A 72089-nucleotide genomic window follows, 5' to 3' on the forward strand; every position below is an offset into this window, starting at 1 on the left:
GCCTCTGTTTCTATTTTGTTCATCAGTTTATTTTATTTATCAGATTCCACATATAAGTGAGATCATATAGTATTTGTCTTTCTCTAAGTGGCTTATTTCACTTGGCATAATAATCTCCAGGTCCATCCATGTTGTCACAAAAGGTAAGAGTTCCACCTATTTCTCTTTTGAAGAATGAAAGACATTTTCTCATTCTACACCCACAATGTCTGACTCCTTTACTATTTTAATGACTGTCACTCTGAGAGTTCCGCCCCCCTTCACACAGCTGAAAGGTGAGTCTGAAGCAGAGTTAGCATGGGCCCAACAGAGCACCTGACACTTAGTAGGTGCCCAGTCCATGTTTGAGGAATTAAATGAAATTGGGCCATTTCTTCAGGCAATGACACCGGTGCCCCCTGGTGTGTGGATGCACAGAGAAGGTGAAGAATTGAATTCCTCTTTCCCAGTGGAGTCTGGTTCTGAGCATCCATACATACCCTTATGTAAGGATGGGAAAGTTGTCCCAACCCTTCTCCCTTACTCTCTCTCTCTCTCTCTCTCTCTCTCTCTCTCTCTCTCTCTCTCTCCCCTTCTATCCTCTCCTCTCCCTCCCTCATCTCCAATATCCAACAACAGTACCTGTACCTGAGTGTCAGTCTGCACACAGAGAGAAATAAGTGGCAGCCTCTGATGATTCTCCTGGCAAGACTCAACGGACTTTCTAGGAGAGGAGAGCTATAATTTCCCTCCAAGTAATTCTGATAGCAGGCCCTCACTGCAGCTTGTTCTGAAAAAGAACAGGCAGCTCGCTGTAGCTGCTATAAATGAAAGAGAAGACAGAAGGAAGGAGGGCGGGGCAGGGAATCATGGGGCCATGTCCTCACCCGTGCTCCATGCTCCAGAGGAAAGAGCAGTGCCCCCGTGAAAGGGCAATGCCTGAGTCTGGTTGGAGGTATATGACACATGATACTTGCACTTCTTTTCTTTATTTTCCTAGAGATTTGGGGCCTGATACATCAGGCTAGAGGGCAGTTGACCTATGTTGGTATAAAACAGAGATGTAATCAAGTTCATGGCTTAAAAAAATATTTAACTGTAAATCTTGTTCAAAAGCCAGATTATTCAACAAATATTGTCCGTTTTTCCTCTCAGAGCTGTTAATTTGATATGGTTATGGACTTTAAGTCAGCTTTCAAAATTATATCTGCAATAAAAAAATAGGTTGACTCTAAATGTCAAAACATAGTCAAAATCATCTTAGCTGCCATGTATTACATAATTACAGTGAGTAAAGCACTTTCTATGCCTTTTTAAAAAATATTTAACCCTCCCACTAACCCTAGGTGCTATAAAATAGTTGGTAATATTGCTATGCCCTATTTTATTTTTTTACCAAAAGTATTTATAAGTTTTACAGTCGATATCATTTTGTATTAGTTTAAGTTGTAGCAGTGTCCTGTTTTAAAGATGAATTAACTGAGACTTAGGAAGGTGAAATAATTGCCCAGGTCAAAGGTGAACTGAGGCCAGTCTCCCTCTGAAAGAAACCCTGGTTCTCTCTGCCCTGCAAGTCCTCCAGCATTCCTGTGCATGTGAATAACTTCAGACAATCCTTGGAAATACAGATTCTGGGGCACCAATCTCAAAGCTTCTGATCCAGTAAGCTTGTTCACGTTGCTGGGAACCAGCACTTACGACAAACAGCAGAGTTTGTTCTGAAACAGATGCTACGATCCCTCCCTTTAAGAACCAGTCCAGAGGCTGCTGAGCACTCAGCATCTCCCAGTCCAGCCCCTTCGTTAGAAGAGTGAGGGGCTGCTCCACTAGCTGAAGACAGAGGGAAGGAGGGCTGAGAGCAGGACTGGAACCGGAGTCCAGCCAGCTGGCCCAGCCTTCTCTCCACCACATTCCAACAGAGAAAAAATGCAAGGCTCTTAGCGCGCTTTGTTCTTCCCCTGGTCTTTCAGTCCTGCAAGCAGCCAAACTCCCCTGGAGCGTCAAACAATATGTTCAAGGCCAGCATGGAAAAATCACACCACTAATTTGAAAAGTCTCAGAGCTTTGTGCCCACGTACTGCCAAAATTGGAAGCAGTGAAAATCATTTAAATATTACTTTTCTTTAACTGCGAGAATATCAGTGTGTGAAAATTGCCATGTGTAACCTTAAGAGTTGTTACAGCTTTCTAAAAAGCGAGCTCGCCTTTACAACTGCCATTCAGCAAGTATTGTTTCTCCTTTACACATTCCCCATTAAGCACTCAGCACAGAATTAGACCCATATAATATCTAAGCGTGCTTCAGAACAGGTTCTTAAGGGTCGATGTAAATGGGAGTCTTATAATTCTATGAGATTATTATGGCTGAATTTACTGTTAAGCTGCCACTCTCTGAGCTATTTCCCCGAGGTTGGCGTTTTCTCTCTGTATTTACCCAGTTTGTGTTGAATGAGCAAACATTGAGATTGTTGGCTTCATGCCAAGGTTTGGCAAACAATTGTTCCCCTGTTTGTGGGCTTATTTATTTATTTCTGGTTGTTCTCTGCAAGAATCTGTCATATCAAGTCCCTGGAAGGGTAGTGTTTGCACGCTACATGTTGAGGCAACTCCATTAATTCACTGCTGATGCTATTGCAAACGTTCGCACATGGATTGCAAAAATCTTGATTATGCAAATGTGTGTGTGTGTTTAATGACAATATCCTGGTACAGTTTTCCTTTATAATAAGAGTTTTCTTTAGCACACAACGGTTTATAGACAGATTCCTGAGCTTTCTAAGTGCACTTGGTACTGTTACTGAGGCCACCTGCCCCAGTGGATTCCAGGGATAAAAACTTTGGAGGCCCCTCACGTCTGAGCCACTCAGTGTGTGTGTGCGCAGCAGAGGACTGCTTTCCAGAAATACAATGTTTGGGTTGAAGTGTCTGACAAAGGAACATGAAGAACCAGAACAAATGGGGTTTTAAAACGAGGTCTTTAAATGGAAGATGACTCTTGAAATGCCACCCATTTCTTACAATCGGCTCTGTCTTTTCTTTTTCCTGGAGCTAGGAAGCTCTCTGCACCACGACTCGGGTTGCAAAGCAGCAGAGCAACACAGAGAGGTTTTGTCCCCACGCAGCAGCCCTCCTGTGAGCAGGGTGCTCCAAGCAACGCCGGGGAGGGTCTTAGCAGCTGAATGAAGCTGCTTAAAATGTCTTACAGACCTGGAGTTTAGTTAGCTAATGAGAGACATTCCCCTGGGTGGCAGCTGTTCCCTGGGAGGTTTTCTTGCCCGTCTGGAAGCCTTACAAGCTCTTTCAGCCCATTAGGACTCCGCGTAGTTATTTAATCCCCTTGTGGGAATTACTTTCTCTTGTCATCTTAAATCGGAGATCAGCAAACATTTTTTCGTAAAAGGCTAGATAATAAATATTTTTGGCTCTGTGGGCCATATGGTCTCTGTCTCAGCTACTCAGCTCTGCTCGTGTAGCACAAAAGCAGCCATAGATAAAGTGTAAACAAACGAATGTCTGTGTTCCAATAAAACTTTATTTGTGGACACTGACATTTGAATTTCATATCATTTTCATGAATCACTGATAATGTTCTTCCTTTTTCTTTTTTTCCAACCATTAAAAAAAATATGAAATCCATTCTTAACTCACGTGTCAGACAGAGACAGGCAGTGAGCAGAGTTTGGCCAGGGGGTAGGGGGGTGGTGGGGGGGCATAGTTTTCCAATCCTTGCTTTAAGCCAATAATTGAAGATGAAGAATACCAACGTAGCCATCAGCTTCCCTCATTTATCTAAATGTTAGCGAGCATTGGAAATGTCAGCTGTTACTATAATAATTAGTCAGTTGAGATAAGTTTGGGATTAAAGGTCAGCATATAATATTTCTATTCATTGGAAGAATGCTAGTAAACGCAGTGAATTGGGCTCAGAACTGATTTCTTTGTGTGATTCCCCATTTCCTAGAAAAGATCAGGGTCTGAAGTGAAATTGAAAGGCTTCAATGTGACCTTTAAAACCCTTCATTGGTGTGGCACCGCCCCTGCCTGGATACACCAATGCCTGCAGGGAACCTCTCTGCTCTCCGGTTTATTAGCCAACCCTGGAAAGGCAACTCTCTCTCAGCTCAGAGAGAAGAGGGGGAAGTGACTACAGAGCTTGGGTGATGGCAAGAAAGGTTTTGTTTTTTTTCTTCTTCACCCTGACCCACTAATTCACAAAGATCCCTTCTCCACCAGGTAGAGGGAGAGGAACTGGTGTGACACTCAGGTTTATTACACGCCTGGTTGTAATTTGATGCATCAAGGTGCTCCTAGACTGAGAATACCTTGATAAAATGAAGTTAGTGTCTCTTCTATACTTGATTGCCTAATCGACTTTATTTTACTTTTTTAAAAATATCTTTTTTATTTACTTCAGAGAGGAAGGGAGAGAGAGAGAGAAATAGAAACATCAATGATGAGAGAGAATCACTGATGGGCTGCCCCCTGATGGGAATCCAGCCTGTAACCCAGGAATGTGCCCTGACGGGAAATCGAATAGTGACCTCCTGGTTCATAGGTTGATGCTCAACCCTGAGCCACACTGGCCAGGCAATAGACTTTACTTTAATTCTCCCCCATCATTTTCCTCTTCACTTTTTTATTCTTCCTTCCATATTCCTCCTTTCCTTTCTGTCTTTTGAAGTAATACTTTAATGTTCACATGTGTTCTATACTCTTCCTACTTCAAGTGTGAGCCTGTACTAACAGTGATGGCAGCTTCTTAGAAATGTGGTATTTTCACACACACACACACACACACACACACACACACACACACAAACCATTCAGAATCTGCATTTTAACAAGATCCACAGGGCGTGCACATTAGAGTTTGAGAGGCACCTTTCTTTATAATATCCTTATCATTCCAGAAAAAATGCTCAACACAAACCTCAGGCTTAAATAAACATCCAGGAGGGAAGCAGAGAATTAACCTTCTCAAGGTGGTTCAGAATTGCCGAGAAAAAGCAAGGATTGGAGTCAAACTTTAACATGAGCAAGTAGTGGTCCCGCTTTGGGAGAATCTAAGCACTTTTCCCCTAGCAGTGTTCAGGGTGGACAGGTTATCCAGGACCAGGGCACGCTAGTTCAGGATCCAGAGCAGCGAGCCTTGGTATAGCGCCCAGCTCTAGGGTGGAGGGAGATGTGGGCGTGATACACACTTGCCCCTGTGGAGGGCTGAGGTCCCCGACGCCCCTTCCCTGCAGAGCGAGATCATCAGCATAAGAGAAGGTGCACAGAGCAGTCATTCCTTGGCATTCTGGAATACAGGGGGAAAGGTAGTGTGAGTTGGTAGATGTTTAATTAGCAGCTTGGGGAAGGCGGGGAGAAGCCCTGATTTTCATGGTGCATATACCAGTATTCCCACCTTGGCTGATTTCAAACTGCCAATGTGATGTCGCTGAACGAGGACTTGGGAAGAGGCACGCCCCAGCCCACCATTATATGACAGCTGCACTATACAGGTACAACAGACATAAATAAATTCAGAAACCTAATAGTAGTAAACTGCAATAAAATCATTAGCAACTAATGAGTTGTACTGGTTACCTTTGTTTTTACTAGAACTAATTGTAAGTTTATATAACCTAAATTTTAATGATGGTTGTGTTTAATGACCAGGTCCAAATATTCCTGACAATCAGCTTTCATGAGACAGCATGAGCAGGCTCTAGCCCATCCCCGGGAAAAGGCATTTTCACAACTTCGAACTGTAGGCACAGGATGCCTTAAAAGACACCTGCACAATATATTTGGGTACCACCCCTTTTATTCACATGGATGTCCCAGCAAACCTCTGTTCGCAGATTGCCTTAAGAGAGAGGGGAAAACGTTGTCTGCAGTATTTCACGCATACAGTTCACCCTACAAACTTCCATTAAACTTCCTCAAGAACATTTTACAGGTGTTCCCTGTGCTGGATTATTCTGGTTGACAATTTTCCAGATTCCAGTTGGAGCATTTCATGTGACTTATACCATGAGTTTTGTTTTGATTTTCGGAGATGTTCCCCAAATACTCTTTAGCCCTGTTTCCACTCTTGATTCACAATTTTGTAATGCTTGTTGCTCAATAAATATAATGCTTTGATTTGGATTTTATCTTTCCTCGTCTTCAATTTTAGTAAAGAAAAGTTGACATCCAAGCAGTAAGCAGAAAGAGTGGAATGAGTTTAAATGCTATAAAGTAAACAATCAGCTTCTTATAACAGAGTTGACCTTGGAAGGATCCAACAGTATTACATTTCCAAGAATCCTTGCTAGTATTCTCCTAGGTGGATACCTAGAGGGTCTGAGTGAGGCCACCAGGTTCCTCATCCCAGATCCCTCATGAACTCGCCCGCCCCCCCCCCCCCACCCCAATCTAAGTCACTCAGTCTCTCTGAGCCTAAGTTTGCAGCCTGTCAAATAAGCGTCTGGTCCATGATCTGTAAAATCCCTTTTAGCTCCTTTTTTGTTTTAATTTTTGAAAATAGAATAAAAAGAAAAAAATCCAGGAAGGAACAACTTGTTGCTCATTTGAGCGGTGTGCCTGGTCTGCCTTTTTGATGCATCATATCGTTTTAATTTAATTCTGAGAGAATAAGGCATATCCGTGCTATTTCCTAACAGCTCATTAAGTACCTTTTCCATAAAAGTTATTTGTATGACCCATTTCTCCGCTGCTGAGCTGTTTATGATCCTAAATATCTGGATCTCTTTTAGCGTGACCCACCTCTGCCGTGGCCGCCCTGGGACACTGCCGTCTGGTGCTATCCAGGCCGCCTTCGCGGGTCCTCAAGAGCTGCTTCCACCAATCGGACTCCAATGTCGCCTTCCTCACAATCGTCTCTCTGCACAGTCCCCACAGAGTGGGAAGCACAGAGCCAACAACTCGAGGGCGTGGTCTAAGCACCGGAGGTGGGGCGTATGCCCAGGTACCTTAGAGAGAAAAAATAAAGTCCACGCAGGATGCTAATGACTACAGTACTTTAAACACTAACTGGGCCAGCTGCTGGCCCTTCCCTCAGTTCGCTTTGGAGAGGGCCGCGATTTGCATCCCAGTTGTGATCCAGACGCCTCCTGTCTTCCAATTGTCAGTTACACAAGTCCCATCGCCGCCCAGTTCCCAGGTTCAGGTGATTCGGTTTATTGTGGCAACAGTTCCCGGCAACTGCTCAGGTGCCCAGCGCCTCCTGCCGAGCCTTTAAGTGCTGGAGGTGGAAGAGGCGGAGGCGCTGGGAGCAGGGACCGAGGTGTAGGGTGCGGGGCGCAAGGCGCCGGGAACTGGGGCGCAGGAACACGGCCGGGAGCGCGCGGGGGGCGCACGGCGGGGCCCCGCCGGAGGAGCGCGCGGCGCGCAGCATGGGCTGTGGACCTTCCCAGCCGGCTGAGGATCAGAGATTTGTCCCCGCGCGGAGGAAGGGCTGGGAAGAGGGATTCCAGGTAACACAGGAAAAAAAAAAACAGCATAAAGCCTTTGCCACGCCTGGGGGGAGATGAAGTGGGCTGGAGCCGGGCCTGCCGGTGAATGCGCGGTAGGGTGGGCGGGTTGGGGCCAACTGTATTCGTCCAGTGTTTAACCGCGGTCTGAATCGGGATTCTTGCTGCTATAGGACCAGCTTTGAGAGAGTTTTGTGTTTCAAGAGCTAGCGAAGGCGATCACACCCCAGGGCAGAGACAGGAAAAAGGGGACGTGTGGTACGTGGTGCACAGAGCTGGGGTTGGAGGTGGTTCTCAGGCGCAGGTGAGAGTGCCTAGAGCTGCATGGTTTGCTAGCTTCCGGAAAGGGGGCCCTTTGGGAATTACTGAGCGCTGGAAGAGATCTCACTTGCCTCCTGAGGACCCTGAGGCCCAGAGCGGTGGACAGCTTCCCCAAGGCTGCACCGCTTGTTTGGGGGCGGAGCTGGAGACAGAATCTAGTATTCTAAAGTCTCATTCTTTTTCCACTCTCCCTCGAGGTTGAATCCCCCTTAATTCTTCTGGAGACAGGCAGGGGAATTTTTCCAGGGGGCGGAATGGAGGGATGGGTTGGTCCAGACAGAAATGAGGTCCATGATTTCTTCCCATCCTCACCACCATCAAGATTCCACAAACTTAGAAACCCACGAGGGTCCCCTCGAGAGGGGTTTCCCAAAGATACTGTTACCCTATAATTTATCATCAAAAGCAGGATACTTTTACGAGTGAAAGGGAGCACTAATAACAAATGTGCCCCGTCTGATCTAAGCCCATACTGTCACCTTTCCTAAAGGGCATATTTGGAACCTCAGGTTAAAGAGCACACACTTCCTACCCCCGGGCACTGTGTAAGACACTATTCAGTGCGAGTTACAGCACCTAGTCCGTGTGAGGCACATCTACTGGGCTGTTGGCGTGAAAAACAAACCAGGGTCTAGCGAAGGCCGAGACGCGGGCATTTGCCTGCTGCCCAGGGGGAGAAGAAAACATCTGCTTTCCACCCCAACTACCACGGGCTGCGTTTAGGGCCCAGTTACCCTTCCTGGGTCTTTCTGCCTCTCCGTGGTCGGCAAACTGCGGCTCGAGAGCCACATGCGGCTCTTTGGCCCCTTGAGTGTGGCTCTTCCACAAAATACCGCGGCCTGGGCGAGTCTATTTTGAAGAAGTGGCGTTAGAAGAAGTTTAACTTTAAAAAATTTGGCTCTCAAAAGAAATTTCAATCATTGTACTGTTGATATTTGGCTCTGCTGACTAATGCGTTTGCCGACCACTGTCCTAGCGGGTCTGTCTCCCGCACTGCCACCTATCTTCCTAAGAAAAAGCTTTCTGGAGTGTGCAAAACCATTGGCATTTGGTCCCACCAATCTCTCTAATGTCATCCTCTCCTCTCCAGTCCTTCTCACTCATGGACTCTCCCCCCTCCCCCCCCGCCCCCCCCCCGCCCCGCCCCCCCCCCCCCCCCCCCCCCCCCCCCCCCCGCTTCAAGCCAAGGACGTGCAGAGCTCCTCCTTCCAGCCTCATCACCACGCATGTCTTTCCCTACGCCATTTCTCCTTCCTGGAGTGCCCTCCCTTGGCCCCATTCCCGGCTACCTGATGAATTCTACTTATCCTCCAGGACTGAGCCCAAACAAATGTTTGTTTAAGCTTCTTCTATCTCTTAGATCCATGGGCTTCGTGAGAACAATTTGCTCATCTTTGTTGTTACTCAGTATTGCTTTGGACTATATTCCTAAATAAGGGAATACTTTTTTTCAAAAAATATATTCAAGTAATTTAAAGTATTAATCCTTTTTTGTTTTCCCTTTTTTGTACAAAAGTCTATTTAATCTGTAGTTTTTTCTGGCATGATTACATGTAAGACTTCAATAGAAGAAATGTTCAGTATGTATGTTTCTTTTCTGGTCATTGTCATTTGTTCCATTATATGGTTTTTAATTGAACATATTTTTTGTATAGAACTGGAGGGCACACTAAAAAGCAAGTTCTCTGAGTGTCAAATACTCTAGGTCCTCCTTGGCCAAGCCTCCCCAAGACCTGGTAGGGTTTCTGGGTTTCTTCAAGAATTTCTTGGCTGAGGTAGTCATTGCCTCTTATTTGGATCTTTGAACAATCTCCAAATTGGTCTATCTATATTCTTTTTCCACTAACCACCCCACCTGCCCTCCATCTTCAGTCTTCTACATAACCTTGAGAGTGATCGTACCAAAATAAAATCTGATAATATCATCCTCTGCTGAAAAAAAATTACCAGCGCATTAGGTAGGCACATAAATCAGTGATCAAGATTGTGACTACGTAGGTTGGACTTCTGGATTCACTACTTGTTGTGTGACTTTGGTCAAGTATTTAACCTCCCCTGCCTCAGTTTCCTTATCTGTAATAAGAGAATAATTAATAATAATGATTTTATAGAGTTGTTGTGAAGATTAAATTAATTAAATTCATGTAAAGTGCTGATACCAATGCCTGGCACAGAAAAACTGCTTAATATTAGTTATTACAATTATTATTGTTATTATTATTATTATTACACTAGAGGCCCAGTGCATGAAAATTCATGCACTGGAGAGGGGGTCCCTCAGCCCGGCCTGCCCCCTCTCACAGTCTGGGAGCCCTCAGGGACGGGAGGCGACCCAGCAATCAAAGGAAGGTGATGCCCCATCATACCTCTGCTGCTGCCACTGCCAGAAGGGCAAGCCTCAGCTGGCCCTGGTTACCTGAGCCTCAGGTGGCCCTGGTCGGCTGGGCAGCCACCATCTGAGGCTTGCCTGCACCTTGGGCCAGCCCTGGGTAGCTGGGGGGCTGAGGGGACTGAGGGACTCCAGAGGCAGGCGCGTGGAGCAGCAGGGCCCACCTGGGGGCGGGCCCGACCTTGCCGTGCGCCTGCTGCCCCAGCGGGGCTGAGGGGACTGGGCACCACCATCTTTGAGGGCGGGGAAGCAATTAGCATATTCCATCCTTATTGGCTGTGGGCGCCACCATCTTTGAGGGCAGGGCAGTCAATTAGTATATTCCCTCCTTATTGGCTGTGGGTACCGCCATCTTTGCGACTGTGTGAGGGTCAATTAGCATATTCCCTCTTTATTAGATAGGGTTTATTTATGTAAGATCAAGTCCTGAATCCTTAGCATGCCTTCCTAGCGATCCTCAAACTGTGTCAAACTCTCCACATTCATTCTAATCACAACATACTTACTACTCATTGTTCCCAAATCCATTCTGTTTCAGTCTCCAGGCCTTTGCACCCACTATTTTCTCTCCTTTCAGACTTTTCTTTCTCCCTTTTCTTGGCCCACATGCAAATATGTACCCATCTTTCAAGTTGACTCAGGAACATTCTTCTCCATTTCCCCTGTTACCATGCTGACAGAGTTGATCTTATACCTCCTCCTATCACATTTCAGAACATCTTTATTGTATGTGTTTCCATATTTGCTTCCCAACCTGAGCTATCACCTGCTTGAGGCCAGGAATTGTGTTTTATCTTTGTATTTCCGTGCTCACTACAGTGCCTGATGCAGACCAGGCACTGATGACTATTTCTTGAGTGACTGCAAGGAGGAAATCCAATATTAAAATAACCTGAAAATAGACTCAGTGTCAACTCACGTATATACCTCTCTTTCCCCACCCTGAGCACTTGACTTTGGATATAGAATCTGGGAAAGATATGATTATTAATTAAACATTAGCTATCAGAACTGTACTGTTTCCTTCATAAATTCATAGGGCTGAGAGTTCACTCGTTTGGCAATGTCTTTAAAATTAGATGAATATGTTTGCTTACATGAAATATTTATGTTTCTTGGCAGCATGACTTTAAAATTTTCTGAATCAAAATTCTCGAGACCTGCCTGCAGACGTTCTCTCCACCTTACCTTAGTCTAAGTGGTGAGAAGTCGCTGCACTAAAATAATGCATAATAAGAAATGATGGGAAACTTCTCCTCATTGGGGAAATCTTCTATATTTGACAAGAAAATTCTTGTTTATTGTCAGTTAGAAGGACTTAATATGTTAATACTTCTTAAAGTACAATTTTTACAAGGGCATGTTTCTGACTGTGTTTTGGAGAGTTGCTATTTGTTATTTCATTCATTAGAATTAAAGTAGAAAAAAATAAATGTTGAAGAACAAACTCTTTCTATATGTCTGTGGGCAAATATATTTATAAAATGTATCTGCCGATAATTTGGTTTTAGAAGGTTTAAGCTCCAGGGAACCTTGACAAATGACTCCCTCCAAGCTGTTTGAAAAAGTTGTTTCCCAAAAGCTTTAGAATACATGTAGTACTTGCAGACCAAACAAAACCAAACAAAACAAAATCCTGCCTATAGTTAAAATCAATGCCTTTTTTTTGGAACGCTGATGATTCTTATGCATAGCTGTTAGCTTGGAATTCCCAGCTTTTCCGTTTTGTCTAAAATTGATCTAAAATTGATCAAGACAATGAAGTATAAAATAAAACTGTCACAAAAATGTAGAAACACACTGAGTCTGTGCTTCTGCTACAACTTCATCTCAGGGAGAAAATGAAACCTCCCACCCCCTCTCAGCCCTGCCCCAGGACCAGCGCAGATAGACGCTTCTGGTGTGAAACTATGAACTCTGCATGCGGACAGGACAGGAACACTGTCTTCACAAATCCCCAAGAGGCCTAGGCCTCACTAGTTTGTAAATATCGCTGGTCTTTGAACTATGTCTATTCCCAAGTCTAAATTATGAAATTGGGTTAAAATTTCCAGAATGTGTTGCACATAGATAAGATATTTGAAAGACATTCTTAGTTTACAAGAGAGGAAAAAAAAACCTTAAATTTCTGGTCCGGAATCTGAAGGCTGGTATGTGTTATTTTAGGCTGAAAGATTGTGTTTCATCTGCTACAGTTTAAGCTTTGGCCACTAACAGAGCTTGAAGGCAGATTGTATCTAAGTCCGCAGACATGGGTAAAGCTCCTTACTAAGGCCTGGATTGGTCACTTCCATGAAATACTTGGAGGTCATGCAGGATGGTGACATTTAAATCTATTCCAATTTGTAGTCGACAGAATATGTTTGTGAAAAGACACCTTGTAGACTGAAAATATTCAGATTTGCTCTCAGCTCCAATGTGGGCATTTTGTGTATTGTTGCTAAATTAGTTAAATTTTTCAAGATCTCCACTGGGAAATGTGAACTGGCAAAATTAATTTCTCTGTGTTACTTAGTGCTTCACTAGGTTCAAGAAAATATAGATCTGCAAAACAAAATTAACTTGTGAATTGAGACAGGCTAGTAAGCCAGGACAAGTGGAACAGGGAAGCAAAGACAGATAGTTAAATGGTCAAGCAGTTTATGACCATGTAGTACAGTGATGGCGAACCTATGACACGCGTAGCCATTTGGTGACGTAGCCAATGGCCAGTGCTGACACGCGTAGCCATTTCTGATGACACGCGGCCGCTGAGGCGGCCGCATGCCGAGGATGAAACATTTGCTGCTCCTGAGGATGAAACATTTGTGAAATAATGTTTTTTCCTCAAAGTGACACACTACCCAAGTTATGCTCAGTTTTTTGGTGAAGTTTGACACACCAAGCTCAAAAGGTTGCCCATCACTGATCTAGTAAATCACAAAATCCTATCTTCCCTAACCAAGGACACTTAAGAGAACCAGAGGGTAAATAGCTTAAATCATTCTACTCAGGGAGCTAGATAGCAGAAATCCAATTAGTGCCGTTTGTACCAACCACACTCAAGAACAGATAAAGTTAAAGGAATGTGTCTCATTTTGGTGCATCAGCATAAAGATAATGACTATTCTATTGAGATCCTCCCCTAAGACCTCCCCTAAACTCTCAACCTTTAAAACTCTCAGGGAAAAAGACCCAGGGCTTGCTCTCCCTCCCACCTTTCCCTTCTCCCTCTCCTTCCCCAACAGGTGTGCATCTCCTAAACTCTAAGGGACCCCATGAGACTTGCAACCAGTGGAGCAAAGGGCAGCAGCAGCTCGTCCTGGGCTAGTCCTCTGAACCTGTCTCCAAGGCCCCCTCTTCTCTGACTTTCCAATGAGCCAAAGCAGCCCCACCTAGGCTCACTTCTGCTGCTTCTATCCTAAGCCCTTCCTTGTTTCACTGTCCCCAACTTTAATAAACGTCCTCTCAAAATCGCTTGGACTCGTATTCTGAAATCTTTCCTACACAAAGTCAAGAACCCCACTACAGGCTGGCTGGGGGCCGACCCATTTTGGGCCTGGTCCCTGTCTCATAGCACTATCACTGCAGATATTGGTTTTTGGTAGTTTATTTGGGAATAGGGGAAAGAAACACAACATGGTCTTTAATTCCCATTGGAACTGTGAGCCCCTGAAAGATAAGCATCAGATAGGCTCTCCTTTCCCTTTGTTATGTGTAACAGCAACACACAGAGTGGGGCAAAAGAAGGCTGACAGTTGTTCGTATGGAAAGTAATAGAATAATCCTAGCTAATATAAGAGTAATATGCAAATTGACCATACCTCCACTACACCCACAGGCCACGCCCACTAGCCAATCAGGAGCAAATATGCAAATAAACCCAACCAAGATGGTGCGGCCACGGAGAGCAGGAGGGAGGCTTGGGTTTCCCTGGCAATGGAGGAAGCCAAGCTTTCCGCCTGCCCTTGCCAGCCCAGGCCTCCACTCAATGCTACAAAGTTTCAATGATAGAAGATAAATAAATCCCAACAAAAATTATGGCAGCCACAGAGCTGGAGAGAGCAGGAGGCTTGAGTTGCCCCCGGAGATGGAGGAAGCCAAGCTTTCTACCTGCCCTGGCCTGCTTTGGCCTCCACTCAAGGCTACAAAGTTTCAATTATAGAAGATAAATAAATCCCAGATACCAGGGCCTCCGCTTGGGTTGCTGGGGGGCGTGGCCGGCCTGCAAACCACCACAGGCCCCTCACCCAGGCCGCCCCACGCCCCAAGGGAACCCCCACCCTGATCTGGGACACCCTTCAGGGCAAACCAGCTGGCCCCCACCTGTGCACCAGGCCTCTATCCTATCTAATAAAAGAGTAATATGCAAATTGACCATCACTCCATCACACAAGATGGCTGCCCCCATGTGGTCAAAGATGGCTGCCCCCATGTGGTCAAAGATGACTGCCCCCATGTGGACACAAGCTGGCCACCACAAGATGGCCAGCAGGGGAGGGCAGTTGGGAGGGACCAGGCCTGCAGGGGAGGGCAGTTTGGGGTGACCAGGCTGGCAGAGGAGGGAAGTTGGAGGGCGACCGGCCCTGCAGGGAAGGGCAGTTGGCGGGGGGAGGGGGGGGACCCAGGCCTCTAGGGGAGAGCAGTTAGGGGTGACCAGGCCTGCAGGGGAGGGCAGTTAGGGGCAAACAGGCTGGCAGGGGAGCAGTTAGGCATCAATCAGGCTGGCAGGGGAGTGGTTAGGGGGTGATCAGGCTGGCAGGCAGAAGCGGTTAGGGGCAATCAGGAAGGCAGGCAGGCAAGCAGTTGGGAGCCAGCAGTCCTGGATTGTGAGAGGGATGTCCGACTGCCCGTTTAGGCCCTATCCTACCGGGATTGGGCCTAAACGGGCAGTCAGACATCCCTTGAGGGGTCCCAGATTGGAGAGGGTACAGGCTGGGCTGAAGGACACCCCATGCCCCCTGTGTACGAATTTCGTGCACCGGGCCTCTAGTCCTATATAATAAAAGCCTAATATGCAAATTGTCCCCTTGGGCGGTCATTCGACCAGGAGTTAGACTGGGAGACCAGGAGTTTGACTGCTCGCTATGATGTGCGCTGACCACCAGGGGGTGGCGCGGAACATGGCAGACATCGGCGACACGGCACTGGCAGCGGGCCGCAGTGGAGGCGCTGCCAGCCCTGATGGTCCCCGATGAGAGCGGGACTGCAGCAGGATGGTGGAGCAGGTGAGCGGGTGGTACCAGGACAAGGCAGGTGTGAGTGGGGGGCCCAATCGCCCGCCGATTGCCCCACAGATGGCGACCAGCAGTGGTGGTGGGGAGCGGGGCTGCCGCCTGGCTCCCAAGCACTGAGGGAGCCAGGCAGGGGGGCCAGCCCCGACCAATTGCCCCACAGGTGAGATGGTGGAGCAGGTGAGGGGGCAGCACCAGGCCAAGGTGGGGTGCCAAGTGAGGTGGCAGGGCTGCGAGTCTCGGGATGTGAGCTGGGGCCTGATCTCCACAGACCACCCCAAGGGACCCCACCAGTGCACAAATTTGTGCACCGGGCCTCTAGTTAATAAATAAACAATAATAATAAAAGCATACTATGCTAATTAGACTGGATGTCCTTCCAGATGACCTTCTGGACAAAGCCAGGGCTATGAGGGCAGCTCAGATCCTGAGTGCCAGAGGGAAGCTGGTGCCAGCAGCCAGGGGAAGGAAGGCCTACTCTTGCATGAATTTTGTGCATTGGGCCTGTAGTACAAGAATAAACTCTGTTTCATGTACTCACAACTGTTAACCTATTTGTGCCCCATCCTGTATATTTTATACATAACAAAGGGAAAAGGAGATCCTCTCTGATATAATGGCCATTATTATATAACTAGAGGCCCGGTGCACAGATTCATGTTCCGGTGGGGTCAGTGCGCTCCCACAGGGGGAGCGCTGCTCAGCCAGAAGCTGGGCTCATGGCTGGCGAGCACAGTGGTGGTGGCGGGAGCCTCTCCTGCCTCTGCGGCAGCGCTAAGGATGTCCAACTGTTGGCTTAGGCCTGCTCCTGGCAGGGAGCGGGCCTAAGCCATCAGTCAGACATCCCCGGGGGCCCCCAGACTGTGAGAGGGCAGAGGCCAGGCTGAGAGGACACCCCCACACACAAGTGCACAAATTTCGTGCATCAGGCCCCTAGTAATATAATAACTTATAATGTGTTATCTGTAAAGACTTTTCCTGAGTGGCCTTACTCTACAGGGACTGCACGGCAGTAACTGTGTCTATAAGGAAAGACAGAGAGAGAGAAAGTACATAGCTGCTCTCAGGCTTTCTCCTGGTGCCGATTCATATTTCAGATCCATAGAGCTTTTGTTTGCTTACTTTGTTTGTTCAGTTGGTTGGTTTTTCCTATCTTCCCATGCAGTTCTGAGCCACAGAACTCATTAATCCTCAACACGACAAACTGATGTTGGCTTAGCTGGAGTGATCATGGTATGTAAACAAGGAGGTAGGAGCTGTGAGTCTCCCTACCAACAGGGAGAACCCCTCACTGAACTGTGAGGACCTGAGGGTGATGGGGCCGCCAGAACCTTGTGATTCCTACGTAGCCTCTGAGGGGCTTCGAATGTTGGAGTACTTCTAGAAAGTGGTCAAATGTCCTCAAGTTTAAAAAATGTTGTCTGTTGTAGAAATACCAAGTTTCATGCCAGTGTCCTTGCTTTTTATTTACTTTCCCTCTTTTAAAGAGGAATGTTTTCTGTTTAGTTCCTACAGTCCTAATTTAGAGCCAGAAGGGACCTCCCTCCTTCACGCTGAAGCCCATGGAGGCCTATCACCTACCTTTCTAATATTTCTGGGCCCACCTATTGTCCCCATTTTTACTGTCGCTGTCTTAGCTGGTATTTAATCAAATCTCACCTGGTTAATAATAGTTGTACTGGCTTCCCTGTTTTGTTTCTTCCATCCTTCAATTCTTGCCATTGCACTAACTAAAGAGTGAGCTTTCTAAAAAACACAAGTGATCATTTACTTTACTTTCCTATATGACAGCCCTGCAAGGGATTACTCTTGCACTCAAAATAAAATCAAACTCCTTTACTTGTCACAAAAGATTTCCCTTCCGCACTTCAGCACCTACCACTTTCTACTTCAATCTGTTTCTGCCATAGTGGACACACAATATTGCTTCATGCCCTGTCTTTGTGTGTGCTTTTTCTTCTGTCTAAAGTGTCCTTTCCTCTTTGCTCACTAGAAATTCATTCATTAAGACCCAATTCAAGCATTCTCCCCTTTAACACCTTCAGCTACACCCAAACAGGTACAAACTTGTGTCAATACAATAGGGTTGTGCTACAGAGGGCAGGGGTTGGAGGGCGGGGTCCTGAGGCCCTTTGAAGACTTGGGGGAGAAGAAGAGCAGCTCTTGAGTCAAAAGTGAAATCATAGACATAAAGAAGAATAACCAGAAGACACTATTCTGTAGAAGGTGTTTATTTTCCTATTTCTTCTTTGGGTAATGAAGAGACTTCCTCTCTTCAGTATGTGTCTTAGATGAGAGAATAGGTTGGCTGATAACAGCTAAAAGCTTCTATTAGATGAGAAGTGGGAAAGTTGCAAACCAAGCAATGCAAGAAGAGCCAGCAGTGGGAGAGAGGGGTCACGGTGTTAGAGGAAATACGAGAAGTGTTTTCCTGAACAGATTTAGTGTTTAAAATATGCCTCTTCTAAAAATAAATTCCAGTTCTTTAAATTGAATTAATTGAGCATTTCCCTTATTTTTCTTCTTTGGCTGTAGAACTATGAAACACTTGACACCAACCAGCACTTGGGAATCAGTGGTGTACTAAGTCACATTTAGCCCCTTTTCACACTGTGCTTTGACCTATTTACAAGCAGTGGAACTGTGGTAGGAAGAAATAGGCATCCTTAAAAGGAGAAGGTGGGACTGTAAATCAGCACAGGGTTTATGGAGGGCCCTCTGAAAACATGTATTGATATAAAATGTGCATATTATTTGATACGGCATGTCCACATCTAGGAGTTTATCCTCATGGGATGATTGGGTGAATTCAGGCTGATACATATGCACAGATATGGCAGCCCTGTTCGTTAGACGAATAAGTTAGAAACAACCTAGGTGTCCTTCAGTAGGATTTGGTTATGATCCTACCTAATAATAATCAAATATGCAAATTGACCATACCTCCGACACACCCACAAGCCATGCCCACCATCCAATCAGAGTGAGTATGCAAATTAACCCAAATGTACAGCCATAGAGAGCAAGGTTTCCTAGGTAACAGAGGAAGCCAAGCTTTCTGCCTGCCCTTGCCAGGCCTAAGCCTCCACTCAAGCTACAAAGTTTCAATTATAGAAGGTAAACAAATTCAAACAGAAATGGCGGCAGAATGGAGCTTGAGAGAGCAGGCCAGGGTTGCCCCGGCAACAGAGGAAGCAAAGCTTTCTGCACACCCTGGCCGGGTTCACCCGCTTAAGGCTACAAAGTTTCAATTATAACCCCAACAGAAATGGCTGCCGGCCACGGAGGGAGCCCCAGGCTTGGCTCCGCTCCAGGCTACAAAGTTTCAATTGTAGAAGGAGAATAAATTCCAGATACCAGGGCCTCCGCTTAGGTTGCCAGGGGGCGTGGCCAGCCTGCAAACCACCACAGGCCCCTCGCTCAGGCCGCCCCACGCCCCAAGGGAACCCCCACCTGATCCGGGACACCCTTCAGGGCAAACCAGCTGGCCCCCACCCATGCACCAGGCCTCTATTCTATCTAATAAAAGAGTAATATGCAGATTGATCATCACTGCAACACACAATATAGCTGCCCCCATGTGGTCAAAGATCCTGCCCCCATGTGGACACAAGATGGCCACCACAAGATGGCCATCAGGAGAGGGCTGTTGGGAGGCACCCAACCTGCAAGGGAGGGCAGTTGGGAAGGACCAGGCCTTCAAGGGAGGGCAGTTGGAGGTGATCAACCCTGCAGGAGAGGGCAGTTAGGGGTGACCAGGCCAGCAGAGGAGGGAAGTTGGGGGCAAACAGGCTGGCAGCGGAGTGGTTAGGGGGTGATCAGGCTGGCAGGCAGAAGCGGTTATGGGCAATCAGGAAGGCAGGCAGGCAAGCAGTTGGGAGCCAGCAGTCCTGGATTGTGAGAGAGATGTCCCAGATTGGAGAGGGTACAGGCTGGGCTGAGGGACAACCCCCCTCCGTGCATGAATTTTGTGCACCGGGCCTCTAGTATCCTATATAATAAAGAGGTAATATGCAAATTGACCATCGATCCAACACACAAGATGGCCCCCATATGGACAGCAGATGGCCACCACAAGATGGCTGACAGGGGAGGGCAGTTGTGGGCGATCAGGCAGGCAGGGGAGGGCAGTTGTGGGCGATCAGGCCAGCAGGGAAGGGCAGTTGGGAGGGACCAGGCCTGCAAGGGAGAGCAGTTGTGGGTGATCAGGCCGGCAGGGGAGGGCAGTTGTGGGTGATCAGGCCTGCAGGGGAGGACAGTTGGGAGGGATCAGGCCTGCAGGGGAGGGCAGTTAGGGGTGATCGGGCTGGCAGAGGAGGGTAGTTGGGGGGAATCAGACCTGCAGGGGAGGGCAGTAAGGTGACCAGGCCGGCAGCAGAGGACTGTTGGGAGGGACCCAGGCCAGCAGGGGAGGGCAGTTGGGGGGGACCAGGCCTGCAGGGGAGGGCCGTTGGAGGCAACCAGGCCAGCAGAAGAGAGCAGTTAGGGTGACCAGGCCTCCAGGGGAGGGCAGTTAGGGGTGACCGGGCCAGCAGGGGAAGGCAGTTGGGAGGGAAAAGGCCTGTAGAGGAGGGCAGTTGGGGGGGACTAGGCCTGTAGGGGAGGGCAGTTGGGGGCGACCAGGCCTACAGGGGAGGGCAGTTGGGGGTGACCATGCTGGCAAGGGAGGGAAGTTAGGGGTGACCAGGCCAGCAGGAGAGGGCAGTTGGGGGTGGCCAGGCCTGCAGGGTAGGACAGTTAGGGGTGACCAGGTCTGTAGGGGAGGGCAGTTAGGGGTGACCAGGTTGGAGGGGAGGACAGTTAGGGGCAAACAGGCTGGCAGGGGAGCAGTTAGGCATCAATCAGGCCGGCAGGGGAATGGTTAGGGGGTGATCAGGCAGGCAGGCAGGCAAGCAGTTGGGAGCCAGCAGTCCTGGATTGTGAGAGGGATGTCCGACTTCCCCTTTTAGGCCCAATCCCGGCAATCTTACATCCCTCAAGGGGTCCCAGATTGGAGAGGGTGAAGGCTGGGCTGAGGGACACACACACCCCTGCACAAATTTCATGCACCGGGCCTCTAGTAGTTACATAATGTACTACAATGCAATCAGATAAATGATTACTTTCTACCATTAAATGTTATCAATTACTCTTATGACTCTGTATTACTTTTTTATTTTTTAAATTTTATTGATTGATTTTTAGAGAAAGAGAGAGGAAGAGAGACATTTGTTGTTCCCCTTATTTCTGCATTCATTGATTGATTCTTGTATGTGCCCTGACCGAGGATGGAACCCACGACCTTGGTGTATCAGGAGGATGCTACAACCTACTGAGCTACCTGGCCATGGCTTAATACTTTTTTAATCAGCAAAAACAATAAAGCTAGTTTCATTTTTTTAAAATTTATACAGAAGTATTGTTACTTTTCACATTTGATGCTTATGAACTTGTTACTTTTTGTATCTTTCAGAATGCCCAACGTAACAGCTTGTACCTGATAGATTCATATTAGGTATTACAGTTGACCCTCGAACAATGCAGGGGGTTAGGGGAGCCCATCAATGCCCCTGTAGTGGAAAATCCATGTATAATTTTTAACTCCCCCAAAACTTAATTACAGCCATCCCTTGTTCTACGTGAGAGATTGGTTCCAGGACAGTTCCCCACCCCCATATTAAAATCTGAGGATGCTCAAGTCCCTTGATAAAATGATGCAGAACAACCCATAGAGCCGGCTCTCTGAATCTGCTCATCCCAGCCGAGTGTTGAAAATACTGTTTTCGATCCATAGTTGGTTGAATCCACCAATGCGAAACCTGCAGATACAGAGAGGGCTGACCGTATTTATTGAAAAAAAATTCTGCGTGTAAGTGGATGCACACAGTTCAAACCAGCGTTATTCAAGGGTCAACTGTATATTAGTTTTCTATTACTGATATAACAAGTTAACGGACATCTAGTGGCTTAAAGCAATATAATTTTATTTTCACAGTACTGGAGGTGAGAAGCACAAAATCAGTTCCACTTGCTAAAGTCAGGAGGTTAGCAGGGCTGGTTTCTTTCAGAGGCTCTGAGGGGGGAACTTCCCCTGCCTCTTCCAGCATCTAGGGCTGCACCCCACATCCCTTCCCTAGCGGCCCTTCCCACCTTCATGCCCACAGCACCTTGTAAAGTGTTCTCCACTTCCGTCGTCACATCACCTTCTCCCCCACAGTCAGATCTCTTATAAGGACCTGGTGATTACATTTTGAGTCCACCTGGACAGTCCAGGATAAGCTTGCCATCCCAAGGTCTAATTTCATCATATCCACCAAGTCCCTTCTGCCGTTTAAGGTAGCGTCTGCAGGGCGCTGGGTACTCTTCAGCCTACCACAGATACGAGTGAGCTGAACATCCACAAATCAAGTCTTGCTACATTGTTTTCGTTTCCCAAGAAGCCATTTTCTAAGAAATCTTGACTCTCACAAAACGATTCCCTTTTCCCCTTTTCCCAGGCTGATGTGGGTGTGGCTCATTCTGGGCAGGACTGCAGACGCCAGCTTGAGGCTGCCCTGCACAAGGACACTGTGGGTGGCCCCGAAGGCCTGGAAAAGCAGGTCCAGTTGGAAAGCTTACCCGGAACCATTCCAGAAAGTTCCCCATCTCCTACTGGAAGGAACAGAAGAATAAGTTTGGGTAAAAGCCCCCATTCATGTTAATCCCCATAAAATACTGTTTCTCTAAATGTATTTCATAGTATGTGTTTGGTGGCCTCTTTATCACAGCTTTGTGGGCCAGGGAGTGCTCTAAATGTCAAGGTCCCCCTCTCTAAGACATTAGAACTTAGCCTGAAATCTTCATTAAGTGAGTAAATAATGCTAACCATGAATCTTCTGGTCAGGGAGTAATTAAACCATCTTTTTTTTTCCCCCCTTAACTAAGAGGCTTGTCGGTGGTTGGTAATAGGCCGTAGGAATAGAAGTTGCATGAGCTTTGGTTAAATTCTTTTGAATTGCACTGTGCTACCACTTTTTCAAGGGAAAGTTCTACATTTGAAAAAATAAATAAAACCTGCATCAACTGTTTCCCCTGTCTCGTCCCATCCAAAGTATCAGCAAATCTGCAATGAAAGAATCTTTCAAAATATAAAGAAGTAACTATGACCTCGTGTGCCCTTTGAAACTGTGTGTTTCTAAATATTTTTCTTATGGCGTGTTTTCACTTTACTTCAGTTACCCCCTGATGTTGAGATGAGAGCTCTTATTTATATTTTATCAGCCTTTGAAACAAATTGAACTTAACAGGCCTCAAGGAAAAGTACTCTCTTTTATTTGGGGCGAAAGCTTTCATTTCATTCTACATTGCTACAGATTCTTCCCTAGGTACAAGTTAGAATTAGAAAATAGGTAGGTTATCAATGAGATTCTTTTTCTTGGACGTTCGTGCACACTCAGGTTATTACAGATTTCACATTTGCCCTCAACTTGTGTTTCTGATTGTGCAGACGTGACCTCTGAGAAGGAGGTCGGAGACAGGGGATGCAGCGTAGGGGCAGCCCTTCCCCACCCCACTCCTCACCCCCCTCCACCAGCCCCCACCCCCACCCCCGTGCGTTGCACCAGCACGTATTTTTTTTCTCTCTGAAAATTCTGTTGATGGGAATCCCTCCTACACTGCAACATGAATGCTCAGTATCTATGGTGTTAACAGACTAGAGATTAACAGGAACCTGGGTGTGGCCTCGAACAGTCAGCCTGCCAGCCCTACACTGTTGAAGCAGGATGGGGAGGACCACAGGTGAGCAAGACAGTGCCACAAGGGACCAGCGTGGGGAGGGCGTGAACTACCAAAGCAGATGTTTCCAAAATGTAGCATAAATTAGGTCTCAAGAAAGCTCTTACCACAAAATGAGTAGGAACTGTGCCCTAAGCTTTATTTTTTTTAATTTCTTTATTGATTATGGTATTACATATGTGTCCTTATTCCCCCATTACCCCCCAACCCCTACCCCCCATTCATGCCCTTACCCCCCTGTTGTCTGTGTCCATTGGTTAGACTTATATGCATGCATATAAGTCCTTTGGTTGATCTCTCCCCCTTACCCCCACTCTCCCCTACCTTCCCTGAGGTTTGACGTTCTGATCGATGTTTCTCTGTCTCTGGATCTGTTTTTGTTCATCAGTTTATGTTGTTCATTATATTCCATAAATGAGTGAGATCATGTGATATTTATCTTTCTCTGCCTGGCTTATTTCACTTAGCATAATGTTCTCCAGCTCCATCCATGTTGTTGCCCTAAGCTTTATATTCTTTCTCTACCCAATCCCCCTCCCCCACACACACCCCTCTGCTTTCTGCATCCCTGCTCTTCATATCTACAGGGTATATTTGTTAAAAATTTCTTGAAAAAAAATTTTTTTAAATCCTCACCCAAGGATATTTTTTTTTATTGATTTTTAGAGAGTGGAAGGGAGGGAGGGAGAGAGAGAGGGAGATTTATTGGTTGCCTTCTACATGAGCCCCAACTGGGGCTGGGGATCAAACCTGCAACTGAGGTAGTGCCCTTGACCAGGAATCATCCATCTGACGAGCCTTTGGTCTGTGGTCAGATGCTCTAACCACTTACCAACCTGCCAGGGCAAAAATTTCAAGTTTCACACTAACATTTCCCAAGTATTTCCCATGGGGGGAGGGGGGGAACCACTTTGTTATTTTATTTTATTTTTTTTAATATATTTTATTGATTTTCCACAGAGAGGAAGGGAGAGGGATAGAGAGCTAGAAACATCGATGAGAGAGAAACATCGACCAGCTGCCTCCTGCACACCCCCCACCGGGGATGTGCCTGCAACCAAGGTACATGCCCTTGATCGGAATCGAACCTGGGACCCCTCAGTCCGCAGACCGACGCTCTATCCACTGAGCCAAACCAGTTTCGGCACACTTTGTTATTTTGAATAATTTCAGATTGAAGAAAAGTTGCAGAAAACAAAGAATGCCTATATTCTTTCATCCAAATTCCACAAATGTTAACATTGTACCACATTTGCGTTTTCATAGTCCTCTCTGCCCTCCGTTCCTTCTTCCCTCTCTCCCCATCTCATATACAAGTATATTTTTTTTCTGAGAGTAAGTTACAGACTTAAAGATCATTTACTCCTAAATACACCAACAAGTATTTCCTAAAAACAAGGACATTCTTTGCAAAATCCCAGTACAAGGTTCTGAGTCAGGAAACTGCCATTGACACAGCACTGCTATCTCATCTACAGACCATATTCAGATTTGTCAGTTGTCTTACAGACCTCCTTTATAAGTGTCTGGTTCAAGAGCTAATTCAGAATCACATGTTTAATTTAGTTGTCATGTTGTTTTAGTCTCCTTTAATCTGGAACAATCCCTCGGCTTTTCTTTGTCCTTTATAACCCTGATATATTTGGAGATAGAGACCATTTATTGTGTAGAATGTCCTCAGTTTGTGTTTGTCTTATATATTTCCTCATGATTAGGTCCAGGTTATGCATTTTTAGCAAGAATATAAAAAATTATATTGTATCCTGCTTAGTACATCAAATCAGGAGGTATGTGATAATCTGTATTTGACTTTTGTTGTAGGTTGTGTTTTTGGGGGCCTTGCAAAATATTTTAATGCAGTAAAATTCATCAGTCTTTTCTTTTATTGAATCTGGATTTTGAGTCGGTTAGAAAGCCTTTCCCTACACCAAGGTCAAAAACAAACTCGCCCATGTTTTCTTGTATGGCTTCACTTTTTATACTTATGCTCATGAAGAATTTCTAGTGGCCAGAGAAAATGCTAATGTAAATGTTCCACTGCATAGGAAACACAATGTGTGATGGCACATTTCTAAAACTAAAATTTTACATATTAACAATTGTGATCTCTGAATGGTGACAGAATGGACATTTTTATAATCTTTTTAAATTCTTTTCTACATTTTCCAATTTTATGATGTATTGTTTTTATAATCACAAAGAAGTACAATGCTATTTTTAAATATTTCCCCAAAATTCTTCAGTATCCCAAGAAATAATGAAAACTGGTCAGAATGACTTGACATATAGTCCAAGGATTTCTGTATAGGTTAACGACTGTAAATGTCAAGCCAAATACTTCAGTGGATTCAGAAAAGAATGGATTGAAATGATTAAGATAATTTCATTGTGTTAGTGACAGGTGTCCACGATGACATTCTTTTTAGAAATATCCTGAAAGAGAAGGGAATCGTGACAAATGGGAGCCGTGTACTTGGCATGTTTGGGAAGAGTACAGTGAGGTGGTGAAGAACATGACTGATGAAGTCAAACAGACTTGAGTTTAAATCCTAGTTAATTTACTTACTACTCTTATCACCTTGAGCAAGTTAATTAACTTCTCTCATATCAGTTTTTTTATAAAATAGAGTTAATAATATCTTTTGTATAGAGTTGATGTTTGATTTAGATGTTATAAAACAAAGAAAGTACTTAATATAGTCCCAGGTTAGACATTTTTATGAAAGGACTCCATCCACTAGAACCGCTAGCAGGGTCGCCTAAGACCATCGGAAAACACAGATATTTACATTACGATTCAGAACAGTAGCAAAATTACAGTTATGAAGTAGCAATGAAAATAATTTTATGGTTGGGGGTCACCACAACATGAGGAACTGTATTAAAGGATCTCAGCATTAGAAAGGTTGAGAACCACTGCACTAGATGAATGGACTTGGTTACTATCCAGACTTCCTGATGGTTACAAAATAGAAGCTAGCTAATTTCTGAAGACTCCCTTTGCGTGTTTGTTTTACAATGTGAAGTTGTAAAAATGGATGCTTGCTTGTTTATTTCTATAATTGAGGGATTTGTAATGGGGGTTGTCTCCCCGCAGTTTATAAAAGCTCCCCTATAAACTGTTTCAGTGCCATTTTTAGAATTACTAATAAAAATTTAGCAGATACCACTTGACTCCAATTCTGATAAAGTTCAAAGACTCTTTTCAAAAAGGCATATTTTTACTTATGTAGACTTAGCAGATGGTGTAATTGTAAACTCAGAGTTGCAGAACTAGAAGTCTCTTGGCGACATCGTGCTGTTTATCTTTTGTATACAAAGCATAGAAACCAACTGCAGCTCAGAAGAGTCACCCAAAGAACATCTCATTCTTAGCTGTGGCTTAGCTTTATAATTAGTGCAGCGAACCCATGTAGCTGTACCCAAATGTACAAGTGTTGTTACAACAAAAAGCTTGTACATAGCAGCACATGAAAGACTTTTTGTTATGTGAATATGGGGTCTGCTCAGTAAACAGTATATTATGTTGATGTGTATCCTCTGTTAGAACAGTAAGAATTTGAACTTCAAAGGATTCAAAGATTTATAATACAAACAGATATTTAGCTAAGAGTGTTGAGTGTAAGATTTAATAAGTAGCATGACTTGTATGGCATTCATTAGCATTTGATTGATAATCTCTTCAAGCTTAAATTTTGCTTTTTTTTTTTCCCTTGGAAGACTTAACAACCAATGGATTAATCCATAAACCGCAACCCCTAGAGAATCGAGAGCGACAAAAGTCATCAGACATTCTGGAGGAATTAATTGTTCAAGGAATAATACAAAGCCACAGCAGAGTATCTAGAAATGGAGAATCATACGATGTCATGGCAAGTAATTTTATAATTAACATTAGCTTATAGTTAAAAGTAACAATAGAATATGATTGATCACAAGTTATTTCCAGTATATGCATCTTATAGTCACAGTACGGACAGCATTTATCTAAACCAGTTTTTTCTCCCATAAATTCGCTCACCTTTCTGCACACTATCCTTCTCTATGGATTCAGAATTGCCCTAATCATTAATGTTTAATGAATTCAATAAAACATACCTAGGGTTTTACTAAGTTGGAGACACAATAAGCCCCATTGAATAACATGCCTCATTCTTTCAGCAATTTTTATTAAGCATTGCCTATGTACTAGGAACTGTGAATATAAAACTGAATTCTGACTTATCCAATAAGAAAATAAGCCTTAATACCAAAGCTAAACCAGATAAGCTTATATATTTATATACACAGTCTAAGATGTCAAATATGAGAAAATGCAGTTATAGAAATGGGTTTCCTCTTATTTTTCTTTGTTGATTCATCTTGACTAATCTATCATTGTTTTACCCTTAGTGTGAGTAATATGTTTACTCTGATTTTAACTTATTGTGGCTGAAGTCTTGAGGTCTTACTTTTTTTAATAAGTTCTGTGCAAATTTGTGAAGAGGATAACAGGTTTTGTTGTTGCTTTTTTATTTTGTTTTGTTTTCTTGTTTGTTTGTTTTCTAAGCCAATGCACTGAGGCAGCACCAATAGTCCTAACGCTTAGGCAAAAGAAAGAAGATAAAAGAAGAAATAACAAAGAAAAGAAGCCTGGGGATGGAGAATGGATGGGAAAGAAAAAAAGAGACAGAAATGCTGGCAACAGAGCCCAGAAATCATATCAATGGCTTGTGTTGTAGGGAAAACAGTCAGCTGGGAATAAAAAGATACATTATTTAAATAGAGTTTGCACCGAGGCCAAGTCACTAAGTGTTTGAATGAAGGTAATTTTCTCTTCCGTTTAGGAAATGCTGAGTACTCATGAATAAAATCTAAAGTGGCATTTTCTTTTGAAGAAGGAAAATAAGCCCTGTAGAAAGTATTTGGGGGGTGGGGGATAAGGAGATTGCTAAACCTTATAAATGATATTATCAGGCTGCCAGTAACAAGAAGATGTGGGGAAAGGGGAAGGTAAAAATGAACCATAAAATGGAAAAGGTAATGTCAACATAATGACAATTTACATTTGTACAGTGGCATGATCCAAGGCATTTTGGAGTACCTTGTTTGAAAGTACCAAAAACAATGCATCTTTAATACAGAAAGAGAGAGGATAGATTTTTTTTCTAGCTGTAGATGAGTCTCGAGGTTGGGGGTGAGAAAAAAATAAAGGTGTGTTAAAAGAAAAAGACAGGAGAGCAATCTGGAGGCGGATAGCCTTTGGAAATGTTGAGTAGCTAAGTGATGCCTTCTTAAGGGAAATGCTATGGAACCTTGATGTTAATGCCAACAGGAATAGCATTAAAACATTTTCCAGTGATTCGAACGCCAGAGATGAATGAGCTCAGACTCAGACCTTGCAAAGGCACCAACCGAGTTAATTAATATGAGCTACATCATGAAAAGATGTCTCTTTTTAAAAAAAGAAAACTATGCACTTGACTTGCAATAACATCATTAAGTGAGCCAAAGATGCCCTAACCGGTTTGGCTCAGTGGATAGAGCGTCGGCCTGCGGACTGAAGGGTCCCAGGTTCGATTCCGGCCAAGGGCATGTACCTTGGTTGCGGGCACATCCCCAGTAGGGGGTGTGCAGGAGGCAGCTGATCGATGTTTCTCTCTCATCGATGTTTCTAACTCTCTATCCCTCTCCCTTCCTCTCTGTAAAAAATAAATAAATAAATAAATAAATAAATAAATAAATAAATAAGTGAGCCAAAGATGAAGGCTGTTTTCATATTCTATAGAGATGGAATGGTTATCAGGAGCATAGCTGGAGTGTTCTCAGGATTTAAATGTGACGGGACTGCAGAGGTAGGCAAGAATAATACAGCTCTGTGTGTGTGTGTGTGTGTGTGTGTGTGTGTGTGTGTGTGTGTGTGTGTGTTTTGGGGGGAGGGGGGGGTTTGTTTTGATTTTGCTTTGGAATTGGGCCAAGATGCCCTGACCTAAGTTTTACAACAGGCCGGCAGCAATCCATAGCTGGCCTTTTATTGCCTAGTGCAGTGGTTCTGAACCTGGCTGCACACTCAAACCACTAAGGAAGCTTTCAAAATCCCAGTGCCCAGGCTCCACCGGGGACCAGGGGCTGGGCTGGAAGCTCCAGTGATTCCCGTGGGCAGCCCAGGCTGAGAGCCGCTGCCCTGCAGTTTCAACAAACATGCACACAGCCTTCCACTTCATCCTAGAGCTGGGAAGGGTTGAAGCTTTTGAAATTGAAATCCCCCAGTCGCTGTGAAGAGAATTCTGAAGTATTCCTAACAATATAACATATTAGCAGTTATAACCCTAAGAGTATACCCAGGAAGCATACGGAAATGAAGGAGAGATATAATTGCTCATTGTCAAGGGAAAATCTCCAATTCATGTGTAGTTAAGAACAGAAGTGTCTCAGGCACCAGGTGCCTTGTATAGTTTAAGGAAAGGTATAAGGCCACTGTGAAAAGATGAGAATGAAACTTGAAGGACTGAAAGGGGAACCATATTAAGGATAGAAATATTATTAGATAGCTAATACTTTTAACTATCTAATATTTAATAATATTTTTAGGGAGGGGGGGGACAAATGATAAAAATTGGCTAAGAAACAAACCAGAGTACAGGGAAACAAAAAGAAGATGGTCAAAAGGGGATGTTAATGTCTTCTGTTACGGCAATGTGATAAATCCAGTCAGACATGTAAACAATGTTTCTTTATTGCTTAAAAAAACATTTTAAATATTATGAGGGGGAAAGAGTAATAGATATGAGAATGCTTTAGAAACAAGACTTATGTACACCAATAGTATACAAGGGCATTTTAGACATGCTAGGTTATCTTTAATTCAGTTATCATTTAGAGTAACATATAATAAAAGATGCTGAAAAATGAGAGTCCTTCGTTCATCTTCTGAATCAGGGGACTCCCCTGTGAGCCAGTCTCTCCCCAGAAGTCCACCACAGAGCCCCCTTTTGCCCTTTTTTTTTTCTTTCTTAATTTTCATCTTTTGCTTGTTGGCAACTACTACAGCAATTCCATATTGCCCTCTGGATAACCTGCTTTCAGGCATATTCATACTAATAGATGTTATGTTCACTCAGAGAAAATATAGTGATATGTAAGAAATATAATATTTAGAAGCTAAATATCAGACTAAGTGAATCAGTATATTTTAAAACATTCTAATGAGACATAACTGGCTGTATTATGTGCATTGGTGTTATGCACACATGTAAATACTAGAGGCCCGATGCACGAAATTCGTGCAAGAGTAGGCCTTCCTTCCCCCAGCTGCCGGCACCAGCTTCCCTCTGGCACCCGGAACCCGGGCTTCCCTTGCAGCCCCAGCTTCATCAGGAAGGTCGTCGGGAAGGACATCTGGTCTAATTAGCATATTATGCTTTTATTATTATAGATGTGTATGGATTGGGATGGATCTCTTTAGAGAGATGTTATTGGTTCTCATTTATTCACATAGCTATTAACCACTTTAGGTGTCTTTCATCCCATACTTTTTTCTCCCTATCTCTTAGGGCGCCCTGAGTCTCCCTACATAAAATTCTGAATTTTCTATCGACTCTTCCTGTCCCTGGTCAGAGTTTATTCCCTTCTCAGCAACTTCTGTACTTGGTAACCTTTAGTGCAGTTAGGGTGTTTGTCCACATTGCATCAGAGTCTCTAACATTATTTGCTGAACCTCAGGGGGACTTTGTTGAGGAGGAAGTCACTGGGTAAAGACCAATAATGCCAGTTACAGCGCAGACTGGCCTTCCCCAGGAGGTCTAGCAGTGACAGAGCAGGAATGATGCATCTCTTTCCAGAAGCTTTGGCCTATTTTATGTACAAGGCTCCAGTACGGGGCCATAGCCAAGGTAGGTTCATCTGTAGGTCAATAGTTAATTAAGGAAGCTCTGAGGAATACACAGTGGATGCAAGAAGTAATATACAGTTAGATTGGCTGGGGAAAGACCCAAATCTTATCACAGCATCTTAGGACATGGCAGTCCTCCAATGGTGTTCTTAAAATTATGGAACTAATAACCTCTATAGGGATTTTTTTTTTTTAAATGCATTTTTGTTGATTTTAAAGAGAGAGAGAGAGAGGGTCGGGGAAAGAGAAAAACATCAATGAGAGAGAAACATCAACCGGCTGCCTCCTGCATGCCCCTACTGGGGATCGAGCCTGCAATCCAGACATGTGCCCTGACCAGGAATCAAACCTGCGACCTCTCCGTGCATGGGAGGATGCTCGACCAACTGAGCCACAGCAGGCAGGGCTCTATAAGTTTTGAAGTTGATTTTTTAAATTGTTTCTATGGGAAGCAACTCTCTAAGTATAGTGTGATCTTTGTTACCATTTTTAAGTGCCAACAGTTGATAAATTCTGACTTCGTAACATTCAGTGGTAAAGAATGCAGATATTTTTCCTCAGGTCTTTCCATACTTTCACTTAAAATGTCAAACTCAGGAAAGGACTTGGGCTGCACAGGTAGGATTAACTTCCAAAATCGGGAGGAAGTACATGATTTTATAGGCATCATTTTGGGATAGAGGCACAGGAAAAGTCCACCCACGCAGGAAATCCTAAATTCTCTCAGAACTCCTGATCTGATTATTTTAGTCAAGGTTCAGACTCCTATGTAAGCTTCCTATATAGAGTCCTGGTTACCATCTCATGTTCTTTTAGCCTCTATGACTGAACTCCCCAAAAAACCTGTTTTCATACTGATTTCACGGCATCTCTAGTTGAACCTCCCCAGCAAGTAGGTCCCTTTTTCAGCCGATGGCTTTTGCCAGTAGGAAGCCCACAAGCCAGTTGTCATAAAAATAATACAGTGATGGGGGAGGGGAAGTTCCTTTGACAAACATTCCAATTTTTTTATGTGCGCTTTTGTTTGTTCGTTTGTTTTGTTAAGTCTTATTTGAGGATATTTTTTCCATTGATATTTTTTTTTTGAGAGAATAGAAGGGAGGGCAAGAGACACAGAGAGAGAAATATCAATGTGAGAGAGACACATCGACTGGTTGTCTCCCGCACGAGGGGGACTGAGGTATGTGCCCTTGACTGGAATCAAACCCTTGACCCTCAGTCTGCAGGCCAACGCTCTAACCACTGAGCAAGCCAGCTAGGACCATCCCAGTTATTTGTAATGAACAACTCACCACATAAAACTGCCTCAAGGCTGTAACCGAGCCAAAACTTAGACAAATATTTCCCCTTTAAAAGGCTTTCTGAGAATCATAGATTTTAAGGCTGGAAGGAAGCTTAGCCATCCCAGCCCCCTCATTATTTTTACATTTGAGAAAACTGAGCACAAAGGGCAAAGGTGCCTTGTCTCAGGTCACACAGTAAGTATTAGTGGTAGGCCAGGGGTTAAAGCCCAGCCCCCTGCCTGTTGGCCCTGCGATTCCAACTCTCATTCCTCCCTTTTGTGACAAATGCTACATCTTGGTTATGATTCCATGTGGTTATTGAAAAAAGAAATCACTGTTTTCACCAAATGAAAAGTAATTTGCACTTTTTAAAAATATATTTTTATTGATTTCTGAGAGGGAGAGAGATAGAAACATCAATGATGAGAGAGAATCACTGATCATCTGGCTCCTGCATGCCCCACACTATGGATTGAGCCTGCATGTGCCCTGACCAGGAATTGAACTGTGACCTCCTGGTTCATAGGTTGACACTCAACCACTGAGCAACCCTGGCCGGCAAAAATAATTTCCATTTACTGAGTGGCTAAGATCTACTTCTCCTCCCCTCCTTAAAAAAATAATCCCATGAAAAAGTATTATTAAACCTATTTTACAAATGAGGAAGGCAAGTGTTATAGAATTTAATACCAAGACACACCATGGCTGAGCCAGGATTCAAACTCAGGTCTTTCTGGTGCCTTTTCTTGCTATGCTAAATTGTCTCTCTTTGATTTATTTTCTCGGTACTTACAGTATTGCAGTCTGATGAGACAGTCTTTTAGATATTACAATGGTATCAATATCTCTTTTGTCTTTAAACATCTTTAGAGAAATTATCCATTCAGTTCACTTTATAATGAAGACTTGGAGTTCATTAAGACCTCCCTCAGTCTTAATAAATCCATATATAGTGAGCTAAAAAGACGTCCATATTAAGTGAGAAAAGCAAATTGCAGAGCAATGTCTGTGGTATAATCCCATTTATGGTTGACTAAACATTACAGATGTACTTTAAAGAGGTCATGATCAGAGACCACGTGGCCAAACAGAGTATTAGGAGATTATTTATGTATCATTTTAATTTTTTATAATTAATGTATGTTATTTTAACCCAATTTTTAAAAGAATAAATGTGAAAGCTTTCTTTATAAACCCTTTACAACAATGTTACTTTTTTTGAAACTAGAAATTATCATTGGAAAGCCATTATTACTGCTTTGAACTGTTTAAAGTTTTGTCATTCATATGAAACTAGAGGCCCGGCGCATGAAATTTAAGTGCAGGTACAGTCCCTAGGCCTGGCCTGTGATCAGGGCCATCTTCCCCAGCTGCCCACCATCGGCTCCACACCCCACTGCCACCCACCCCCAGTTCCCCATTCGCCATCGGGTGATCAGTGCCTGACAGCTGAGGGAAGGGACCTAGAGGTCGGCTGTTCCCACCAGCTCACCGGCCCGCCCCAACCACAGGTGGCCATCAGGCAATTGGATCCTGCCAGCCTGGGAAAGGGACCAAGAGGTGGTCAGTGCACCTCATAGTGACTGGTCCAGCGGTCGTTCTGGTCATCCTGCTGTTAGGGTCAATTTGCATATTATCCTTTTATTATATAGGACTGAGGCTTGGTGCACTGGTGGGGACCAGTTGGTCTGCCCTGAAGGGGGTCCCGGATCGGGGTGGGAGATCCTGCTGGGGGTGGGGCCAGCTGGGGCGAGGGGCTGCCAGTGGTTTTCAGGCCAGCCATGCCCCCAATCAGGGTGGGGGTCTCCGCTGGGGGGCAGGGTGGACTGGGCGAGGGGCTGCGGGCATTTTGCGGGCCAGCCACGCCCCCGGCTTTGTCAGGAAGGATGTCTGGAATGACGTCCAGTCTATCCGGTCTAATTAGCATATTACCCTTTTATTAGTATAGATGGGATGGTTTTTTCTGCTGTCAATGTAACAGTTGTAAAGTACCAACATCAAAGCCCAGCACAGAGTTGCTGCCCAGTAATCGTTAATTCTCCCCTCCCCGTGACCAGAGAAGTACTGGGAACTAATCTCCATCCCAAATGAAAGTCATTTGTAGTTCGTGCATATTATAAAATCATCGGGTTTAACTTTATACCTTGCATCACAAATTCATCACTCATCCACCACCTTTTTCTATCTTGTGTTTGTTCTCAAGGTTTTTTTTTTTCCTTCTCCTGAGTCCTCACCCAATTTCAGGACATTAGTGCATTCTTTCATGTTTTTTTTGTAATAATCTGTTGTTGTTTTTCTAGGCACCAATAGATTTTTTTTTTCTTTAGGACTCAGTTTTGTTGTTACCAGTTTTCATGTTGTTTTTTAAATTGGACACTATAAAGTTTAGATTTTTAGGTTTCACATTTTAAACTGTGTTTATTTTACCTTCGGCCTCTCTTTGCCAATGAGTACATTTGATCCTCCATTTTAAAAAGTGTCTTCCTCCAGGTGAACACGACTGAGAAGCCACTGAGAAAGCCACCAGCCAGGCTGAAAAAACTCAAGATCAAAAAGGAAGTAACAGATTTCACAATGAAGGACATAGAGGAGAGGATGGAGGCGGTGGCTGAGCGCAGGAAGGTACCTGGGCTGGGGCGGGGCGGGGCGGTGCTGCCTGCTGAGATGAGCCTTTCCTTTCAGCAGCATTTAGACAAATTGTGTGGATTTGTGTCATCTTCATTATCTGTATGCTTCTTACGCTGTATGTTTAATTTTTTTCATGTGTGTGGTGAAGAAATAAGGCAATATCTTGAAAATGGTTGAATTAGTTTCATCTATATAGCCTAAGGAAGCAATATCCAGTTCTCAGAACTAAGTGTGGACTTTTTCTTCATATGAAAAAAGAAAAACTTTAGTTGGTGCTAGGGGTGAGGGGAGGTGTGGGGATGGAGGATGGGAGGTGAGAGGAGGCCTGACAGACCGTCACAGAGCTCCTGCAGCCCCTGCACAAGTGGCCCCATATCCCTCCCACAGTCTTCATTTCCATCTCTCTCCTGGGCCTTTCCAACTAGACTAGGAGCTCCATGAGGGTAGGGAGTGTGTCTGTCTTCTTCAACAGTAATTCCTTAACGCAGGTTTATTAAATGACTAAATAATGAAATTGGGAAGCCATAAACGTTAACTACAGGCAATATTAATGAAAACATAGAGAACATTATCTGGACTCTTTTTCATTCTTCAATATTGCCTTTCAGACAAAAGAAGAAAAAATGAGAAAGAGACTACAGAGTGACCGACTTTTGCCCCCCGCCAATCATTCAGATTCAGCTGACCCGGGAGGGGCTGAGGTTCCATTTGCCAAAGGACTTAACCCTGTGAGTTCTGCCGTGTTTGAGCCATGGGACCTGCAGGGAGGAAAGCTGTTGAAAAGAAAGAAGAGCAAAAGTGATGTGACCTCAGATGATAGAGACTACAGTTATGAAGGCATTGGCGCCGTGGAGTCAGACATGTCCTACAACCAAGAAGATGACGTATTCTTATGAGCCATTGATGTGAATTCTGTGAAAAAGCATCCATTTCTCCCTGTCATGTCATGCTTTGTACGTCTTATCTTTTTCTTTGACTGCCTGGCTGCATGGGCTAGTTAGCTGAGTAAATTAAATGGCTAATGGTTATGCTAGCTTCACAAAAAGGAAGATTCGACTACTTTCAATATTAAAAGTTGGCTTCAGACATTGTAAGGATGTCTTTATTAGTCCCTCCAGCTTACATTAATGTGTTTGTGCCCAATGGAACCCTTCCTTTTTGTTCCTGCCCCTTGGCTGTGTCCACCCTCTGAGGGTCCTTTAAGACAAATTGCATGGATCTTGTCAACTGATGGCTGTTGGCACCAATTCAGTTCCAACAGGAATCCCACATTTGGGGTGCAGTGAAGAAGGAAACTTTATTCAGTGCAAAAGGGCTCAACTGTGATACAGCACGGCTGTGAGAATAGCAGGGCTCTGAGGCAGCCCTGGAGCCAGGCCTCTCTCCAGCTAGACAGCTCTGCTCTGCTCCTTGCTGGTCTGCTCCACTGTGCTTTGGTTTGCTCTGGCTAATTCGGTTTCTACCCCGTCTTCAGTCTTTGGTGGAAAGAGAAAGTGCACTTTCAGAGCCACAGAGGATCTGGCTTATAAGGACAGAAGTCTCCGCCCCTAGTCTCTGATTGGTCTGTCCTCGTGCAAATGAGGATGCCACATCCTTGCAGTTTGATTGATCCAAAAGGCACTGTCCTACTTGGGCAGAATAGGGCCACTCTGGTTGGTCAGAGCTGCACAGCTCCAATTTGTTGGGGAAAGCTTCAGTCCTATCCTATATAATAAAAGGCTAATATGAAAATCGACCAAATGGCAGAACAACTGGTCGCTATGACACGCACTGACCACCAGGGGGCAGATGCTCAACACAGAGCTGCCCCCAGTGGCCAGTGCGCTCCTGCAGGGGGAATACCACTTAGTCAGAAGCCGGACTCACAGCTGGCGAGCGCCTCCAAGGCAGTGCTAAGGACAGTGTAGGGAGTGGGCCTAAGCCAGCAGGCGGACATCCTCCAAGGGGTCCTGGACTGTGAGAGGGCACAGACCAGGATGAGGGACTCCCTCCCCTCCCCTCCCCACCCTACCCCCAGTGCATGAATGTTGTGCACCAGGCATCTGTTGGTTGAAATAAGATTCCAGAAACTTTTTTTTATAAGGGCTGGCCCTGATAGCAGAAATACAGTGCAAGCAGGCAGTTCAGTGCCTGCACTTCTCCCTGAAGTGCAGTTTGTGTGAGAGGCCCTTGTATGGAAATGGCTGCTAGACTCTTTTGTAAAATTTGAGCCCATTAGCCACCAGAAGCCCTTCTTAGTAGGTGTCTTCTTTCTCAGGGTTCACAATCTATATTATGTATTTTAATGATCTGTATACTTCCTACACCTGGCCAGTGCCTTACTTCCCTGCAGGTACTCCAGGCTGAAGAACTTGGGGGCCCTCATCCTATTGTAATTATACCTTGATTCTTTCCTCTCTCTTACCATCCACATCCAATCAATTATCAGCTCTATGAGTCTATACTCTAAGGCTCACTTGCATCCATTTTCATACTTTTCCCCTGTCACTACCTAGTTAGACCACCCTATTATCATTCAGCTAGATTACTTCAACAGTTTCCTTGATTTTATATAACAGTCCTCTGTTTATAACCCTTTTTGGCTCCTTTCATTGTCAAGATGAAGTCCAGACTTCTTTTTGTGACTGGTAATGATCTCAGCTTTCATAATTCAACCATACTAAACTTCCAATTCCTCAAATTCATCACACTATCCCTAGCCTCTGGGTCTTTGCACATGTGGTTCCCTCTTCCCCCCTCTTCCCAACTCACTATTTTAGTTGACTAATGCCTTCTTAATGTTTATGTCTCCACTCAGACCACTCAGACCACTTCCTCCAACCCCAATGTCGGGGTCAGTGCCCCTCTCTCATAGTTTCCATTTAGCACCCTGGACTGCTCATCTCGGCGCTTACCACCCTGGTGGAATTGCCTGATACATTTTCATCCTCACCACTAGATATTTCAGGTCTATCAGGGCAGGAGGTGAGTCTGTCTTGTTTATGGCTGCATTTTTTTTGTGGCTCAGAAAGTGAATGACACATCATAAGTGCTACATAAATATTTCGTTGGTGGATGAATCAATGTACTCATACATCTTCCAGAAGCAGGAGGACAGCCCCAGGAGAACAAGTGTTTTTCTGGGAACAACTGGCTGGGAGAGGGGAGAGAGTGCCGATTTGACTCGAGGACCTCTTAGCACCTCCTGTTTACACATTCCCTTTGGGTTGGGCTTCTATAGTCCGGAGGACTTAGGACTCCTGTGGCCAGTGAGGTATGATGGAGGTGGTAGAGGGGGCTTCTTTCAAAACTCATTTTAGAACCAAAGCCTTTACTTTTTTTAAATTAAATTTATTGGAGTGACTCGTTAATAAGATCATATAGGTTTCAAGTGCGCATTTCTATGCTACGTGATCTGTATATTGTATTGTGTGCCTACCACCCAAAGTAAAATCATCTTCCATTACCACATATTTAAACCCCTTTACCCTTTACTATCTCCCACCCCCTTCCCTCTGGTAACCACCATACTACTGGGTGTGTCTATGAGTTTTGTTTATGTTTCTTGTTTGTTCATTTGTTGTTTTCAGTTTTATAACCCAAATATGAGCAAAATCATGTGGTCCTTAGTGTCTTCTGTCTGACTTATTTCTCAAGATCCATACATGTTGTCTCAAAGGCAGTATTTCATCTTTTCTTATGGTTGGATAGTATTCCATTGCATATATCTACCACATCTTCTTTATCCAATCATCTATTGAAAGAAACTTCAGTTTATTTCCATGTTTTGGCCACCATGAATAATGCTACAATGTACATAAGGGTGCATATGTCTTTGCAAATAAATATTTTCTAATTTTTCAGGTAGATATTCAGACTAGGGGTTGCTGGGTCATATGGTAACTCTATTCTTAATTTTTTGAGGAACCTCCATACTGCTTTCCATAGTGGCTGTACCAGTTTTCATTCCCACCAGCAGTGAATGAGGGTTCCTTTTTCTCCACAATCTCTCCAACACTTTTTATTACTTGTCTTGTTGATGATAGCCATTCTAACAGGTGTTAGGTGGTATCTCATTATAGTTTTGATTTGCATTTCCCTAATGGCTAGTGAAGTTGAGCATCTTTTCATATATCTGTTTCCCATTTGTATGTCTTCTTGGGTGAAGTGTCTGTTCAGGTTCTCTGTGAATTTTATAATTGGGTTGTTTGTTTGGTGTTGATTTGTATGAGTTCTTTATATATTTTGTATATTAACCCCTTTCAGAGCTGTTTGCAAATATCTTCTCCCATTAGGTTGTTTGCCTTTTTGTTTTGTTGGCAGTTTCCTTTGCTGTGCAGAAGAAGCTTTTTGGTTTGACATAGTCCCATTACAGCATGGTATTGGCAGAAAAAAAACCACACAGACCAATGGAACAGAACTGAGAGTCCAGAGTTACTTTAACAGTGTGAGCTGGAAAGTCCTGTAAGTTCTCTGTGTCTTCATTACCTTATATGTTAATTTAGTATAGCCATCTTCATGGAGTTGTACCAAACAAATAATGTGTTTAAAAGTACTGTGTAAACTAGACTATGTCATAATATTTATAGAATATTATTTATTTAAAATCTTATATGAGCAACATGATGTTTTTCATCTGTCCTGAGGTTTTTCTATAAAGATGATCTTGTGATGGTATGTGCCAATTTCATAAAATATTAAGTAGCTAAAATGATTATACTAGAACATAGGGGAAGATTTGGATATCATTTAGATCACTGTACATAATAAAATTAAATGACCAAAATACATTAAATTCAAACTTATAATAATTGTTGTAAATGAAATTTCTAAAATTGATAAATATCCAAATACTTTTTCTTGAAATCTTATGCTCTTGCCTGATTATTTATGGGGGTTTGGATGACATGTTTGTTGAATTAAAATATAGATGTAAGCATTGTCCTCTGGCTTGATAACCTCTGTACATGTATAGAACTAAACATGCTAAGGAGTAACACTCTAAATGACAACTGTATTTTCTTAGTGAGATTGTCCACTTTAACAGGAGTGGAAGTGAGACAATGAAAATGTATGACACTTGGGTAGTGGGAACTGCTGTAAAGCTCTAAGTATAGTACAAAACCGGCAGAGAGCTAGGGACAGAGAAACAGAGGCTCGGAGACTAAGCATCCCCACCTTCACAAAACACCAGCGTCAAAGAGAGATGAAGCTTGTCCTAGCCAGCTTGGCTCAGTGGATAGAGGGTCAGCCTGTGGACTGAAGGGTCCCAGGTTTGATTCTGGCCAAGGGCACATGCCTGGGTTGTAGGCTTGATCCCCAGTAGGGAGCACTGGGGACGTGCAGGAGGTAGCCAATCAATGATTCTCTCTCATCATTGATGGTTCTATCTCTCTTTCCTTCTCCCTTCCTCTCTGAAATCAATAAAGAAATATAGTTAAAAAATAAAAAAGAAGCTTGTGTTTGAACCTGTTCTGCCTCCAACTGAACTATCAACCACTCAAAACAACAACAAAACAACAACAAAAAAACACTTCAAATGTAAATGTGACTGCCATTATCATCTTTCTTTTGTCTTTTTTTGAAGGGTGATTTCTATTTATTGCAATGGAAAAGAAAAATTGAGATTTTTAAAAAAATCTTTATTGTTGAAAGTATTACATAGATTCTCTTTTTTCCCCGTTAACCTCTTCTAGCCCTCTCCCATCTCCCCACCCCCTCGGCCCTCATCGCCCCATTGTCTGTGTCCGCTGGTCATGCATATGTGCATACAAGTTAACACAGAGGCTCTAGGATCATCTTATATTTTGTTAAAATAACATAATTGGTTTTCTCATTCTTAAAATGAAAAATAAAGTTTTGAACAACCACCTGAGTATTTCAACTAAAATCAAACCACAGCCTTCAGGAAGTTGTGAATCAGGAAGACAAGATTGAGTAAATGTCTCCATAATCATTTTAATTAGGCAACTGAAAAAATGCCTGTATAGATTTCTCATAAAAGATGGTCTTGCTGTGTTGAATAGAGGATAATTTGATTTATGGTAAATCCTCCAGTGTTGTGAGGTTTTTTTGGGGGGAAAGGAGGCTTATGAATAACTAATTTATATTTACAATAATATTTTAAGTTATATTAAAACTATTTCACATATATTAAAAATAATACACATTGTAAGATTTTTATGTCAGCCAGAGTAATTTTGCAGTCAGAGACAAATATAGAATTTATCATAAAGTGTTGCTATAGTAACTGCTAGTAATTTATGACTGTACTTATTTCTGTGTTTGTTATTCCATTATCAGTAAACAGCTAGTATTTGAAGGAGTAATTATACGATAAAGGCTATATTCTAAAGATGTATAATGCTATGGTATGTCAGCAGATTAATCACTTTTGCACCCACATAACCTGTCTATACCACGCTTTCTTTTAGAACGGTGCAATTTAGGTCTCAGGCAGGTAAATAAGCGCATTACTTTAAAATAAACTGTAGGAAATGACAGTTATGGTCTCTCTGTGTCACTTGTATTTGCTTTTTAAAAATAATAGCTGCCTTTTGGCAAATTGCATAACTAATATGTAATAGGCAATACTGAAAAACATGAGCAAAAAACCACCAGGAATCCATCTTTCCCTCCCACCAAGATAACTGCTCGGAACATTTTGTTATGCATACTTCAAATTTTCCTCACAAAAATGGACTCATACTACATAAGCTGTTTTGTAGCTAGCTTTTTCGCCTCAACAATGTATCTTTCTATGTAAACAAATCTATTTCCACGGTATAATGTTATAATGATGTTTAGTTTCCCTATTGTGTTAGAAGGGAGTTCCCATAGTTAAAGACAGAACACTGTTTCCATTTTTGTTTTTAAAACCATGGCAGACCACTAGTGCAAATGAACACTGGAGATCAGAGGCAACCTGTTTTGCAAATCCACTAGCAGACTCTTCTCTCGTTCAAGAAGTGGAATTCATCTCCTCTCACTTGGATCTCACCTTATTACACTGTGATCTCAGGTGTGCTTCAAAAGCCCACATAATAAAGCAAAATAGAGTGATCGTTATATCTGATGTCTGAGTTGGTCTCTTATTGATCAGAAATAAAGGCTAACCACATTTGCAAAGTGTTATTAACAGAAAAGTGTTTGCAGTTGAGGATGTGAAAGCTTTTCTCTTATTATTTAGAAACACATTTTTTTAAAAACACACGCAAGAAATTATAGTCAGAAAAATAATCAGCTAAAAAAGCACAAAATGCAGCCATTCTAAACACCAGAGTAGTGAAAGCAGCAATTTAATTCCCAGTAATTACTACATAAATTTCCTCGTTGTAATACAATTCAATCCTTAAATCAAACACAATATTCCATTTAAAAATGCATAACAATTTATGCTTTTCCTGCTTAAACAGCAGTGCATCTTTGTTAGATGGGAGCAAGACTTACAGAGGATTGTCCCTTAACCAAACTTCATTTACTGATTTGTGGGATTGGTCTCTGCTGCTGGTTCTCAGAATGTGGCTCCCCACCAGCAACATCAGCAACCCTTGGGAACTTACAATAAATGCAAGTTCTCAGGCCCCGCCCCAGACCTTCTGATTCAGATTGTGGGCCCACCTATCCCGGTTTTAACAAGCCCTCCAGGTGGCTCTGACGCACACTCAGGTGTGCACTCTGTAGGCAGGCCCACAGTAAGCTGCCACCTTCTCAGCAGGCCCAAGTTCCCCTGCCCCAGGGGTCCAGTTGATATTTACCAGGTCAGCTATGTTTATTCTAAAACCTACTAATATCATTTATACAGGCTACTATATTTAATTTTAAATATTTTTTTAAAGTAATCTGTAAAGGAATAAACAAGATTGTTTTAAAAACACATAAAATGTACAAATTCCACCCTCTAATTTAAGGAAACTAAAACTGTTGGTAAGGCTTTGTGGATGTGGTTTAGGTAAGAATGTTGATCATGCCTTGGCATTATATGAAAGTATTTTCAAATGAAAGTATATGTCAATGTTTTAGGTTAAAATAAAATATTTAAGGTATATATGCATTGTTTCATAAGACTTCCTGTCTGCTTGACTATTTTTAATTAACTAATAATCTGCCAGGCCTGATTGCATCTTCTGTATTTAAAGAAATTTTATACCAAAATCTTTACTATATCCATCAAATATTTTAAAGTACTTTTACTTAAATCAGATATTTCTCACATGCCATTCAAAATTGCTAGAAATACCACTTAAGAGGATTTGCAATTCTAAAAAAGTTGGAAGATGCTATTATTTATTTAACCAATCCCTGCTGTTGGAGGCTTTGATTCTTTTTAATTTATCAATATTATGTTATTGTAAATAATCCTATAGTCAACATACAAATACTACTTTATTAAATTAGTTTTAAATTTCATCTCATAAGTTCTGTAAATGGAAAATTTTATTTTGTATCTTGTGTCTACCATTGTGAGAATTTGACAATGCAGGGAATTGCTATTTTCACAGAAATATTGTGACAATGGGTGACTGCTTGACAACTTGGAACCATTTTTTAATTCTTCAAGGAGGGAATGCTTTTTTTTTTTTCCTTCCAAACTTGTTGAAATCTGTGCAGCTTGAATGCTGGAAATTCACAACAGAAAAATAAATACTCACCAGCTACAGCAGCTGAGGCAGACAAACTCATTTGGATTGAAGTCCTCAACCCAAGGTGAATAATTGCTGGCCTTCAAATCAGTAACTAGAAAAACTAACATCTCCCGCATAACATACAGTACAGCAACGGAAAAAAGTGATGTCCGTGGCAGATGGCCTTGGATACTGGCCGGACTAAAATACTGCATTCCACACTCTGTAATATAAAAATAGTAAGTTAAATATGGTCCAGTTCTTGGCAATTTCATGTCACTTGGCCTGATAAAAGCCTGCTATTTCATATGATCAAGGAGCACTTCAGGGCCTGCATAGGCAGCACTCCCCTTGGCAAGAGCAGAAAATGAGGAGACACCAGGATCCTCACAATGCCCCTTGAACCTCCCAACAACCGGACAGTTCGAGCCCTCCCAGAGGTGGCTGCCTGCCCAGAGAAACAGTTAACCAACTGTTACATTCCGCATCGCCTCCATAAGATCAGTGAATATTTTTCAGTATGCTCTTTCTCCTTCTTCACCTGGTCTGAAGTTAAAACTTCTAGAATGATGGTACTTACTATTCTCTCCAATTCTTGTTTTATTCCTGAGATAATTTAGCACTTTTGATTTAATAATGGTCAATTATCTATAAACTAATCACTTGTATCAAGAGTCCACATTTGCACTTATGTACAGATTCCCTGACAGTCTACCCTTATTCATTTTGGCAGATCGATATGGATATATTACAGATGTAACTATCTCCAGTTTCATTGCTCATGGCTGTTTGGTCATCTTCATCTTGCCCTAACTTCATGTCTGTTTGGGTTTGTGGTTTTGTTAGAGCATTTCCTTGAGAAAAGTCCTAATTTAGGGTCACTTAGGTGATATAATGTCTGAATTCATGCATACCTTTAAATTTCTTGAACATGTGAGATGGGATATCTTGGTTGGGTATAGGACTCTGGCTTATAGTTATTTTCTTTCACAAATCTGTAGGTTTGATTTTACTCTTTTAGCTTCTAGTGTTACTTACGAAAAGTCTAATGCCAGTCTGGTTTTTTTCCTTTGGGTAGTGACATGTTCTTTATGATTTTCTCTTTCTTTTTTGGATCCAGGAATTTCATTGGGATTTTCTGAAAAGTTTACCTTTTCTCATTCATGCAGTCTGGAAGTAAGTATACCCTTTGGATTTGCAGGCCACCATTATTCATTTAACTTACAGAAATTCTTGCTAATTTACTTTTTCTTTTTTTTTTTTTGTAGTATTGCCTCTTTTTCTAGAACTCTATTACAGAATTAAATGTTTAAGCCTAGTCTCCAAATGTCTTCTCTTCTCTTTTGATATGCCTTTTTTCTCTAGTCATTGAGGTATTTCCTGGACTTGCTTTACCAAGCCTAGTAATTTGGGCCATAACAGTAAACTTTTTTGTTTTTATCTTTGGGACTGCCTAATTGGTAAGTTCCATCTTTTCACTTCATAAATTCTCCCTTTATTGGATCTTATTGTCCCCCCACCCCCACCCCCACCCCCAATAAATTGTTTTCTGTCTCCTCCAGCAGCTTCATGTCCTTGGGCACATTTGCTATTTTTTACAACTTGTTATCCTGTGTTTAACTGATGACCTTCCTTAGGTGGGAGTTGTTGTTGTTGTTGCGCGTCTGAGTGGAGCACCCAGGGAAGATTGTTTAAATACCCTAAAAAGGCAGCAGTTACAAGAAGAGGGAGGCAAACCAGTCTCCACTTCTAGGAGTTTCACTTGTAGAAAGAAGTCAGATTGCGGCCACACCCTTTATTATGTGCCCTGACACTGGTCTGCTCGTACTTGACCAATCCTCATGGGCAGGGAGGGCTAAGTTAAACCATTCTGCTTCTTAAGGTTTTGGAGCCCAGTAACCAGGTACATTTTACCACGTGGATGGTGATTTTTTTCCAGGAGCTTCTTTTATCTCTGAAAGCTGCGTTCTTCCTAAATCTACTATTGCCAATCCTGAGCTCCCTGAAACGGGTCTCCAGGCAATCATCCTGCCCCTAGGAGAGAAGCCCTATGCTGGCTTTCTCTGCTGGAGTCCGACTGGAGATGGTGCTTCCATCCGACTTCCTGGAGACCCCAGCAGTTGTTTGGTTCAGGAGACCCATATAGATTGGAGCTGGGAGTAAAGGGAAGGACACGGCAACATTCAGATGGCTACATTTCTAAGATGCTTCTGTGTCCTCTGAGAGGGCTTATAAGTATTTTTTCTATTTATTGCTTAACAAGTGAAAAGTTTCTTACCCACAAATATGTTTTGGATTTTTCCCAATGTTTTTTCAGTGTATCTCAAAATGGTTCTGCTGTTTTTCTCCTCTGCCCCATGGATGGAATGGACTGTATCAACATTGTTGTCAATTCAAACCAACACTGTCACAGCTGGAATAAACCCCCAACCAAGTCACTTAATCAGTTAGATGTTTTCACCTAAAAATTGTAAAAAGCCCAACTCACACCAATTAAAACAATAAAGAAATGTACTGAGATATATCATGTCCACGTAAAAAACGACCAAACCTGTAGAGAATTTTTATAATAGTTGGTTTGAGCCAAATTGATGACATGTGCTGGGGAGCAAGATCTTAAATGCTCCAGAGAATGAGTTATGCAGTTTCTTTTCTGCATTTGAAATTAAGGGGGAAGCATGAAGATTAATGAAGGCGAGAGAAAGCAAGGCAGGGATGGGATTACAGGCTAGTTAATATTATGTGCTCTCATGCTTTAGAAGGAGGGATCTGAAAGGAAGTATTTCAAAGGTTTGTTAACCTAGATGGACAGAAACAATGGACAGGGCTTGATTAAGGAAAGAGAAGCCTTTTACTAAAGAAGTGTGGGGTGTGACTATTCACCATGATTTGTCAGTTAGGAATTTATGATAAGATCACCCTGTGAGGTTACTTCCCATAGAAATCCTTCTTTAACCAAAACCAAGGTTTGGCTATCTGCTGCTATGAGAGCCAAATTCATGAGACAGGTGCTGGTGAGAAAGGAAAGAGGTTTATTCAAGTGCCGGTCACTTGAACAGATGGGCACTCTTGTCGCAAAGCCCATCTTAACATCTCTGTGCAGATAGAAATTTTTATAAGGAGGAAGAGGGAAAGCTGAACAAGGAGATCAAGGGGAAGGGGTTGAAAAGTTCTCTACATGCAGACCAGGACAGTCCATTCCAAGAAGGACCTCAAAACTGGTCAAGTGATGGTTGGTGTCCATCATCCTGGCTTTAAATCATCCTGGTTCTATGATTCAAGGTCAGCAAATCTCCTAGAGCTGGAATGCCTGAAGGTCAGAGTGGGCAGCCTTTGAAGTCAGTTCCTAGGATTCTTATACAAACATGCTGCTTATAAACAAGCTACATGTTAGTCAGAGTCAGCATTTACAAAAACAATGTCAAAAGAATGGTGGGATGGGTTATAATTTCCCACTGTTACACATTTTTGTTCACAATAACCGTAGCACAAAAGATATGGTCAGTGCATAGTTGTTTGATCCAATGTTCAGCTGTCATCTCAGAGCCAGATTTTTCTGTCTCTCTGCTCTTCTACCCACAGCCATCAGCTTTATTCTAAGATTAATATATCTATAGTCATTGGATGGTTTTCAGTGGCAATTGGGGCTACTGTCTCCTTACTTAACTTTGGCAGAAAAGACTTGCTTCCAGAAGTTCTCCTGCAAAAACATGAGGAAATTTCCTAAAGGACCCTGAAAATGTCTCCTTGCATTTCATATACCTGGATTGTGTCCATGCCAATTCCTGAGCCACTGTCAATGGAGCAGGAGTTACCTTTAGACCAACCAAATCCTCCCTTGGAGTTGGGGAATAGGATCACTTCCCCTGAGGCAAGTTGGAAAGGGTTGGATACGTGAGTAAAATTGGATTTCATTCAGAAGAGAGAAGAGCAAATGGATGCTAGATAGGCAAGAGATACTGTAAATCACGGATCAGAAAGTGTTATTATTTTAATTCAATGGTGGGTTCATTTTACTAGTATCTTATTTTGAATTTTTCACATTGTTTTTTTTGGTTTTCTTCATTATGGTATTTCTCACAAGAAGTTCTTAGGAATTAACCCAAAGGTGCACAGTCCTTTCTCCTCTCACTCTGCTGGATTTGGGTCTGATTATCTCCTGATATTGTTCCTGCCAACTATTTACTACCAAGGGATGTGACTAATTTGCTTCAACTTTACAGAACTTGAGAAAGATACACTGATGAGCTTCAGACTGCCCGTTCAATTGTTCCGTAATCCAACTTATTCTTGTTCTGGTCTTTGATCAGTTTGTTTTTTGATACTAAATCACATTTTATTATATTTTCATTCTTTTTTTTTAAGTAAACGTTTTATTTTGTAGTCATAAGAAATAATACAGAGAGATCTCGTGGGCCCTTTAGCTAGTTTTCCTCAGTGGTATCATCCCACAAAACTGTAGTACAATCAGGGTATTGACATTGATGCAGTCAGGATATGGATAGATCCATTACCAGGAGGTTCCTTCATTTTGCCTTTTGAAAATTATTTATTTTTAAATTTTTAATTGTGGTTAAAAAACACATAACATAAAATTTACTATCTTAACATTTTTAATTGTACAGTTCAGTTATGCTAAGCATATTCACACTGTTGTACAACTATCTTTACTTTTGGTTGTTTCTTCTTCATTCTCCAGTCTTTGGTAAAATTTAAGCACCTATTCTTTTCCTGGTCTTGGAATAGATACAGGTAAGGTGGGCATGTCACAAGCAATGTTTAAAATGGGATAGCTGATTACAAAAAATTTTAACCTATTGAGGGAGGGGAAACACATGTATACATGAAAAATAAAAAAAAATAGAAAGTATATTTCCCAAAAGACAAATTACATAATAATTAAACAATTCTTATGTCTCCTACCTCCTTTCCTCTTTTCCCTTTGTGTGCCTATTTTTAGTCTTTTCCAAACTCTGCTTCTCTCTTATACATCTTTCATTTTCCTTCTATTTCTTCCCTAGATATTTCAGAAGCCAAGATTTGTGAAATTGATTGCCTCTGGTTACATTCCAAAGTGATTATCTAATTAATCACAGTACCCTAAGAACTTTTCTGTTTTTTTCCACCCTCCTGAAATTTATGAAAATCACAGGGACTTTCCTTGGAGGCCTCATCCTTCTATATTTATTTGCTTTGGTCTATGTCCAGCAGGTGGCGATAAAGGATAGTTAATAGAAGTTAATATGAGACAATTGTAGAATAAAAATCGGTTGGATTTTATACCGGTTGAGTCATTCTACTTGATTGCATAATAAGCAAAACTTTGGATGGCTTATCCTTTGAATATCTTAGCACCTGGATCCCTATTGAATTCTTTAACACTCTTTGCCTTAATTCTTGATGATCTCAACATCCTTCCCACATCCTTACTTCTCAGTTCCTTGACTTCTTCATATCCCTAATCTCTTCCCAATAATCTCTCCCCAGAATGCTTTTCTTCTAACTTCTCTTTTCTATCTAGATTCTCACCTTTGGTGATCTCATCCAGTGTGATGGCTTCAAATATTGTCCATGTGCGATAACTACCAAACAAATTTATATCTCCAACACAGACATCTTCCCTTGTCCAGGCTCCCCTCGGATGTCCCATCAGCATCTTAACATGACCGGCTCCAAATACAGCACTCTGCTTCTCCCAAGGCCTTTCCCATCTCAATGAATGGCACCTCCACCTCCCCATGGCTCAGGTCCCAACCTTGATAGTCATTTTTGACATATCTCTTTCACAGTTTTTTACATTTTTTTATTGTTTTGGGTTTTTTTATTTTGTTGGTTTGTTGTTGTTTTTTAAAGAGAGGAAGAGAGAGGAGAGAGAGAAACATCAATTGGTTGCCTTCCGTATACACCCTGATGGGTATCAAAGCCGCCACGTGAGTATGTGCCCTGTCTGGGAATCAAACCAGAGACCTTTTGGTGCATGGGACAATGCTCAATCAACTAAGCCACACTGGCCAGGGCTCTTTCACATTTTTTATCCAGTCCTTTAGCAGATGCTGTCAGCTCTTCTTTCAAATACATACAGAGTCTTACCACTGCTCACCACCTGTGCCCTAAAATTCTAGTCCAAGTCACAACTATCTCTCACCTGGATTATTCATCTCCCTGCTTCTGCACCATCTCTCTTCAGGCTGTTTAGAAGACAGCAGCCAGATTGACCCTGTTAAAACATAAAAAGAGATCTTATCACTTTTTTAATCAACATTACAAAGATTTCTCATCTCACACTAAGTAGAAGCCAACTAATTACAATCTACCAGGCCATATATGACCAGCTCCCTCCCCCATCCTGTATTCTCTTGGACCTCATCTCCTGATACACTTCCTCATTTGCTTTGCTCCAGCCACACTAGTTCCTCCCTGTTGCTCAGACATGCCAGGTGTGTTCCAATCTCAGAGCCTTTGTGCTTTGTGTTCTCTCTGCCTGGGACGCTCCTCGCCCAGACAGCTGCACCTCGCTCTTCCACCTCCTCCAGGCCAATGAGCTCTTCCCTGCACAGTCTCATCATTCTCATAATTTTCTAGCCTAACGCTAGCTTTGTTCTTCTCCATAGTGATTACACACAGAGAGACGTACATGTTTGGTTTATTGCCAGTTTCTCCCCAACTAGCGTACAAGATCCATGCGGGTGGAGAATTGTGTCTATTTTGTTCACTGCTGCATTCCCAAGGCCAACAAGAATGCCTGGCACATGTTTGACCCTCAATACAAACTTGTCAGATGAGTGAATATATGAATGATTACTCTGCATTGAAGTGGTGATTGAATCCCAGAATATTTCTCAGCACATAAAAACCTCAAAACACTTGCAATGTACAGTTATTTTGCCCTTCTGAACTACAAGTATAATCAGATCTACAAGCCATTGGCCGAGGTTTTATTGAAAGGAAAGATTAAAACTCAGAACAAACCAACTCACATGCTTTTGCAAATCAATTACCTACATGTGCTCTGCCAACAATCCCCTTTCCTTGATCCAGCTTTTATCTGAATGTACAACTCCCAGTGGCATGCATTCTACAAGGCTGAACCCAATGCCATGTTTTATAAAATACCAGTCAGTGCCAGAAAAGATCCGCACCTTATAAATTTAAGTTTCCAAGCTTAGCCAATGTTTTAGAATCCTGAGAATGGATGAGTGTAATTTATTTTTTCGAACCACATTAAATTTTTCCTATGGCCACTTAAATGTCTATAAGCCCTAAGATAATTGCATTAATTTCATTTTTTTAAAAAAAGGATTTTGGGTCTCCATCCTCCAAATTTCAGTGTATCTTAAATTTCAAATGTGAAGGGTATTATTAAGTCATTTCTCTAGATTTTTGTCAGGTGAAATAATCAGTTTATTTCCTAAAAAGAGTGAGATCACACCCAAACTCTCTTTCGTAACAATCAGATCTAAAATGTTAAAGCTTTTTTGGGAGGTTGGAGTAAGAAATGGTGAACAGGGTATTAATTCCTGTGCAGAGAATATGGTGGTCTGAGGAAATTCTTTTTGGAATTTTGCATATTTCCATAGTTTGTTTCCTGAAAACAGTTGACAGATCCAGCTAACTGATATGCCCATTCCCCATCTAAAGTCTGACTCTGCCTTTTCACTTCAAGTATTTTTATGCGTTAAAGAAAAAGTGAACAGAACAGAGAACCCAAAAGTCAACCCATTAATATTTGACAAAGGAGGCAAGAGCATACAATGGAGTCAAGACAGTCTCCTTAATAAATGGTATTGGGAAAATTGGACAGATACATCCAAAAAAAAATGAAACTCAACCACCAACTTACACCATATACAAAAATAAGCTCAAAATGGATAAAGGTCTTAAACATAGGTGGGAAACCATAAAAATCTTAGAATAATCCATAGGCAGCAAAATAACAGACATATCTCATAGCAATACCTTTACTAATACAGCTCCTAGGACAATGAAAACTAAGGAGAAAATAAATAAATGGGACTACATAAAAATAAAAAGCTTCTGCACAGCAAAAGAAATCATCAACAAAACAGCAAGAGAGCCCACTGCATTGGTTTAATCTCCAAAATTTACAGAGAACTCATACAACTTAACAAAAGGAAGATAAACAACCCAATCAAAAAATGAGCAAAGGACCTAAATCGACACTTTTTGAAAGAGGACATACAGAATGCCAAGAGACATATGCAAACATGCTCCAAGTCACTAATCATCTGAGAGATGCAAATCAAAACGACAATGCAGTACCATCTCACACCTGTCAGAATGGCTATTATCAACAAATCAACAAACGACAAGTGCTGGTGAGGATGTGGAGGAAAAGAAACCCTCGTGCACTGCTGGTGGGAATGCAGACTGGTGCAGCCACTGTGGAAGACAGTATGGAGTTTCCTCAAAAAACTAAAAATGGAACTCCCATTTGACCCAGGGATCCCACTTCTAGGAATATATCCCAAGAAATCAGAAACACGTATCAGAAAGGACATATGAACCCCTATGTTTATAGCAGCAGCACAATTTACAATAGCTAAGATTTGGAAACAGCCTAAGTGCCCATCAGCAGATGAGTGGATTAAAAAACTGTGGTACATCTACACAATGGAATACTATGCTGTTGTAAAAAAGAAGGAACTCTTACCATTTGCAACTGCATGGATGGGCCTGGAGAGCATTATGCCAAGCGAAATAAACCAGTCAGAGAAAGATAAATAGCACTGATCTCTCTCATTTGTGGAATATAATGAACAACATAAACTGATGAAAAAAAAATAGATCAGACTGTCCAACCTCAGAGGGAAGGCGGGGTGGCGGGGAGGGATAAGAGATCAACCAAAGGAGTTGTATGCATGCATATAAGCATAACCCATGGACACAGACAGTAGAGGGGTGAGGGCAGGTGCTAGGGGGTGGGAACGGCTGGGGAAAGTCAATGGGGGAAAAGGAGACAAAAGTAATACTTTAAACAATGAAGAATTAAAAAGAAAGAAAAAAGAACGAAAGAATCAATGAAATTTTTGCTTATATAATTTACCCTTGACTATCTAGTCTTTCATGCAAAAAGTGTTAATTTAGCATGTGTTTGTGTTGGACACTGTGCTAGGTCTTAGAAAAACAGAGACTATGGGGTAAAGAGAACAAACTTTAGTTTTATTTATAGCAGTTCATGATACATTAGAGAGATATGCAAACAGATCATCAAAATGCACTGCAAAGCATCCCAAATTAGAGCAGAGAGGAGAGGAGAAAGAAACTATTTCTGAAGGATTCTGTGATAGTTTCATTAAGAAAGTGACATTGAAGCAGAATCTTGACTGATGAGTGGGAGTCTACCCCAATATAGAAACAGGAGAAAAAGACTCTGGGTGAGGATTGCATAGGCAAAGACTGAAAGTGTGAAAGAACACGGTGTGATGGTAGAATGGGCAAGTGTTTGCTTCGCCTGAACTGGAGATAAAAAGTGGAGGAAAATCTGACCTGCTGTGCCCCCTGCTCAACTAGGGGCTTTGTCCTGTAAACATGAAAGGGCTTTAGCCAATGGAGGAATGTGCCAATCTGTCTGAGGATGATTACTCTGGCACAGTGATTCTCAAGATGTGGTTCCAGACCAGCAATAGCAGCCTCATCTGGAAACCTGATAGACATCCAAATTATAGCCCTAACCCCAGATTTCAGAATCAAAAATTCTGGTCATGAGGTTGGGAATCTGTCACATCAATCTTACAGCTGATTCTGAGGCTCCTCAAGTTTGAGAGCCTCTGTTCTAGTAACAGAGTGGAAGGTGTAGTGAAGGCAGATGGAAGCTTCATAGCTTGTTCCAAAGAGCTCAGCCCTGAGGAAAGAAAAAAATACACAAAAAGCCAGGGGCAAGAGTTTGGGCAGTACAGGATGTATTAGAGAGAACTTTCTGCCACCTGTTTGGCAGAAGAGAGAAGCATAGAATATCTAGAGTACCAGTTCTCAAATCTCGCTGGTTACCACAATTTTCTGGGTGTTTTAAAAATCCTATATAATGAAGAGCTAATATGAAATGGTCGTCACACCCTCACGCTGTAATGGCTCAGACACTCAACATTGGGGAGAGAGGAATGGGACCAGCCAGTCATAAATGAGCTCGTGAGAGAGGAATGGGGACGAGCCAGGCTGAGGCCCCGGAGAGGAACAAGCCGCCCACCTGGCAATCCAGGGCGCCTGCAGCTGTGGCCTGGGTGAAGCCACCCGCCTATGGTCCCCTGTGGCTGCAGCCAGCCCCGGTGAAGCTGACCTGAGTCCTGGGTGCCTGCAACTGGCCGGAGGAGGGAATCCTGGGTGTGGGGTGAGGCAGAAGTGGTTAGGAGTGATCAGGCCAGCAGGGGAGCAGTTAGGGGCGATCAGGCTGGTAAGGGAACAGTAAGGGGCGATCAGGCAGGCAGAGGGGTTAGGTGCAATCAGGCAGGCAGGCAGGCGAGCGGTTAGAAGCCAGTGGTCCCAGACTGTGAGAGGCAGTCGGGCATCCCCCAAGGGGTCCTGGATTGGAGAAGGTGCAGGCCGGGCTAAGGGACTCCCCCCCCCCACCCCCATGCACGAATTTCGTGCAATAGAGCTCTAGTGTGTATATATATATCGGAGCCCCATTATGACATACCAAACAGAATCAGTTTCCTGTTTTGGGCTCTTCTTCTTCTACTGTTCTTATATCTTCATTACATTTTGTGTTTTCTGTTCTTGGAATCTTCCATCTTGCTAAGGTCCTTCAACTACTTGCACTTTTGAGGGATTTTTGGTAAGTACCACCTGCCTTCTTTATATTGGAAGGGAGCCTTACAGCATCAGAGCTGGGAGGGACTGTCACTACCCAGAGACCCATGGTTCTCAATTCTGGCCATTTATTAAATCTGCTATAGACGTGTTTTGTTTGTTTCTTTTTAATACTAATGCTCATGATCCACCTCAAGCAAATGAAATTAGAATTCCTGAGAGTGAAGCATTTCTAAAATGTTCCCTAGGTGATTCAAATGAGCAACTAGCGTTAAGAACTGCAAAGTAGTCCATTACCTTCATTTTAGTGTGTAGTGTCAGAAAAAGAAAGACCCTAGGGCCATGAAGGGCATAAGCCACTGTATTAAAATGCGTAAAAGTGGAGGGGGGTGAGTACTGAGAAAATATCATTATGTTTCATAATGAGGACAACACTGTGGAACTTCCAGGCACAGATGGCCAAACAAAGCCAATTATTAGACTCTCTCCCTGATAATTAAAGCAACAAACAAGAAACTGAAAACAAAGATAAAAGCCAAAAGGAAACAATAAAAACTTACCAGGCATAATTAAACAAAGAAAGGAACAACCTTCATGTCACAAACTTTGACAAAGAAGCAAGGAAAGGAGCAGGTGATTCTGGAGTGGGACTATCTGGTGTGACTCCCACCTGCTTTCTGCTCCCCCGAAGCACTGCTGGGGAGATGGGAATGAATCAACAAAATCTTGAGTCTTCTCATTGGTGCCTTTTGATTTGCAGAGAAGTAAACCAAGAGTTTGGATTGGAATCCGGGGGGGGAAATCTTAGAAAAAAATCGTAGTCTTCCAGATCAGAAGTCCTTCTCTCCCCTGGAGTCCTTGAAAGATGTTAGAAAGACTACCTGGCTTCCCACCCTTCAAGACATCGTGCTGAACTGGGGGGAGAGGGGGGATGAGCCAAACCTCATGGGAGTTGGGTGTATCCCTTGTTGGGTGGAGTGGGCCCTGTTACATTTGATAGAATCTCAAAACACTTTTATATTCATGTCTCCTGGGCTCAGACTTCAGCCCAAGCTTGGCTCTATTTCCACCCACTTCAGACCTCCAGACAACAGAAAACTGAGTTAAAAGCAACAGCGAGCCTTGAATCTGGAAAGGCACAATAAGCTTGTCTCAAAATAAGGTAGGAAACATGTCAAATAGAATCTATTACACTGTATAAGAGCAATTAGGCATTTGAGCAGAGCTGTCTATTTAAAGTATGCATAATTTCTATCTGCTCTACAGGAGTTCTACAACAAAAACAATACTAAACTCAAAGAAAGAGAAAAGAAGAGAACATGCAAAAGAACTGGTCTGGAAGAAAATATAAACCAAAGAATAGAGGTAGATTTCCCATGAGTACATCCTGCTATAGCAGATTCTGTTTTTGGGAAAAAAATATTTAATGTTTATTCAAGAGGATTCTAATACTGTTCAAGGAAATAGTTTTAAAGGAGTGGTGCGGTAGGAATCAGATCCTAAAGGGTAAAGGAGGGAGCAAGGGGTAGGTAGTAGGGCTTTATTATGATGATGATGAGTAAAAAGAGAAAAACCATAAGTGTGAAGGTTTATCTGAGGAAAGACAGGGAATTATGATTATTTTTTTATTATTATGAGTTGGAATCACTGAACATATTTATATGCTAAAAATAATAATAAAACAATACAGAGATTTAGTCTTAATAAGAGGAGATTCTGGCACATGCTGCACCATGGATGAACCTTGAGGACATTATGCTGAACGAATTAAGCCAGTCCCAATAAGACAAATGCTGTGTGGTTCCACTTACATGAGGTACCTAGAGTAGTCAGACTCAGAACCTGAAAGCAGAGTGGTGGTGGCCAGGGGCTTGGGTGGGAGTGGGGGATGGGGCATTGTTTGATGGGTGTAGAGCTTCAGTTTTGCAAGATGAGCGAGTTCTAGAAAACTCTACACAGCCATGTAAATATACCTCACACTACTGTGCACTTAAAATGGTTAAGGTGGTAAATTTTATGTTATGTGTTTCTTACCACCACAATTACTAATTAATTAATAATAAATAAATATTCTTAGAGTCCAAATTGCCACCTTTCATCACCTTGCTCTGAGGGTGGCTGCTCATCTGGTTAGAGTACTTTCCATCCTCCCTAACGGATAGGAATTCTGATTCAACACAGAGGAGACAAAATCCAAAAGACAGAGAACGACTGAAATTTAGAGACATCCTTTTAGCCTCTTGGTCAAGTTGTACCAGAAACAATAAACCTTGGGAATTCTCAGTTAGGAGAGAAAACAAAACTTTTTTCCCTTAAAAAAAAAGGAATGCTATCAGATCTAGCCTGACTTTAATTATATCCTTCAGACCACAATGTAGGAAATAACTTGGACTAACTCATTTTTAAATAATAGGTTAATAACTTCTCATAATAAGTTAATAATAGATTGCAAGTACTCTACCACAACTTAATCTTCATTTAGTTCACTATGTGTTAATTAGTTGCTTGGAGATTGGCTATGGCACATTTTCTGTACAATCTAAGAGCTCTGGCTGGGTTCATTAGCAGAAAAATGAACTGTGGCCTCTGTGTTAAGCAACAGCTTTGCTTTCTCATACAAAACTGTTTCAAGTCGACTCCCATGCTCCAATATCCATATAAGTTCTGGAATTCTCACAGATGGATTTGTGAGATAATTCTTATTCATTTTGTAGCAATTCCCCTTCCATGCATCCAGTTTCCTATTTCATTATTTTTATCTTTACTGAAGCTGGAGGTCCTGTAATGAACCAGGCCCCATACTGCTTTTTAAGGTAGTCAGCAAGGGTCTTTAATTTTAAATCACCCAGAAATGTCAATTTGAGGGGGGAAGGACCCAAAGAATAGATCACATAAAAGATGAATGGAATGAGTTTCTAATTTCTCCTCATGCAATACAAAGAGAAAACTTTCGTTGGCTTTAATTGCCTCCTCTTTCATTGATCTCTGGCTCCTATGAGGAAGTACAAGATAGATAGTTAAACATTAAAAAAGTGTCTGTAGTTATAGCATCCTCTAATGAAAATGACCAAGAGCTATTGCAAAAGATAGTTTAGCCCTAGCCAGGTTGGCTCAATGGATAGAGCGTTGGCCTCCGACTGAAGGGTCCCAGGTTCAATTCCTGGTCAGGGCACATGCCCGGGTTGCAGGCTTGATCCCCAGTGTGGGGCATGGAGGAGGCAGCCGATCAATGACTCTCTCATCATTGGTGTTTCTATCTATCTCTTTCTCTCCCTTCCTCTCTGTAATCAATATATATATATTTTTTTAAAAGATAGAGAGTTTATATCAAAGAGCTGAAAACAAAACTGAGTCATTATAGACCAATCAATATAGGAAACAAGTGTCTGGTGTGTCAGAATAACAGCTCTCTAGGAGAGGAATATTTTGGAACTGAAGATGTCCCAGGTGACTTTTTTAAAACCCAGTTGAAATTATAGTTTACAAAGAGCATTATGGCATAATTTATTTAGCACTAGAGCATAAATATTTTTAAGTGCAGCATTTTCACTTGCATCCATTCTTATAATGATTGCATAATATTCTACCCATATATATAGCCTATATAACCTTTCTAACATTTCTTGTGTTATTTAGTACTTTGGCTGTTCCTGATATTGCACTATTGGGATATAACCATGGTGAACATCTTTGTCCATGTAGATTTTCCCAACTTGTGAATTATTTCCTTAAACCAGATTCTCAGAAAAGACATTATGGGGTTAAAGGGTAAGGACAATTTTGGCCAGTATTGCTCAGTTGGTTGGAATGTCATACTGCACACCAGAAGGTGGTGGGTTCAATTCTGGGTCAAGGCATATACCCAGATTAAAGGTTTGATCCCCATTTGGGATGCATATGGGAGGCAACCGATCAATGTTTCTCTCTCACATTGATGTCTTCCCCCACCGCCCCCCCCCTCTCTCTCTCTCTCTCTCACACACACACACACACACACACACACACACACACACACACACACACACACTCTGTCTCTCTCCAAACTCAATGAAAAATTTATCTTCTGGTGAGAATTTTTAAAAAGGTGTAAGAACATTTTTATTGTCCTAGATTCATGGTGCCTGGCTGAGATGCAAAATAAATTTAGTCAATTAAAGATTAGTCTCACTTTCTCCCTGTTAACACTGACTATAATTAAAATAATTGTTATTGTAATTAAGAGGGAGGAAATGTTCATTCTCACTCATGATTACTACTGAAAATAAACATTTTTCATATGTTCTTAATAATGTATTGCCTTTTTTGCAAATTGTTTGTTTATGGGATAGTTTGTAAACCAATAGCAGAGATGAGGTTTATTCCTGGAACTTTCTAACACCTTCAACCTCTTTCACTCATCTCAACTACCTGTGATTGCAGGCCAGGAAAATTCCCACAATGCTCTACTCTTACACTAGGCAACTCGGTAGGAACATTCACATTGCCATGTGGTTCCAGGCCAATCCCCAGGGGCCTCTGTGTTACCCACTTCCTTCTTCTGGCTGCCCTTTACCTCCTATGAGAAGGGATACTACTATTTATGCAACTGGAGAATTCATTCCTGAAATCAGTGGTTCCCAACAATGACTGAATGCTCGAATCATCTGGGGAACTTTTAAAATTCCCAATACCAAGCACATTCTACACACCAATTAAGTCAGTCTCTGGGGGTGGATCGTGGCATCAGTGTTTTTGAAAGCTCACCTGAGGATTCCAAAGTGCAGCCAAGGTCGAGAACCACTGCTTTAAATCCACAGTTGTAGGAGCACTGTGCCTGCACTGAGGGGACAAATGCCCTTTTGCAGAGGCCTGTGCCCCCAGGGAGCTCACAGCTGGGAGGTTTGGGTAGCAACGTACACTCTGAATGTTATGTGTATGTGTATACGTATATAGACACACACAGTGAGACATGTACATACACATAGAGGGTGTCCCAAAAAATGTATACTCACTTAACAGCTGATAGCTCAATTTTAAAACAAAAGTATTTTAATAAATACTGCCTTTATAATTATTCAAAGTGTGCTTATACATCTTTGGGGGGACACCCTATATATCTGCCACTTTATTAACTACTACCTATAACTTAAACAACCAGTGGCATTAACTTAATGGAACTTTTCTGCACCCAGTTTTTGTCATTAAGAGATAAAATGTATAACAACAGACTTGTTCGAAACACCCAAAGGCTGAAATAGTTTGTGACGATCTCTACACTTTCTGTCACTACTAACCTACAATACCGATTTCTTAAGAGGAAAGCCTTACAGCACCATCGGCTTCTGACTTGCCTGAGAAATGGTTGGTGATGTTCACTATGATGTATTTACTAAGGCAAAATATATGTTAGAAAATATATTAGAAAAAATCATTTAAAAACTAGAGACAAAAATGGGTTTTCATTATATTTCTCTTAACAAGACATTCAGACCCATGTCTATCCCTCCCTCAGGTTTCTGCAGTAGTGCCTGTCTGTTCAGTAGGTGGTGCTCTGGACAAAGTCGTACGTGGTTGGGTTTGCCACAATTAATGTCCCTTTAGAGAAATAAGTCTCATTCTGTGGCAGAAATGGCTGTTCATTCATGGTCCAGATCTGAAGGAATCAGAAATGGTTTTCTTCCCTTTTGCTAATTGAGAAATAAAGGTGAACAGTATTTATAACTATCAATTCTAATATTGTCCTTAGAATTTAAAAACTCTACCTTATCATTTTATTGAATTCTACTGCATCTCCCTCCAATTATCAAGACAATTATAGGCTTTGAAATGGCTTCACTGGCTTTGTCTTACAGATATTTAGTGCCTACTTTTTCTGTTGAAGCCAATAATGAAATATAGCTCTCATTCTCTATATTAAAACCCAAACACACTCAGACCTGGAAAATTGGATTTATGTTTATGGCTTAAAGCATCTGAATGTTATCTGAGACAGGATTAAATGGAAAGCATTCCTGACTCTTCTCAACAGAGGTAGGACCATCCCTGGCCCTGGGCCCAGTTGAGTCCGTGGCTGGAATAAAATACAGTTCGGCAAATGACAGGCCAGGCTCAGAAGCACCACTGGGGGTAGAGTGGCTGCCCATAGAAGTCGGGCAAATTCTCAGGAAGCTAGATCAGAATTTCCAGAGGCAGCTGGTCACTGCCATTCCTTCAGCTACCCTGGAAAGGGCAGGATTCTTGACCATCCAGGAGGCCCAAATACCACATTGTATCCAGAGTTCATCTTCATCTACCCCAGGTCCTGCCCTGTGCATTCTTTCTGGCATCTATGTTGCTATAGATAGCCCAGCAATTTTCAACCTTCTTCATCTCACAGCACAGGTAAACCAATTACTAAAATATTTTATTACTAAAATATATTACAAATATTCACTGAGTGGCCAGATTATTATCATCTCTGAATGCATAATAATCTGGCCACTCAGTGTGTGTGTGTGTGTGTGTGTGTGTGTGTGTGTGTGTCTGTGTGTGTGTGTGTGTGTGTGTGTGTGTGTGTGTATTAGAGGCTCGGTGCATGAATTCATGCATGGGTGGGGTCCGGCCAGCCTGGCCACGGGGAGGGGACATGGGGGGTTGGCCGGCCAGCCTGCTGGTCTAACTCCTGGTTGAGGGGACAATTTGCATATTAGCCTTTTATTATATAGGATATACACTAAGTGGACAGATTATTATTTGTTCAGAGATCATAATAATCTGGCCACTCAGTGTATTTTCCACTGATCTGAACAAAAATCAGGTATACTCGTAATTCATTCACACCAGATGGGCACTGTTGTGTTAGCTGTTGTCAAGAGGTCAGTGCCCATGACTAAATAGTGAGGTATTGCATGTTTTAAAAATTCTTGCAGCTCCCTGGTTGAAAATCACGGAGATACACCATTGGAATGAGTTTGGGCTCTTCTGTTATAAGAGCCAGCAAAGGCCAAAGACATGTTTGCTTCTTTCTAGCATTAGAAGAAATGCTGTCTCACAAAAACTGGCTATTAATGAGCAAGAAAAACAACAGCAATATTTCATCCTTCTATTGGCATGGCCTAGAGTTTGGCTGGTCTCTGATCTTGACTCAGAAAATATGATGCACTTGACATTCATAGCAATTTCTTGGATGAGGATATTGTTGCCTGTGTGTTTATGTGGAACTATTTCTGATCAACAGTTGATTCTCTTTCCTGTCACCCTCCAGGGACCCAACCAGGCCTGGGTAGGATTAGCCAGTCCCCTCACTTCACAGAGCAGTGCCCCGCCGTCTCTGCTGGTGCTTTCACATGAACACTGCTGCCTCCTCCTAAGAAGTGTTCTCCAAAGAACATGGGGTATGGAATGAACGCTCAGTAAATATGGAAGATGAGAGAAAGGAAAACGTGAGCACCAACCATGTTATAGCTTTTAAAAGAGAACAATATTCTGTTCTCACATCAACGGGGAACCAGGACATGTAGGACAGGTAGACACTCTGTATCAGATGATGCTCGCCCTGTGTGAGGCCAGCCAACCCGAAATGACCAGGTGTTCATATAAAAACAACAAAGCAGAAGGGAAGCTGTGGGGAAGGTGATGCCACTAGAAGAGTGGCTCTTCCTAAATATCCATCTACCCTCCTTGGGCTGAGGGGAGGGGACAGAGGCCACTAGAAGAGAGACTTGGATGACCTAGAAACAAAAATGAGGTCAGAGTCTGGTTGGGACCAAATAGGACTCTTGCCAAGTAATCATGCACCCAGCATTTCACATAGTCTCCTGTATACTCAAAACAACCCTGTGTGATATCATTCCAATATTACAAATGAGAACATCAAAACTTTAAAATATCACACAGTAAGTGGTCAAGTCTAAATCCAGTTTGAATCCAGACCTATCTGCCTCCAAGTCTCACCCTCTGCATTATATCCCAGCAAGAGGTCCAGGTTTGCAGCCTAGTCTTCCAGCCTTTGTCCTTACCCTTTAAAGAAGTATTCCTGAATGAAGTCTAGTTATCCACAAGGAACCAGGAATGGAGAAAAAGCAGGGTAAGGAAAGAATTTTGTTCTATTCAGTGATGAGTTAGTGCAACAAAGCTGAGCTTAATGGTAGAACTTGGTCAGTTTTCTGTAGCTGCCAATACTTGGTCTTTTTTAAGATGGTGACATGTACTGCAAGTACTTACTCTTATTTTTAAAATATGGGGACATATCCCAGAACTACTTTTATCAACCTCCTCCCCCCGCCCACGCTAAAACCCCAGCTTTAGTTCCTTAACAAATAAAAGGTATATTTAAAATAGATCAGAGATTTTCTTGGTAGACACAATATTACGGTGCTTATTAAATCTATAGATTATCCATTCACTAAATACTCTTTACACAATAGCGCTTAACACAGGATCTTAAACAGAATATGACCCATTTTAATAAATTTGGCATAGCAGATGGAGATTTCCACTTATTCCAGAAAGGTTCTGTCAAAGGAAACAAACACCATATTCAAAGCATCAATTTCCAAGATTTGCACTACATAAAGGAGGAGATGACTTGGCGAAAGACCTCAATATAATTTCAGAGACTATCTGCAGGAAGTGACTTTTCCAGATAGCTGAGGGCTCTTGGATCCAGGAGTGATGCCCTTGCCCAAGTTGTGCCAGTCACAGCCCTTTCCTGGCATTTGAGTTTACCTTGGGAACAGAGAGAGTGAGTTAGTTCTGTTCTAGTTGTGGAAACGCAAGATGTAAAATTTCGCACAAAATTTGTAGTGAAAATGAGGTCAACAGGGAAAAGCATAGATAAAGCACAGATCCTTGTGATATGTAGTTTTTCAAGGGAAGCTGCATCCTGACTGTCTTGCCGTTGGGCTGTTGGTTTCCTTTGATTATAAAAGAAACCCCAGTATCCTATAAAACACCTCTTTGTATTTAAGCCTATCTTTTATCATGCTGAAAGAAAGAAACCTCAAGACTAATCTACAATCAAACTGAGGTCAGAGTGTGGCTGGGACCAACTAGGAAATTTTTTGTCTCAAAAAATTTCAGGATTCTATCAGAATTTTTACTTTTGATGTAAGGCAGCTAACTTCTTTGATAGAGCTGGGCCCTACGTTAAAAGGGCCCTGTAAGATCTGAGCAAAATGAAGGCAGTCAGAGGACATCTCCGTGTGGATCAGACATTTACATAAAGGAGAGCACTTAGCTCCTCTGCATAGGAGCACTCAGCCTGGCTGGTGGGACATGCTCATAGTCCGACACGCCAACCCTGGGCTTATCCACTGCCCACAAAAGAGCTGCACTGATGAGCCTGTGAGACCCAAGCTTTTGAATGTAAAGATGAAAATTTCAAAACAGCACTCAGTAGAGATGCTGAGGGGTCCAATTGCACTGAAGTCATGCCAGTAATTAACAAGAACACTTAAACAATTAGGATGCCATTTATATGAGTGACCACTAATGATTTTTTTCCTGGACAGAACTTCAAACACCAGGCTACCACATTCAAAACAATCTATAGCCCAATCTCTGTGAAGCCTTCCCAAGCTCCTGAAAATCAGGTCCCTCTGTAGGGAGGATCTGGGGGGGAGGGGGGGAGGAGGGAGGATAGAGGGGAGGAGGCAAACTGAGGAGAGAATGTTCTCCAGTTACACTGCAGGTCTAAGGAATGGAAGAGAGCTCAACCCCATAGCAGGGCATTTACAGGTACCACCTCCCGCTCCCTTGGGCTTAATTTTCTAAAAGAATAAGACACATCTCACCAGGCAAGAGAATAAGAGAAAGGACCGTTCTAGAGAAAACATTTAACTTTGTAGCTTGTTCTGTCTCCTATCCAGCACCACCTACCTATAAGGCCCCCCGCCACTCTCTCCCACTCTACAATGCCATGTAGTGGTCCAAGAGTGTCTCACTCCAAGTTCATGTCCAACTAGGACCTCAGAATGTGACCTTGTTTGAAATAGGGTCTTGGTGGATGCAATTAGTTGAGAATCTTAAAATGAAATAATCCTGGATTTAGGGTGGGTCCTAAATCCAATGACTGTTGTCCTTATAAGAAGAGAGAACTCACAGAGACACACACACAAGAAAGGCCATGTGATAGTGGAGAAAGAGGTTGGAGTGATGCTGCCACAAGCCAAGGAATGGCAGGAGCCCCCAGAAGCTGAAAGAGGTAAGGAAAAATCCTTACCTCTAGGGCCTTCAGAGGAGGCCTATGGCTCTTCTGACACTTTGATTTTGGACTTCCAGCCTCCGGAACAAATTCCTTTTGTTTCAAGCCACCCAGGTTGTAGTAATTTGTTACGGCAGTCACAGGATTTTAATATAGCCCTTTAGGAAGTCCCTAGGCTTCCTTCCTCATGCCTAGTACCACAGTACCCATGCAGACCTCTTTTCTCCTTCCCTCATCCTACTACATTTCCCCTCCACTTTTCTATCCCTGTATCAAAGGCCCCATTTCCTAAATGTGGCTTATGTCAGGTAAAAATTCAAAAAAAGTCAATGTGATTGAGTCAATTCTCATCAGAATATACAAGAATATACAATATCACCATTTTCCTAGAACATTTTCATTTTTAGAGAGGATTCTTAAAAACAAATCTTTAATTGGTAGAATTGTTATATGGGAGGGAATATTTGAGGAATAGGCCCACTTATTTACTGAAGAAGAAGAAGAAAAGCTCACCCCTGGGGTTTTCCAGGTTCAGAATTTGGATGCCTTTAGAGGAACCTCAGAGCAGGAACTAATTGATTCCCATCAGCCAAGATCACACAAAAAAGTCTTCTCTAATCTTGTTGATGTATTCCACCACCACCTTCCTAGCCTGGCACCCCAGACCCAGAAAGACATGAGAGCTAAAACAGACCTTAGAGAGCTTCTGGCTTTATTGATCAAGCCCAAATCAGTGCTGATGTCACACAGCTCACCGGTGGTAGGACTCAGATAAGAACCAAGGTTTCTTCTATTCTGACATAGGCACTGGCTTGCATTGAGTGCTGACCATGTACCAGGCGTTGTGCTCAGTGCTTTGGATACATTGGAGCATTTAATTCCCTCTGAAATAAGAGATTAAGGTCACAATACGTGTAAGAATGTTCATTACAAAAAAAACACACAAAAAAACAGGAAGAAGATGGTGTAAAATATTTCTTTTCTCATTGAGAACTTTTCAGCCCACTGGCTCAGAGGCATCTGAACGGTCCTTCTTTTTCAGGTCTAACTCTGGTCTCCTTCACTCAGAATCCTCTTCCTTTTCCACCCTTGTACTTCCCCAAAAGTTTGATTGCCTCTGGGGTGGGCATTGTGGGATCCTCAGTGTTCTGAGTCTCAGTCCTGTTTGTCCTGGGAAGAGCTTGCAAGACCTTTACTAGGTCCAAAGAGGAACACCCTCATTGTGGGACATCTATAGGAGAAACCCTCTGTTTGCCAACATGATCACTCTCACAGCAAAACATCAGGACTGTGCAGTTATCCACACAAAGCTTTGCTTTTCCTTCTTCCTTACTTGGACCCATTCAGCACTGAGATTGGGGATGAAAGAGAAGGAAGACAAAAAAAACAAATAAACAACAAAACCCCTTCACCTTGCCACAGACAGGGGCACATAGTCTGAAGCTGAGTGAGGTGAAGTAATTGGCCAAGAAACAGGTCAAAGGGTTAGCTTCAAATCCAGATCTGTCTTCACCTGCTTTGCCTCATTTGTTCTCTGGGGAGCTGAACTGTAATTCTCCAGAGAGCTTGGTTCTAGGCCTCTGTTCCCTTAGCTCTCTCCTAATGACCATGGGAGCCACCTCAGCCTCAGTCACGCCCTTGCTGGGACTCACCTAAGGAAAAGGGTAAGTTTTGGAAGTGGCGTGAGCTCTGAGGAGCTGGAGAGTCACCACTGCTTATATCTCCCACTGCTTATGTCCATGGCATTGTAGGCAAGGCTCATGTTTGCCTTCACATGTATGACTCAGATATGCAATTGCGTAGCTTACATTTCCCAGTTCACACTGGCCTGGAGGGAAAACGAGGCCTGTGTTTGTTTGGGGTGGCAAAATGGTGCTCAGAGACTGAGTTTGTTTTTGCCACTATTTCATTTAACAGAGGTTCACTGCAGGAACTATACACATTTCACAAGACAGTAACATAGGGCCTCAGCTCGCAGCCCCACAGACCCACCTGGCAGGGGCCAGCCCCTCCCCCTGTGGGATCGGGCCTAAACCGGCAGTCGGACATCCCTCTCACAATCCGGGACCACTGGCTCCCAACCGCTCACCTGCCTGCCTGCCTGATCACACCTAACTGCCCCCCTGCTGGCCTGGTCACCCCCAACTGCCCCCCCTGCAGGCATAGTCGCCCCCAACTGACCTCCCCCATTGGCCTGGTCACCCCTTACTGCACCCCCTGCCAGCGTGGTCATGCCCAACTGCCCCCCCCGCCAACCTGGTCGCCCCCAATTGCCCCCCATGCCAGCCTAGTTAACCCACACAGCCTGTTGCTCGGTCGTTTGGTTGCCCCTCAGTAACCCCCCTGCCAGCCTGGTCGCCCCACACAGCCTGCTGCTCGGTCATTTGGTCACCCCTCACTAACCCCCCTGCTGGCCTGATTGCCCCATACAGCCTGTTTGGTCGTCCGTTTGGTTGTTTTGGATGCGATGGTTGCTTAGCCTTTTATATATGTAGATATGTACCAAAACTTCTTAAAAATATTTTTTTTATTGATTTCAGAGAGGAATGGAGAGGGAGAGAGAGATAGAAACATCAAGAATCATGCTGTGGGCCTGGCCTGGTACCTCAGTTGGTTAGAGGTCATCCCGATACACCAAAGTTTTAGGCTCCATCTCCGATCAGGGCACATACAAGAATCAACCAATGAATGCATAAATAAATGGAACAACAAATTGATGTTTCTCTCATATCCTCTCTCTCTCTCTCTCTCTCAAATCAATCAATAAAATTTGTGGGTGCCTCTGAAATAAGTAGAATCTCCTTCAATGCAGTACACAGATACCTTTGCATAGATCAGTTATTTGGGGTTATTACCTAAAGACTTTTATTTGTTGAGGACTTGGATATAAACTATATGTCCATGCCTTCCTTACCCTTTATTCCTTCATGCTTGTTTGAAAATAGACTTAGTGGCTGCAAATGAACCAACAAACATAGGCCATAGGTGACAGAAAATGAGGTGATGGATTGCTGATCATTAAGCCAGAAGGACCTTGTGTTTCTGATGCCATAGGATACTATACCAACTGAACTGCTTGCTTCCAGGTGCTTATATGAAAGAAATAAATTTCTATCTCCTTTGAACCACTGCTATGTTGGGTTTGTACCTTATAGTAAACCAAATCCTACTAATATTCGTTAGCTTTGTTTGTACTTAATATTCTCAGTTAAGTGTGCTTAGTGCAAGTGACAGAATAGCCGGCTATTGGGAATTGGAGCAATAAGACATTTACCTGTCCCCCATTACAAGAAGTCTTAAGGTAGGGAGTTTCAGAGTTTGTTCAAGAAAAAAATCACAGGCCCCAATGGCATCATTCTGCTAAAAGCCAGTGCTACCAAACCTATATTTAATATCTGATATAATTGCAGTTTCAACTTCTCCCAGAAACATAATCTTAATCAACTAGTCTAGAATTTCTGGTCACCCATCAGGAAGGTAATCTGTGGGCCCTCTCCATCTCCCACAGAAAGAAGAGGCAACCTTCATAATAAAGACCCTTCTGTTTTCCCCCAAAGAAAAGATGTTCTGGCCCCCAAATAATTTTTTCTTCTCTTTTGTTAATAGCTCCCTTGCCCCACTCTTCTTCTAATAAAAACCTCCCCTGCCGAAACCGGTTTGGCTCAGTGGATAGAGCGTCGGCCTACGGACTCAAGGGTCCCAAGTTCGATTCCAGTCAAGGGCATGTACCTTGGTTGCGGGCACATCCCCAGTAGGGGGTGTGCAAGAGGCAGCTGATCAATGTTTCTCTCTCATCGATGTTTCTGACTCTCTATCCCTCTCTCTTCCTCTCTGTAAAAAATCAATAAAATATATTAAAAACAAACAAACAAACAAACAAACAAAAAACCTCCCATTTTGTGTAACCCCTCAAAGCCCCTTCTAGTTGCTAGACAAGATGCTGCCTGATTCATGAACAGCTTAATAAAGCCAATTAGATCTTAAAAGAACGCCATTGAATTTTATTGCTTAACAGTTCTGTGGTTCAACACCACCAGGATCTTAGGGCAGTTTCTCTGGTAATCATGGCCTGCTACATGTTCACAGTCTGGCTGCCGCAGCTCCTCACACAACAGCATCCAGAGAAAGGAGCTCTCTCCTTTATCAGGTAGAAAATCTTCCCCATAAACCCACAAGCAGATTTATACCTTGTTGCTCACCCCTAGTTCAGTCACTACAAAGGGAAGTGAGCAAAACTGGTGTAGCCCAGTGGTCGGCAAACTCATTAGTCAACAGAGGCAAATATCAACAGTACAACAATTGAAATTTCTTTTGAGAGCCAAATTTTTTAAACATAAACTTCTTCTAACGCCACTTCTTCAAAATAGATTCACCCAGGCCGTGGTATTTTGTGGAAGAGCCACACTCAAGGGGCCAAAGAGCCGCATGTGGCTTGCGAGCCGCGGTTTGCCGACCACTGGTATAGCTTATGGTAAGGTGACCAGATTTTAACATTGGTAAAGTGGAACACCATTGACAAGGGTGGGGAGGGGTTCTTGATTAAAAATTTGGTCTATATGGAGAATTTTCATAGAACGCAAAAATAGTATTGTAATATATTTTTTTAAATTTCAACGTAAGTACAATTTACAAATATAAAAAATAAAAAATTATTTATAGTATTATTTTATTCTTTGGCATAGTTCTCATTTGAGTGAATTTTTTTTAGTAGATTGCTGTCGTTGTTTAAAAGGTCATGAATTTGCCTTAACGTAAGTCGTAAGTGTCACTTTAAAGGCCTGCACTAGACTTTTTGCCGCCACTATAAAATATAAATAATAGGAGTACTGTTTGCTAAATTCAAGAAAATTTATGTATTTATAAAATAAATAAATTAATTACTTACCTAAATTATCTGAATAGCTGATTTGTAATGACATCACTTGTTTAACTAGCTTACTAGCATGCAGTACGATGTGTATCGTCTGAGAGACAGTTGCAAAACGTTTTCGTCATTGCCAATCCCAAAAAATGCCATTGTTCATTAAGTCCAAACAATGGTGGTCGAATTCTAACAACTGATCAACAATGCGAACTTTGATGAGCAGTTCTCGATAATCAGTTCTCAACAATTATTTGTTATTATTAAAGTTTAACATTATAAAATTAACAAAAATAATATAAAACTCATATCCTGGCTAAATAGCCACATGGCCACTGAAAACCGTATATTCCCTTCCTGTTCTCCCGCCGTTCCCTAGCTTGTTGTGCATTCTTTCCAAAAATCGGGACTTTTTTAAAACGCCGCGGGACGCGGGACAAATTGTTAAAAATCGGGACTGTCCCGCCAAAAGCGGGACGTCTGGTCACCTTAGCCTATGATCACTTATTCCTGGGCTGGGGCACTTAGTCATTCAAACCACACACCATTGTTCCATTAGCGAAGAAGCAGGGAAAACGGCTGTTGTGCGGGGCAACCACTGTCGCTGCCCTACTAATTAAAAAGCACACACTGCAGGATAAAGACATTCTGGTCCTGGATTTGATTTCATTCTACAGTCGTGTTGACATTGTTCTAAAATCCCAAAACTAATTTCATTCATTTTGGGCTTTTCCATTTAGAATAGGCTACCCCATGATTTAAGGCTAAAGAAGAACTTTGTGTGAACAATTCTTAACTAACCTTATAATTAGAAAAGATTACGATTTAATCATTTATCCTCTCAGCACAAAGCAACCTCACAGAGAAACAAGTGCTATTTATTTTAAGAAATACCAGCCTCAGGGGCTCCCGAGCCATCTCCTCTCATTTTGGATTACTGCTTCTTTTCTTGAATACTGTGTCGGCCCATCCTCCTCGGAGCTCTCTAGCTCTCCTCATCTCACTCCCTCATGCACTTTCCTCTTCTTCTTCCAAACTTCCTTCTCCTCTGTTAGTGTTCTTTTTCTCTTTATTAATTTTGTCTTTCTTGCTCCTCCCTGCCTTTCAACTTCTCCTAATACTGATGTATTTCTGACAGGATCTGTTGTTTCATTAGATTTGTTTCCTGTTCATTATTCTTACTTTTAAAAGCAGGTGAATTAAGTGTAGGGCATCTCCTTTGCAGAAAAAGCTTTCACAAAATTAAACTAAACTAAATGAAAGCAAAATAAAAACTTTCTCCCATTTTTCTCACATGACTAATCAATTACATTCGGTATTTGGTCTGCTGAGGGAAAGAACTAGCAAAAAGCAATATCCTATTAGGCTCTCTTCTTTACTTGATCTAATCAACTCAGCCAAGCTCTGGCAGACAGTGCAAAGCCATATGGGCTGTCATGAAGCCCAGCAAATATTCATGTAGCTGGATCCTCTTGGGTACTTGGCTACCAACACAGAGATCTGGCTGGCACCCAGCACTGAGGAAGAGAGTCCTGCATGGGGTGGTAGAGACTGAATTGTGTCTCCCAAGTCTGATATGTTGAAGTCCTACCCCCCAAGGTGACTGTACTTGGAGATGGGGTTTTTACAAAATAATTAAGGTTAAATGAAGTCATAAAGGTAGGACCCTAATCCAATCTCTCTCTCTCTCTCTCTCTCTCTCTCTCTCTCTCTCTCTCTCTCTCTGTGTGTGTGTGTGTGTGTGTGTGTGTGTGTGTGTGTATGTCTCCTCTCACTCTTACCATGTGAGGACATATCAAGAAGGTAACTGTCTGCAAGTTGAATCAGCCATACCTTGATCTTGGTACAGACTTCCAGATTCTAGGACTGTGAGGAAATTAATTTCTGTTGTTTAAGCCACCCAGGTCATGATATTTTATTATGGCAGCCTGAGCTGACTAATACAAAGGGGCATAGTGTCAGAGCCTAGGGATGAGAGACAAGACTAAAACAATATGAAACCACTTTCCCATCCAGCCTCCTCCCAGCCTGTAACTCAAACCCCACCTCCCAAGTAGGGTCTGCTTATTCATCCATTAATCAATGGCATAATAAACTCTAGCTTCAGAGAGTGGGGTGGGGAAGGAATGAAACTTTCCTGAAATGAATTATATCTCTTTCACATCTGTGAATTCTCTATTATTTCTAGAATGATTTCTTTCTTTTAAAATTCCACCCATTAAAATTTTTAGTATATAATCTATAAAATATAAGAATTCTTCAAAATTAGCCATAATAATTACATCCCTCAAAATTAATAATAATCCCTCAATATTATCAACTGTCTGGTATCTAGTATTCATATTTCCAATTGTTTCATGAATGCACTAATGTGTGCATTTTTATTTTTACAAATTGTTTAATTAAATCAAATCCAAATAAGGCCCATCAATGGCAGTAGTTACTATGTTGCTTAAGATTCTTATAATCTATAGAATCCTCTTTCATCATTTTATTTTCTTGAAGTTTTTTGTTATTGCTGTTGTCAAATAATTTGTCCTATAGTTTCCCTGTTTGGATTTTCATGGCATTTAAACACATTACTTTCACCTTTGTAATTTTCTGTGAATGCCTAGTTGGACATAGAGGCCTGATCAGAGTCAGTATGAATTTTCTTAAAAACTGCTTCATGTAGTCCCATTTGTTTATTTTCTCTTTAGTTTCCATTGCCCTAAGAGCTGTATTGGTAAAGACATTGCTTCGGCATATGCCTGAGATTTTGCTGCCTGTGGATTCCTCTAAGATTTTTATGGTTTCCC

At 42.5% G+C, this 72089-nt stretch overlaps 1 protein-coding gene across 1 annotated transcript; it reads left to right on the forward strand.

Moving 5' to 3' along the window:
* Nucleotides 1–7361: 7361 nt before the first annotated feature.
* STMND1 (stathmin domain containing 1) lies at nucleotides 7362–35794 on the forward strand (the record flags this gene model as incomplete). The annotated part of the gene is made up of 5 exons (XM_079776421.1): nucleotides 7362–7442; nucleotides 21839–22019; nucleotides 26838–26989; nucleotides 34761–34892; nucleotides 35507–35794. The coding sequence occupies 5 exons, from the start codon at nucleotides 7362–7364 to the stop codon at nucleotides 35792–35794; spliced, it is 834 nt and encodes a 277-aa protein (XP_079632547.1).
* Nucleotides 35795–72089: the final 36295 nt, after the last annotated feature.

The sequence above is a fragment of the Cnephaeus nilssonii genome (assembly GCF_951640355.1).
Source record: "Cnephaeus nilssonii genome assembly, chromosome: 7".
Classification (NCBI taxonomy): domain Eukaryota; kingdom Metazoa; phylum Chordata; class Mammalia; order Chiroptera; family Vespertilionidae; genus Cnephaeus; species Cnephaeus nilssonii.